This window comes from Triticum urartu, chromosome 7A, assembly GCF_056163025.1.
Source record: "Triticum urartu cultivar PI428250 chromosome 7A, HENAU_Tu73, whole genome shotgun sequence".
NCBI classification, from domain to species: Eukaryota; Viridiplantae; Streptophyta; class Magnoliopsida; order Poales; family Poaceae; genus Triticum; species Triticum urartu.
The window spans coordinates 56713267-56785355 of NC_141879.1; the positions used below are offsets into that span (position 1 = coordinate 56713267).

Genomic DNA, 72089 nt, shown 5'->3' on the forward strand with positions numbered 1-72089 from the left:
TTATATGACAATGATGTATTATGATGATAAGTTGTTAATGATATGATGATGATGATGATATTTATTATATCATTGGGTGAAAGAACCGCGGATTAGTTTCAAGTGGATGTCCATCCACTTGAAACTAGTCCACGGGATTCTTTCACCCCGTGATGTAATAACTCATTATGATGTAAAAACAATTTCTAAATTCCTGTTGTATGAAAACTTGTGTAAAGGTGTACGAATACAACATGAAATGAAAAAGAAATAAAATACGAAATAATAGTAGCAGCGCAGGCAGGGAGAAGCGCTACTACTAATTACCAGTAGCGCTCCTCTGTGAACTCGCTACTACTAAGTAGATTTAGCAGTAGCATGGGCGGAGGCACGCTACTGCTATACGTTAGCTGTAGCGCCTTATCAGTAGCGCATTGCCCCGCGCTACTGATAGGCCTAAAACCCGCACTGCTGCTAGGCTTTTCCCTAGTAGTGTATGCCTCACATATATAACGTGGGTAGACACACGATGTAACTTATGCCCACATAATAGCACAGGCGCGCAAGGGTTAGCCGGCGGTGTGTGCCGGCGCCCGGGTGGCCGGTGTGCGATATTGTGACGGTGTCATGGGGAGGAGCGTGTTGGGCTAAGTCCCTCCACATGGAGGTGTGTTGGCAGCCCAACATCAGCCCATAAGTCCAATACATGTCAGCCGTTGATCCTCGACTATGATGAAAAGATCTCATCATAGTCAATGCCTTTTCAGCTGTGGTGCATTCCGTCAAGCAGCAAGGTATTAGGCATCAATTTACTCCCTGAAGACACCACAGCTGAATGGTGTTGCTGAGAGGATGAACATGACAATTGTGGAGAGAGTTAGATGCTTGTTGTCAAGTGCAAAGCTACGTAAACACTTTTGGGGTGAGGCTTTGATGACTGCAGTTTATCTTATTAATCTCTCACCAAGCTATCCTTTGCAGGGAGATGTTGCTAACAGGGTCTGGTGTGACAAGGACGTCTCATATGACCACCTGAAGGTTTTTGGGTGCAAGGCCTTTGTTCATATTCCTTAAAATGAAAGGTCAAAGCTTGATTCGAAGACACGACAATGTATCTTTCTTGGCTATGGTGGTGATGAGTTTCACTACAAGCTGTTTGACTCTATAGCAAGGAAAGTTGTGAGAAGCCGTGATGTTGTGTTTGTTGAAGACCAAACGATTGAGGATATTGTGAAGACAAAGGGGCAGGTTCCTCCTCCTCAGCAGCAGCAAGACATGATTGATTCTGACCCAGTTCCTGCAGCTCCAGCTCCTATGCAAGTTGAAGCAGATGCAGAAGATGTACAGGATGATGTACATGGTGGTGCAGGTGAAGAAGATGCTCCCCAACAGCAGCAGCAAGAGTATGATGCTGAATTTGATGATCCGGATCAGCAGGAAGCACCAGCACCAGAAATTCCTCCAGCTACTCCACTCAGAAGATCCAACATGGGTCGAATTCCTTCCGGTAGGTATCCCTCAGATCAATACATGGTGTTATTATTTGACGGTTCAGAAACTGAATGCTTTGCAGATGGAATGGAAGATGAGCACAAGTAGGAGTGGAAAAATGCTATGCAAGAAGAGATGGATTCCTTGCATAAGAATCATACTTATGAGTTGGTGAAGTTACCCAAGGGCAAGAAAATTTTGAAGAACAAGTGGGTCTACAGAATCAAGCAAGAAGAGCACACATCACATCCAAAGTATAAGGCCAGGCTAGTTGTAAAAGGATTCGGCCAGAGAAAAGGCATTGACTATGATGAGATCTTTTCTCCGGTTGTGAAGATGACATCCATAAGAGTAATCCTTGGCATGGAAGCAAGTCTCAACTTGGAGGTTGAGCAAATGGATGTGAAGACTGCATTCCTTCATGGTGAGTTGGAAGAAAAATATACATGGAGCAACCCGAGGGGTTTCTTGTGAAAGGCAAAGAAGACTATGTGTGCAAGCTGAAGAAAAGTCTCTATGGCCTGAAACAAGCACCAAGACAATGGTACATGAAGTTTGAAACTTTCATGGGGGAGAAAGGCTACAAGAAGTGTAGCTCAGACCATTGTGTGTTTATTCAGAGGTTCTCAGGTGATGATTTCATCATATTATTGCTCTATGTTGATGATATCCTGATTGTTGGCAAGAATGTCTCCAGGATTGCTAAGTTGAAGAAGGAGTTGAGAAAATGTTTTGCTATGGAAGACTTAGGTCCAGCAAAGAACATTCTCGGAATGAGAATTGAGCGAGACAGAAATTGCAATAAGTTGTACTTGTCTCAAGAGAAGTATATTGAGAAGGTACTTCAGAAGTTCAGGATGGAAAATGCTAAAGTTGTGAGTTGTCCACTAGCAGCCCATTTCAAGTTGAGCAGAAAGCAATTTCCTACCACTGATGATCAGAAAAAGGAAATGCATCATGTTCCTTATGCTTCAGCGGTTGGGAGTTTGATGTATGCTATGGTGTGTACAAGGCCTGACATTGCTCATGCGGTTAGTACTGTGAGCAGATTTATGTCCAATCCAGGAAGACCTCATTGGGAAGCCGTGAAGTGGATTTTGAGATATCTTCGGAGCAGCACAAATCTGAAACTTTGCTTCGGTGATGGTGAGGCCAAGCTGATTGCTTTTTCAGATTCTGACATGGCTGGAGATGTTGACAGAAGGAAGTCTACTTCAGATTACTTGGTTACCTATGCAGGGGGAGCAGTATCATGGCAAAGCAGGCTGCAAAAGTGTGTGGCACTGAATACAACTAAAGCTGAATTCATTGCAGTAACAGAGGCGAGCAAAGAGCTATTGTGGCTGAAACGGTTGGCTTGTGAGCTTGGTTTTAAGCAAGACAAGTATGTGTTGTTTTGTGACAACCAAAGTGTTATCCACTTGAGTAAGAATGCAAGTTTTCATTCAAGGTCTAAGCATATAGAAGTCCGTTATCATTGGATTCGAGATGTGTTGTATTTCAAGAAAATGCAACTTAAGAAGGTTCACACCGATGAAAATGGGGCTGATATGTTGACTAAAGTGGTGACAAGGAAGAAGCTTGAAGTATGCCGCCGGCTCGCTGGCATGGCTGCCGAAAGGCAGTGAGACCCTCCATGATGTTGGGAGGGGGATTTTGCTGGGCTAAGTCCCTCCACATGGAGGTGTGTTGGCAGCCCAACATCAGCCCATAAGTCCAACACATGTCAACCGTTGATCCTCGCTGTATCCAACGGTTGAGAGTGCTTCCAAGTGAAGTGAAGGAAGGAGAAAACCCTAGCCACTCCACCCCTGCTGGTGGTGGCTGCCATTCGTGAGAGTAAGAGAGAGAGCACACAAGAGAAAACACAACCTGAGAGAGAGGAACAAGAAGAAGCAGAGGTTATGTCCAGATTTGGTGCATCTGACTAGACAGTGTTCAAGCTGGTGGTTAGAGGCTCAAACGTGCTTGGATCGACCCCAAACTTGGTGATCTCGTTCCTTACTGTGAGTACTTCGATCTGGTTAGCTGGTTTGGGGTTTGGGTCAGTGGAGCATCAGATTTGACAGTGGTTTTGTCAGCTCTGACTGCTGCAGTTTCAGAACAGAGTAGTTTTGGGAGACGAACAGTTTGGGTAGGCAAATGATGTCTGATAGAGCTGAAATTTGGAGGGGATGTCAAGAACTCATGTGTCTACTTGTCTGCCAAATTTGGTGCTGTTTGGTTGAGCGATTTAATAGCAGTTTGCAAAACTTTGAAGGGTACAGAAGCTGTGTAAACTCTGCTTTGCTGAATTCTTGCTTCTTGTGGTTGTTGTTGCTGTTGCCGGTTGGCAACGTGGAGAGTGTGTTGTAAATCTCTCTAGAGGTTCTATAGAAGACTTTGTACTCATCATTCTCATAGTGAATTTGTGTGGACCACTTGGTCCACAGCCGGTCAACAGCCGTGGTTTTTTACTCCTCAAGTTGAGGAGGTTTTTCCACGTTAAATCATGTGTCACCTGTGCATGTTGTTTATGTTATTCCGCTGCTTACTTGTTGGTTGAAGCTGTCCTCAAAGTTCATCACAAGTGGAGGGGGTTGTGTAGTGTGCATATTTGCCGTATCGGTGAATTTGTGCAACGCATTGTTGCTGTCCAGCCCCAACAGAGTGCCCGTAGTTAGGCCCCGTGGATGTAGCCATATCGGTGAACCTCGCTAACAAATCTCGGTCTCGTGCTCATGTGATTGCTTGGTCCTCAAAAGATCGACGATATGCCTCGGATTTATTCAAACAACCTATCCAAAAAGCTGATGGTGCCGCTGAAGAACAAACTATTCATGGATCCGACCTCGCCCTCCCTCGCCGGGCACCCAACCCACCATTGGGTAAGTTACGGAATAGCAACGATGCTTCGAGCCCCCGTCGCCCCGACCCAGGTATGAAAAATATCGAGACCAACAACAGTATCTCCTAAGAATTTCCCCTAGATCCCCAAATCCATGTTCATTTTCATATTACATTGATATTACCAGCATAGTTTCCCTTTGATCGACCGACACAACAATCTTTTTATTAAGTATGTTGCGTTTTCAAGTTTTCAGTATATTTTCTCTATCTCGCTATCTCACCAAGAGTTAGTTTCACATCGCGAGATCGTCTAGTGTTAGCACGATGGCTAGCCGCAACAACTCCCTCGAAGAGCCACCCCTTCAAGATGTAGACACACCCCACCACAATGCATATAATGCAGGACGATCGCTGACGAGATCTTTGCACAGTGGATCACGTCACTTTTGCCAAGCACCACACGGCATCCACTGCTGCCATCCCTCGGGGCGCACGGTCCCTAGGTGTACTCGACGCGATTTTTTGTCTAAAAGGACCCCCTGCCGAGATGAATTGACAAAAAGGACTACCTATGAATTAATTTGACAAAAAAGACCCCCTAAGCGGTGGCGGCAGGTGCGGCAGGAGACACGTGGCACCTGCCGCCATGTACCGAGGCGGCCGGCCCTGCCGCCACCGCAGCAGGCGGCCACCCAGCCGAACGGGATAGCGTGCACGCGACGGAACGGGGCGGGCGAGGTGGGCCCTGCCGCCACCGCCGGAGGCGACCTCTCCTAGCGCGGTCGCAGGCTGGCCGACAGGCCGTGCAGGCCGCGGGCCCCGCCGGTGGGCCTCGCCGCCACAGCCGGAGGCGGCATCCGCCTAGCGCACTGGCTGGCCGACAGCCTCTGCTGCGCGCGGGCCGAGGCACGGGCCAGGCCGCCACTGTTGCTGTCGGCATCATTTGTGCATGCGCGGGAAACCGACACTGATTTCGTTACTGACGGCGCTGATTCCGATAGAAACTTCGCTCATTCCGATGATTCAAAAATTGATGCTGATAGCCTGCTTTTGCTTGTTTTGCTTGAGTCATGCGCGGCGACAGGTTCCCTGTTGCAGACTTAGCTAATTCCCGTGCGCGTGAGAGGACGCGACGGCACTGCAGAAATACACTCACTCGTTGCGGGAATCCGAGGTTCCCTATTGTGCCGACACTACAGGGATCCTAAAATTTCCCGCCTAATTTCCTATGTTCTCGCTAATTTTCTCGCCATCATTTATCGTCTGAGCCTATAAAAGGAGACACCGAGGCTCTCGTCCAGCCATCCTCGAAATCACTAGTGCGCAAAGTGTGTAACACATTTTTTCAGTTAGTATGAGTTTGCCTTGTTCGGATCAAAGCATTAGGCCGAGGAAAATGAAGAATGCAAGTTTGCCTCCGGGGGTGGCAGTCCTGCGGTGTTGGTGTGGCGATCTTTGCAAGGTGAAGGAGGTTATGGATTTTTGAGATTGGTTGGGCATGAAGTTTTTAATGTGCGCCAATTATGAGGAAGATCCACCCCGTCGGTGGAAACGACACATATGGGATCACAAGGATCCCTACTATGGTTGCGGGGTGCGGGGTTGAGAGAAGAGCGGATCAAACAGGTCGCACGCGATTCGTTTATCCAGGTTCGGGCCGCGAGGGCGCGTAAAACCCTACTCCTGCTTTGGTGGATGTATATTTGTGTTCTTGAACTAGCTATGGGGCGTGAGGAGCTCCAAAAAGCCGAATCCCTCTCCTGGTTGCCTCGGGCCTCCTTTTATAGGAAAAAGGGGTTGCCACAGTGGCACACAGGAGGTGGAAAGGGTACAGTGTTGCGAGTTTATCCCTCGCATTACATGACAAGGCGCATTTAATGCGTCTGCTTAGGTGTCCTCTCGCTTTACCGGGGACGGGGGCGGAGCCTGTCCCGTCCATTGCCGCTCTTCCTTGTGTCGACACGCGCCCTGGCCAGCGGTGCGTGCGATTCCATGTAGGCAGGCAGGCAGCTGAGGTGGCGCGGTGGCGGAGACTTGATGAAGATCTGCATGCCGCCACGCAGGTGCCTGCCCAGTTGGTTGGGTCGGCAGCTGCATGCGAACGGCGGTGGAGGCTTGATTGGCGTGGGCCTGGCGGTGGCCCTGTAGATTCCCTCGGCAAGGGCCTTGCCGGGGCCCCGACAAGGGTCTTGCCGTGGCGCCCGCTGTTGTTCCCGGCAAGGCGCTTGCCGGGGGCCTCGTGGTTTTCCTCGGCTGGGGTCTCGCCAAGGGTCGTCGTCTTCTGGTGCTCATCTGATCTTGAATGTTTCTTCACAAAGATCTGCATGCTACCATGGAGGCGCCTCCCGAGCCCTTGCCCCAACATGGTGGACCATGGAGGAGGTCGTGGACTCAAGGGTGACTTGCCCCGTGGGCGTGGGGCGAGCTGCCGCGGCAAGGGTCTTGCCGAGGCTGCTAAGGCTGCCCCCGGCAAGGATCTTGCTGGGGGGGAGCCCGCTTTGTCCCTTCGCTCTTTGTGGTCTTGGTCTTGGTGTTGTTCCAGTTATCCTGGGCTTCGGTCTTACCCTAGCTTACCTCCCCTGCCCTGCTTGGTGTGGCCATGGGCGTGGCTCTGTCTGCCCGTGCACAGTTATAGGGGTACAAAAAGTGTACCCCTCTTTTTGTACACCGACAGGAGCCCCCGGGCCTGGGCCCACACATAAGCGTAACGCATTGTTGGGCTAGGCCCAGAATGGTGCGCGGGTAGGCGGGGCGGTTTTTACCGTGGTAAGTTTCTTCGCACGCTGCGCCTCCCACGACTCGCGCGCGTGGCACGGCGTGGGGAGGTGTGCGTGACGTGGGCGGCATGCGTGAGGTTGGGTTCCGCACGCATGCGTCACGTCGCAATAAAGGGGCGGCTCGCGCCTACCCTGCAAACGGAGGGAGGCGTGGAGGCGCGGCCCATTTACTGAATGGGGCCGAGGCGCGGTCTCCGAGGCGTCCACTCCCCACGATCACGGAGTGGGGAGGGGTCGCCTTACCTGTCCCCTCGGTTCTGAACGTCTGCCACGCGGCTCCCATGCGCTTGGGGTGGCAAACGGTGGAGGCGGGAAACCGGGCCGTCGCTGGTTGGGGCAGCGGGTCGGTCCTGGTTCCCTGCGCCTCCTGTGTCTTGACTGGCCGAGCGGGGCGGCCGAGCCCCACCCCCGTTCCTCTATAAAGAGCGGGAGGGGGACGTCATTCCGCACTTCTCCATCTTCTTCTTCCTTCTGCTTCTGCTCCTTTCCCTCATTCGTCATGGAGAAAGGAAATCCCGGTCCTTCGACGGTGGCGGTGAGGGTTGCTGCTCGACAACGCGGCCCTCCTCCTCCTGCGCTTGGGGCGGCAGAGCCGGCTGTGAGGGGAAGGGGGCGGGGGCGAGGTCGTGGGCGAGGCCACAACGCTCGGGGAAGAGGAGGACGGGGTGGCGCGCTGGCCTCGCCCCCGCCAGCGGTCCTTGCTTCGATGGAGGGCCACGTCGGGGACGACCCCTGCGAGTTCTTCATCAGGCTGTGCCGGCCGCTGCATCGTCGCCTTCACCTCCCTACCCCATTTGCGCGGGAGATGGAGCTAGACCCGCCGCAGTCGTTGCGGCTGCACATGAGGGGCTGCGGGATCAGCGGCACGCGGGTCCGCGTCGAATTCTCTGCTCCTCATGTGATGTATCTCCATCGGGGATGGAAGATGTTTGCTCGTATCCGCAGCTTGATGGATGGGCTCACTCTCCACTTTAAGCTAATGGAGGGTGGCCTCCTTTCCGTCAAGGTTTTCGGGCACTTCGGGACTCGCGCAAGGTGCTGTGTGGAGAGCTCTTCTGATGACGAAGACTCCTCCTCGAGCAAGAGTAACGAGGAGGGCAGCGACAACAACGACGAGGGCAGTAGGCGGCAGGATGACGGGTCCGACTAGGCGTCGGGCGCCTCTCCGAGCGGTACCGGCGACCCCATCATCCGTGTTGCCGGCACCTTGAACTTCTCGAGGTCGTCTCCTTAGGCGGCTGGTGTTGGGAGGCTGCGGAAGAGGAAGAGGGCGGGCGGCAAGGCCGTCAATTCGGAGTACGCGGGCACCGACGCCTTCGACGCGTGCTGACGTCCTGCCGCCTCGTCTTCGAGCTCTGCCTTCGGCGTCGTCATCACCATCCAGCCCTCGGATGGCCACCAAGATGCTCTCTTGGTGTCTCCTGCCACTCGTAGCTCGCCTAGGTGCCCCTTTTGGCCTTTTCGCCTCCTTGACCTGCCTCCTGAGGAAAGGGACAAGAAAGGGATTACGGGCACCTTATCTCTTTTTAGTTTGTAAGCCTTTGGGCCTTTGTTGAATTTAAAACTTGTAATCCCCTTGTTCATGTTTTTCATTCCCTACGGACTGTACCTGAGCGGGATGTTTTTAAATGAAAAAGGGATATTTGCCGGGTTAGTTGTCTGCGGGTGGAACCCACAACAAGGAATAAATCCTTGGTATCTCTAAGATAAACATTTTTTTTGCCCGGCAACAGGCCTTGCCGTCCCCCCGCTTCACTCGACCTTTCTCACGCCCTTGGCGGAGGCAGGGATGAAGTGGGTTTAGGCTCCTTGTTTTTCCTTTCCGCGGCCGCGACTACGACCAAACTCGGTCCCAGGTGTTGGGGAACGTAGTAATTTCAAAAAAATTCCTACGCACACGCAAGATCATGTGATGCATAGCAACGAGATGGGAGAGTGTTTGTCTACGTACCCAACGCAGACCGACTGCGGAAGCGATGACACAACGTAGAGGAAGTAGTCGTACGTCTTCACGATCCAACCGATCAAGCACCGAAACTACGGCACCTCCGAGTTCGAGCACACATTCAGCTCGATGACGATCCCCGGACTCCGATCCAGCAAAGTGTCGGGGAAGAGTTCCGTCAGCACAACGGCGTGGTGACGATCTTGATGAACTACAACAGCAGGGCTTCGCCTAAACTCCGCTACAGTATTATCGAGGAATATGGTGGCAGGGGGCACCGCACACGGCTAAGGAATAGATCACGTGGATCAACTTGTGTGTCTTTGGGGTGCCTCTACCTCAGTATATAAAGGAGCCAAGGGGGTGGGCTGGCCGGCCAAGGAGGAGGGCGCAGGAGGAGTCCTACTCCTACCGGGAGTAGGACTCCCCCCCAATCCTATTCCAACTAGGATTCCCAAGGGGGAAAGAGGGAGAGGGGTGGCCGGCCACCTCTCCTAGTCCTAATAGGACTAGGGGAAGGGGGGAGGCGCGCAGCCCTTATGGGCAGCCCTTTCACCTTTCCACTAAGGCCCAATAAGGCCCATATGGCTCCCGGGGGGTTCCGGTAACCCTCCCGGTACTCCGGTAAAATCCCGATTTCACCCGGAACACTTCCGATGTCCAAACATAGGCTTCCAATATATCAATCTTTACGTCTCGACCATTTTGAGACTCCTCGTCATGTCCGTGATCATATCCGGGACTCCGAACAACCTTCGGTACATCAAAATGCATAAACTCATAATATAACTGTCATCGTAACCTTAAGCGTGCGGACCCTACGGGTTCGAGAATAATGTAGTCATGACCGAGACATGTTTCCGGTCAATAACCAATAGCGGGACCTGGATGCCCATATTGGCTCCTACATATTCTACGAAGATCTTTATCGGTCAGACCGCATAACAACATACGTTGTTCCCTTTGTCATCGGTATGTTACTTGCCCGAGATTTGATCGTCGGTATCCAATACCTAGTTCAATCTCGTTACCGGCAAGTCTCTTTACTAGTTCCGTAATACATCATCTCACAACTAACATATTAGTTGCAGTGCTTGCAAGGCTTATGTGATGTGCATTACCGAGAGGGCCCAGAGATACCTCTCCGACAATCGGAGTGACAAATCCTAATCTCGAAATACGCCAACCCAACATCTACCTTTGGAGACACCTGTAATGCTCCTTTATAATCACCCAGTTACGTTGTGACGTTTGGTAGCACCCAAAGTGTTCCTCCGGCAAACGGGAGTTGCATAATCTCATAGTCATAGGAACATGTATAAGTCATGAAGAAAGCAATAGCAACATACTAAACGATCGGGTGCTAAGCTAATGGAATGGGTCATGTCAATCAGATCATTCAACTAATGATGTGACCTCGTTAATCAAATAACAACTCATTGTTCATGGTCAGGAAACATAACCATCTTTGATTAACGAGCTAGTCAAGTAGAGGCATACTAGTGACACTTTGTTTGTCTATGTATTCACACATGTATTATGTTTCCGGTTAATACAATTCTAGCATGAATAATAAACATTTTATCATGAATATAAGGAAATAAATAATAACTTTATTATTGCCTCTAGGGCATATTTCCTTCAGTCTCCCACTTGCACTAGAGTCAATAATCTAGATTACACTGTAATGATTCTAACACCCATGGAGCCTTGGTGCTGATCATGTTTTGCTCGTGGAAGAGGCTTAGTCAACGGGTCTGCAACATTCAGATCCGTATGTATCTTGCAAATCTCTATGTCTCCCACCTGGACTAGATCCCGGATGGAGTTGAAGCGTCTCTTGATGTGTTTGGTCCTTTTGTGAAATCTGGATTCCTTTGCCAAAGCAATTGCACCAGTATTGTCACAAAAGATTTTCATTGGACCCGATGCATTAGGTATAACACCTAGATCGGATATGAACTCCTTCATCCAGACTCCTTCGTTCGCTGCTTCCGAAGCAGCTATGTACTCCGCTTCACATGTAGATCCCGCTACGACGCTTTGTTTAGAACTGCACCAACTGACAGCTCCACCGTTTAATGTAAACACGTATCCGGTTTGCGATTTAGAATCGTCCGGATCAGTGTCAAAGCTTGCATCAACGTAACCTTTTACGGTGAGCTCTTTGTCACCTCCATATACGAGAAACATATCCTTAGTCCTTTTCAGGTATTTCAGGATGTTCTTGACTGCTGTCCAGTGATCCATTCCTGGATTACTTTGGTACCTCCCTGCTAAACTTATAGCAAGGCACACATCAGGTCTGGTACACAGCATTGCATACATGATAGATCCTATGGCTGATGCATAGGGAACATCTTTCATATTCTCTGTACCTTCTGCAGTGGTCGGGCATTGAGTCTTACTCAACTTCACACCTTGTAACACAGGCAAGAATCCTTTCTTTGCTTGATCCATTTTGAACTTCTTCAAAATCTTGTCAAGGTATGTGCTTTGTGAAAGTCCAATTAAGCGTCTTGATCTATCTCTATAGATCTTAATGCCTAATATGTAAGCAGCTTCACCGAGGTCTTTCATTGAAAAACTTCTATTCAAGTATCCCTTTATGCTATCCAGAAATTCTATATCATTTCCAATCAGCAATATGTCATCCACATATAATATCAGAAATGCTACAGAGCTCCCACTCACTTTCTTGTAAATACAGGCTTCTCCGAAAGTCTATATAAAACCAAATGCTTTGATCACACTATCAAAACGTTTATTCCAACTCCGAGAGGCTTACACCAGTCCATAAATGGATCGCTGGAGCTTGCACACTTTGTTAGCTCCCTTTGGATCGACAAAACCTTCCGGTTGCATCATATACAACTCTTCTTCCAGAAATCCATTCATGAATGCAGTTTTGACATCCATCTGCCAAATTTCATAATCATAAAATGCGGCAATCGCTAACATGATTCGGACGAACTTAAGCATTGCTACGGGTGAGAAGGTCTCATCGTAGTCAATCCCTTGAACTTGCCGAAAACCTTTTGCGACAAGTCGAGCTTTGTAGACAGTAACATTACCATCAGCGTCAGTCTTCTTCTTAAAGATCCATTTATTCTCAATTGCTTGCCGATCATCGGGCAAGTCAACCAAAGTCCATACTTTGTTCTCATACATGGATCCCATCTCAGATTTCATGGCTTCAAGCCACTTTGCGGAATCTGGGCTCACCATCGCTTCTTCATAGTTCGTAGGTTCATCATGATCTAGTAGCATGACTTCCAGAACAGGATTACCGTACCACTCTGGTGCGGATCTTACTCTGGTTGATCTACGAGGCTCAGTAGTGTCTTGATCTGAAGTTTCATGATCATTATCATCGGCTTCCTCACTAACTGGTGTAGGTGTCACTGAAACAGTTTTCTGTGATGTACTACTTTCCAGTAAGGGAGCAGGTACAGTTACCTCATCAAGTTCTACTTTCCTCCCACTCACTTCTTTCGAAAGAAACTCTTTCTCTAGAAAGGATCCATTCTTGGCAACGAATGTCTTGCCTTCGGATCTGTTATAGAAGGTGTACCCAACAGTTTCCTTTGGGTATCCTATGAAGACACATTTCTTCGATTTGGTTTCGAGCTTATCAGGTTGAAGCTTTTTCACATAAGCATCGCAGCCCCAAACTTTAAGAAACGACAACTTTGGTTTCTTGCCAAACCACAGTTCATAAGGCGTCGTCTCAACAGATTTTGATGGTGCCCTATTTAACGTGAATGCAGCCGTCTCTAGAGCATAACCCCAAAACGATAGCGGTAAATCAGTAAGAGACATCATAGATCGCACCATATCTAGTAAAGTACGATTACGACGTTCGGACACACCATTACGCTGTGGTGTTCCGGGTGGCGTGAGTTGCGAAACTATTCCACAGTTTTTCAAATGTACACCAAACTCGTAACTCAACTATTCTCCTCCACGATCAGATCGTAGAAACTTTATTTTCTTGTTACGATGATTTTCAACTTCACTCTGAAATTCTTTGAACTTTTCAAATGTTTCAGACTTATGTTTCATTAAGTAGATATATCCATATCTGTTTAAATCATCTGTGAAGGTGAGAAAATAACGATATCCGCCACGAGCCTCAATGTTCATCGGACCACATACATCGGTATGTATGATTTCTAACAAATCTGTTGCTCTCTCCATAGTACCGGAGAACAGTGTTTTAGTCATCTTGCCCATGAGGCACGGTTCGCAAGTACCAAGTGATTCATAATCAAGTGGTTCCAAAAGTCCATCAGTATGGAGTTTCTTCATGCGCTTTACACCGATATGACCTAAACGACAGTGCCACAAATAAGTTGCACTTTCATTATCAACTCTGCATCTTTTGGCTTCAACATTATGAATATGTGTATTACTACTATCGAGATTCAATAAAAATAGACCACTTTTCAAGGGTGCATGACCATAAAAGATATTACTCATATAAATAGAACAACCATTATTCTCTGATTTAAATGAATAACCGTCTCGCATTAAACAAGATCCAGATATAATGTTCATGCTCAACGCTGGCACCAAATAACAATTATTTAGGTCTAATATTAATCCCGAAGGTAGATGTAGAGGTAGCATGCCGACCGCGATCACATCGACTTTGGAACCGTTTCCCACGCGCATCGTCACCTCGTCCTTTGCCAGTGCCCGCTTATTTCGTAGTCCCTGTTTCGAGTTGCAAATATTAGCAACAGAACCAGTATCAAATACCCAGGTGCTACTGCGAGCTCTAGTAAGGTACACATCAATAACATGTATATCACATATACCTTTGTTCACCTTGCCATCCTTCTTATCCGCCAAATACTTGGGGCAGTTCCGCTTCCAGTGACCAGTCTGCTTGCAGTAGAAGCACTCAGTTTCAGGCTTAGGTCCAGACTTGAGTTTCTTCTCCTGAGCAGCAACTTGCTTGCCGTTCTTCTTGAAGTTCCCCTTCTTCTTTCCTTTGCCCTTTTTCTTGAAACTAGTGGTCTTGTTAACCATCAACACTTGATGCTCCTTCTTGATTTCTACCTCCGCAGCTTTCAGCATTGCGAAGAGCTCGCGAATAGTCTTGTTCATCCCTTGCATATTATAGTTCATCACGAAGCTCTTGTAGCTTGGTGGCAGTGATTGGAGAATTCTGTCAATGACGCAATCATCTGGAAGATTAACTCCCAATTGAATCAAGTGATTATTATACCCAGACATTTTGAGTATATGCTCACTGACAGAACTGTTCTCCTCCATCTTGCAGCTATAGAACTTATTGGAGACTTCATATCTCTCAATCCGGGCATTTGCTTGAAATATCAACTTCAACTCCTGGAACATCTCATATGCTCCATGACGTTCAAAACATCGTTGAAGTCCCGATTCTAAGCCGTAAAGCATGGCACACTGAACTATCGAGTAGTCATCAGCTTTGCTCTGCCAGACGTTCATAACATCTGGTGTTGCTCCAGCAGCAGGCCTGGCACCCAGCGGTGCTTCCAGGACGTAATTCTTCTGTGCAGCAATGAGGATAATCCTCAAGTTACGGACCCAGTCCGTATAATTGCTACCATCATCTTTCAACTTTGCTTTCTCAAGGAACGCATTAAAATTCAACGGAACAACAGCACAAGCCATCTATCTACAATCAACATAAACAAGCAAGATACTATTAGGGACTAAGTTCATGATAAATTTAAGTTCAATTAATCATATTACTTAAGAACTCCCACTTAGATAGACATCCCTCTAATCCTCTAAGTGATCACGTGATCCAAATCAACTAAACCATGTCCGATCATCACGTGAGATGGAGTAGTTTCATCGGTGAACATCATTATGTTGATCATATCTACTATATGATTCACGTTCGACCTTTCGGTCTCCGTGTTCCGAGGCCATATCTGCATATGCTAGGCTCGTCAAGTTTAACCTGAGTATTCTGCGTGTGCAAAACTGGCTTGCACCCGTTGTAGATGGACGTAGAGCTTATCACACCCGATCATCACGTGGTGTCTGGGCACGACGAACTTTGGCAACGGTGCATACTCAGGGAGAACACTTCTTGATAATTTAGTGAGAGATCATCTTATAATGCTACCGTCAATCAAAGCAAGATAAGATGCATAAAAAGATAAACATCACATGCAATCGATATAAGTGATATGATATGGCCATCATCATCTTGTGCTTGTGATCTCCATCTCCGAAGCACCGTCATGATCACCATCGTCACCGGCGCGACACCTTGATCTCCATCGTAGCATCGTTGTCGTCTCGCCAATCTTATGCTTCCACGACTATCACTACCGTTTAGTAATAAAGTAAAGCATTACATCGCGATTGCATTGCATACAATAAAGCGACAACCATATGGCTCCTGCCAGTTGCCGATAACTCGGTTACAAAACATGATCATCTCATACAATAAAATTTAGCATCATGCCTTGACCATATCACATCACAACATGCCCTGCAAAAACAAGTTAGACGTCCTCTACTTTGTTGTTGCAAGTTTTACGTGGCTGCTACGGGCTTAAGCAAGAACCAATCTCACCTAATTACTCCCCCCCCCCAATCCTATTCCAACTAGGATTCCCAAGGGGGAAAGAGGGAGAGGGGTGGCCGGCCACCTCTCCTAGTCCTAATAGGACTAGGGGAAGGGGGGAGGCGTGCAGCCCTTATGGGCAGCCCTTTCACCTTTCCACTAAGGCCCAATAAGGCCCATATGGCTCCCGGGGGGTTCCGGTAACCCTCCCGGTACTCCGGTAAAATCCCGATTTCACCCGGAACACTTCCGATGTCCAAACATAGGCTTCCAATATATCAGTCTTAACGTCTCGACCATTTTGAGACTCCTCGTCATGTCCGTGATCATATCCGGGATTCCGAACAACCTTCGGTACATCAAAATGCATAAACTCATAATATAACTGTCATCGTAACCTTAAGCGTGCGGACCCTACGGGTTCGAGAATAATGTAGTCATGACCGAGACATGTTTCCGGTCAATAACCAATAGCGGGACCTGGATGCCCATATTGGCTCCTACATATTCTACGAAGATCTTTATCGGTCAGACCGCATAACAACATACGTTGTTCCCTTTGTCATCGGTATGTTACTTGCCCGAGATTTGATCGTCGGTATCCAATACCTAGTTCAATCTCGTTACCGGCAAGTCTCTTTACTAGTTCCGTAATACATCATCTCACAACTAACATATTAGTTGCAGTGCTTGCAAGGCTTATGTGATGTGCATTACCGAGAGGGCCCAGAGATACCTCTCCGACAATCGGAGTGACAAATCCTAATCTCGAAATACGCCAACCCAACATCTACCTTTGGAGACACCTGTAATGCTCCTTTATAATCACCCAGTTACGTTGTGACGTTTGGTAGCACCCAAAGTGTTCCTCCGGCAAACGGGAGTTGCATAATCTCATAGTCATAGGAACATGTATAAGTCATGAAGAAAGCAATAGCAACATACTAAACGATCGGGTGCTAAGCTAATGGAATGGGTCATGTCAATCAGATCATTCAACTAATGAAGTGACCTCGTTAATCAAATAACAACTCATTGTTCATGGTCAGGAAACATAACCATCTTTGATTAACGAGCTAGTCAAGTAGAGGCATACTAGTGACACTTTGTTTGTCTATGTATTCACACATGTATTATGTTTCCGGTTAATACAATTCTAGCATGAATAATAAACATTTTATCATGAATATAAGGAAATAAATAATAACTTTATTATTGCCTCTAGGGCATATTTCCTTCACCAGGAACGAGCCCTAGGGCCTAGAGTTAGGGGAGCACGGTAGCCTAAGGGTAAAACGAGGTTTCACATACCTCAGTCCATAAGGAAATGCATGATAAGGGATGGAGAACTTATCTGAGCCTGCAGCCCCCGGCAACCCTAGCTTGCCTCGGGTGAATCTTCGCTCCTGTAGCCCCCGGCAATACTGGCTTGCCGGGTCCCAGATGCCGATCCGTCCCCCTTCTCCCAAGGCATTTTGGCAAGGATACTTATGTGTCCTGTGAACCAAAGAAGACAGAGAAGAACAGATAGACGCGGACTCGACCTCTAAGCTAGGGGTTAGCCGCTGCTAACCACTATCGACCCTAACCAAGGACGAGACTTGACCTAGCATGCATACTATAACTTAGGGCGCCAACGCTTCATTTATTTATGCTCAGGGTCTGCGCCTGGCTTTGTACAAAGGGTTACATGCCTCACCGGCAAGGCTTGTACAAAAGGTGGCTTGCCGGGGGGTCCGGCAAACCGCGCCTTATGGGTAAAACTTGCGAAGATGCTCAATGTTCCAGGAGTTGCTCACTGGGATGGTGTTGGGGAACGTTGCAGAAAACAAAAATTTTCTTACGGTTTCACCAAGATCCATCTAGGAGTTCATCTAGCAACGAGTGATCGGATTGCATCTACATACCTTTGTAGATCACGCGCGGAAGCGTTCAAAGAACGGGGATGAGGAAGGCGTACTCGACGTGATCCAAATCACCGAAGATCCTAGCGCCGAACGGACGGCACCTCCGCGTTCAACACACGTACGGTCAGTGTAACGTCTCCTCCTTCTTGATCCAGCAAGGGGAAGGGAGAGGTTGAGGGAGATGGCTCCAGCAGCAGCACGACGGCGTGGTGGCGATGGAGCTGCAGTACTCCGACAGGGCTTCGCCAAGCTCTATGGAGGAGGAGGATGTGTTGGAGAGGGAGAGGGAGGCACCAAAGGCGTGGGGTGAGAGGCCCTCCTCCCCCCCCCCACTATATATAGGGAGCCTAGGGGAGGGCGCTGGCCCTAGGAGATCCAATCTCGTAGGGGGCGGCGGCCAAGGGAGGAATCCCTCCTCCCCAAGGCACCTAGGAGGTGCCTTCCCCTTTTAGGACTCTTCCTTTAGGGTTTCCCCCACCCGAGGCGCATGGGCCCTAGGGGAAGTGGCGCCCCAGCCCACTTTGGGCTGGATCCCTTCCCACTTCAGCCCATGGGGCCCTCTGGGATAGGTGGCCCCACCCGGTGGACCCCCGGGATCGTTCGAGTGGTCCCGGTACAATACCGGTGACCTCGAAACTTGTCCCGACGGCCGAAATAGAACTTCCTATATAAAATTCTTTACCTCCGGACCATTCTGGAACTCCTCATGACGTCCGGGATCTCATCCGGGACTCCGAACAATATTCGGGTTATTGCATATACATATCCCTACAACCCTAGCGTCACCGAACCTTAAGTGTGTAGACCCTACGGGTTCGGGAGACATGTAGACATGACCGAGATCGCTCTCCGGTCAATAACCAACAACGGGATATGGATACCCATGTTGGCTCCCACATGCTCCTCGATGATCTCATCGGATGAACCACGATGTCGAGGATTCAAGCAACCCCGTATACAATTCCCTTTGTCAATCGGTATGTTACTTGCCCGGGATTCGATCGTCGGTATCCCTATACCTCGTTCAATCTCGTTACCGGCAAGTCACTTTACTCGTACCGTAATGCATGATCCCGTGACCAGACACTTGGTCACTTTGAGCTCATTATGATGATGCATTACCGAGTGGGCCCAGTGATACCTCTCCGTCACACGGAGTGACAAATCCCAGTCTTGATCCGTGTCAACCCAACAGACACTTTCGGAGATACCTGTAGTATACCTTTATAGTCACCCAGTTACGTTGTGACGTTTGGTACACCCAAAGCACTCCTACGGTATCCGGGAGTTACACGATCTCATGGTCTAAGGAAAAGATACTTGACATTGGAAAACTCTAGCAAACGAACTATACGATCTTATGCTATGTTTAGGATTGGGTCTTGTCCATCACATCATTCTCCTAATGATGTGATCTCGTTATCAATGACATCCAATGTCCATAGTCAGGAAACCATGACTATCTGTTGATCAACGATCTAGTCAACTAGAGGCTTACTAGGGACATGTTGGTGTCTATTATTCACACATGTATTACGATTTCCGGATAACACAATTATAGCATGAATAAAGACAATTATCATGAACAAGGAAATATAATAATAATGCTTTTATTATTGCCTCTAGGGCATATTTCCAACAGTCTCCCACTTGCACTAGAGTCAATAATCTAGTTACATTGTGATGAATCGAACACCCATGGAATTCTGGTGTTGATCATGTTTTGCTCTAGGGAGAGGTTTAGTCAACGAATCTGCTACATTCAGGTCCGTATGTACTTTACAAATATCTATGTCTCCATCTTGAACATTTTCACGAATGGAGTTGAAGCGACGCTTGATGTGCCTTGTCTTCTTATGAAACCTGGGCTCCTTGGCAAGTGCAGTAGCTCTAGTGTTGTCACAGAAGAGTTTGATTGGCCCCGACGCATTGGGTATGACTCCTAGGTCGGTGATGAACTCCTTCACCCAAATTGCTTCATGCGCTGCCTCCGAGGCTGCCATGTACTCCGCTTCACATGTAGATCCCGCCACGACGCTCTGCTTGCAACTGCACCAGCTAACTGCCCCACCATTCAAAATATACACGTATCCGGTTTGAGACTTAGAGTCATCCAGATCTGTGTCGAAGCTAGCATCGACGTAACCCTTTATGACGAGCTCTTCGTCACCTCCATAATCGAGCGTTGGAGCTTGCACACCTTGTTAGCATTCTTAGGATCGACAAAACCTTCCGGCTGCATCATGTACAATTCTTCCTTAAGGAAACCATTAAGGAATGCCGTTTTGACGTCCATTTGCCATATCTCATAATCATAGAATGCGGCAATTGCTAACATGATTCGGACGGACTTTAGCTTCGCTACCGGTGAGGAAGTCTCATCGTAGTCAACCCCTTGAACTTGTTGATAACCCTTAGCAACAAGCCGAGCTTTATAGATGGTTACATTACCATCCGCGTCTGTCTTCTTCTTAAAGATCCATTTATTTTCTATGGCTCGCCGCTTAACGGGCAAGTCAGTCAAAGTCCATACTTCGTTTTCATACATGGATCCTATCTTGGATTTCATGGCTTCTAGCCATTTGTCGGAATCCGGGCCCGCTTCTTCATAGTTCGAAGGTTCACCGTTGTCTAACAACATGATTTCCAAGACAGGGTTGCCGTACCAATCTGGTGCGGAACATGTCCTTGTGGACCTTCGAATTTCAGTAGGAGCTTGATCAGAAGTATCTTGATCATCATCGTTAACTTCCTCTCTAGTCGGTGCAGGCACCTCAGGAACATTTTCTTGAGTTGCGCTATTTTCCGGTTCAAGAGGTAATACTTCATCAAGTTCTACTTTCCTCCCACTTACTTCTTTCGAGAGAAACTCTTTCTCTAGAAAGGATCCATTCTTGGCAACAAAGATCTTGCCTTCGGATCTGAGGTAGAAGGTATACCCAATAGTTTCTTTAGGGCATCCTATGAAGACGCATTTTTCCGACTTGGGTTCGAGCTTTTCAGGTTGACGTTTCTTGACATAAGCATCGCATCCCCAAACTTTTAGAAACGACAGCTTAGGTTTCTTCCCAAACCATAATTCATACGGTGTCGTCTCAACGGATTTCGACGGAGCCCTATTTAAAGTGAATTCGGCAGTCTCTAAAGCATAGCCCCCAAAAGATAGCGGTAAATCGGTAAGAGACATCATAGATCGCACCATATCTAATAGAGTGCGATTACGACGTTCGGACACACCATTACGCTGAGGTGTTCCAGGTGGCGTGAGTTGTGAAACTATTCCACATTTTCTTAAGTGTGTGCCAAACTCGTGACTCAAGTACTCTCCTCCACGATCTGATCGCAGGAACTTGATTTTCCTGTCACGTTGATTCTCAACCTCACTCTGAAATTCCTTGAACTTTTCAAAGGTCTCAGACTTGTGTTTCATTAAGTAGACATACCCATATCTACTCAAGTCATCAGTGAGGGTGAGAACATAATGATAGCCACCGCGAGCCTCAACACTCATTGGACCGCACACATCAGTATGTATGATTTCCAATAAGTTGGTTGCTCGCTCCATTGTTCCTGAGAACAGAGTCTTGGTCATTTTACCCATGAGGCATGGTTCGCACGTGTCAAATGATTCGTAATCAAGAGACTCTAAAAGTCCATCAGCATGGAGCTTCTTCATGCATTTGACACCTATGTGACCAAGGCGGCAGTGCCACAAGTATGTGGGACTATCATTATCAATCTTACATCTTTTGGTACTCACACTATGAACATGTGTAGCATTACGCTCGAGATTCATTAAGAATAAACCATTCACCATCGGAGCATGACCATAAAACATATCTCTCATATAAATAGAACAACCATTATTCTCGGATTTAAATGAGTAGCCATCTCGAATTAAACGAGATCCTGATACAATGTTCATGCTCAAAGCTGGCACTAAATAACAATTATTAAGGTTTAAAACTAATCCCGAAGGCAAATGTAGAGGCAGCGTGCCGACGGCGATCACATTGACCTTGGAACCATTCCCGACGCGCATCGTCACCTCGTCCTTTGCCAGTCTCCGCTTATTCCGCAGCTCCTGCTTTTAGTTACAAATGTGAGCAACCGCACCGGTATCAAATACCCAGGAGCTACTACGAATACTGGTAAGGTACACATCAATTACATGTATATCACATATACCTTTCGTTTTGCCGGCCTTCTTGTCCGCTAAGTATTTGGGGCAGTTCCGCTTCCAGTGACCACTTCCCTTGCAATAAAAGCACTCAGTCTCGGGCTTGGGTCCATTCTTTGGCTTCTTCCCGGCAGCTTGCTTGCCGGGCGCGGCAACTCCCTTGCCGTCCTTCTTGAAGGCTTTCTTACCCTTGCCCTTCTTGAACATAGTGGTTTTATTCACCATCAACACTTGATGTTCCTTTTTGACTTCTACCTCTGCTGATTTCAGCATTGCAAATACCTCAGTAATGGTCTTTTCCATCCCCTGCATATTGAAGTTCATCACAAAGCTCTTGTAGCTTGGTGAGAGCGACTGGAGGATTCTGTCAATGACCGCGTCATCCGGGAGATTAACTCCCAGCTGAGTCAATCGGTTATGTAACCCAGACATAGTGAGTATGTACTCACTGACAAAACTATTTTCCTCCATCTTACAGCTGAAGAACTTGTCGGAGACTTCATATCTCTCGACCCGGGCATGAGCTTGGAAAACCATTGTCAGCTCTTCGAACATCTCGTATGCTCCGTGTCTCTCAAAACGTTTTTGGAGCCCCGGTTCTAAGCTGTAAAGCATGCCGCACTGAACGAGGGAGTAATCATCAGCACGTGTCTGCCAAGCATTCATAATGTCTTGGTTCTGTGGGACGGGTGCGTCACCTAGCGGTGCTTGTAGGACATAATCTTTCTTGGCAGCTATGAGGATGATCCTCAGGTTCCGGACCCAGTCCGTATAGTTGCTGCCATCGTCTTTCAGCTTGGTTTTCTCTAGGAACGCGTTGAAGTTGAGGACAACGTTGGCCATTTGATCTACAAGACATATTGTAAAGATTTTAGACTAAGTTCATGATAATTAAGTTCATCTAATCAAATTATTCAATGAACTCCCACTTAGATGGACATCCCTCTAGTCATCTAAGTATAACATGATCCGAGTTAACTAGGCCGTGTCCGATCATCACGTGAGACGGACTAGTCAACATCGGTGAACATCTTCATGTTGATCGTATCTTCTATACGACTCATGCTCGACCTTTCAGTCTTCTGTGTTCCGAGGCCATGTCTGTACATGCTAGGCTCGTCAAGTCAACCTAAGTGTTTGCATGTGTAAATCTGTCTTACACCCGTTGTATGTGAACGTTAGAATCTAACACCCGATCATCATGTGGTGCATCGAAACAACGTACTGTCGCAACGGTGCATAGTTAGGGGAAACACTTTCTTGAAATTATTATGAGGGATCATCTTATTTACTACCGTCGTTCTAAGTAAACAAGATGCAAAACATGATAAACATCACATGCAATCAAATAATAATAGTGACACGATATGGCCAATATCACATAGCTCCTTTGATCTCCATCTTGGGGCTCCATGATCATCTTGTCACCGGCTTCACACCATGATCTCCGTCATCATGATCTCCATCATCGTGTCTCCATGAAGTTGCTCGCCAACTATTACTTCTACTACTATGGCTAACGCGTTTAGCAATAAAGTAAAGTAATTTACATGGCGTTTCTCAATGACACGCAGGTCATACAAAAAATAAAGACAACTCCTATGGCTCCTGCCGGTTGTCATACTGATCGACATGCAAGTCGTGATTCCTATTACAATAGCATGAACATCTCATACATCACATATATATCATTCATCATTCATCACAACTTTGGCCATATCGTATCACAAAGCACTTGCTGCAAAAACAAGTTAGACGTCCTCTAATTGTTGTTGCAAGTTTTATGTGGCTGAAATAGGGTTCTAGCAAGAACGTTTTCTTACCTACGTGAAAGCCACAACGTGATTTTTCAACTTCTATTTACCCTTCATAAGGACCCTTTTCATCGAATCCGCTCCAACTAAAGTGGGAGAGACAGACACCCGCCAGCCACCTTATGCAACTTGTGCATGTTAGTCGGTGGAACCGGTCTCACGTAAGCGTACGTGTAAGGTTGGTCTGGGCCGCTTCATCCCACAATACCGTTGAAGCAAGATAAGACTAGTAGCGGCAAGAAAGTTGACAACATCAACGCCCACAACAAATTTGTGTTCTACTCGTGCAAGAGAACTACGCATAGACCTAGCTCATGATGCCACTGTTGGGGAACGTTGCAGAAAACAAAAAATTTCTTACGGTTTCACCAAGATCCATCTAGGAGTTCATCTAGCAACGAGTGATCGGATTGCATCTACATACCTTTGTAGATCACGCGCGGAAGCGTTCAAAGAACGGGGATGAGGAAGGCGTACTCGACGTGATCCAAATCACCGGAGATCCTAGCGCCGAACGGACGGCACCTCCGCGTTCAACACACGTACGGTCAGTGTAACGTCTCCTCCTTCTTGATCCATCAAGGGGAAGGGAGAGGTTGAGGGAGATGGCTCCAGCAGCAGCACAACGGCGTGGTAGTGATGGAGCTACAGTACTCCGACAGGGCTTCGCCAAGCTCTATGGAGGAGGAGGATGTGTTGGAGAGGGAGAGGGAGGCACCAAAGGCGTGGGGTGAGAGGCCCTCCTTCCCCCCCACTATATATAGGGAGCCTAGGGGGGTGCCGGCCCTAGGAGATCCAATCTCCTAGGGGGCGGCGGCCAAGGGAGGAATCCCTCCTCCCCAAGGCACCTAGGAGGTGCCTTCCCCTTTTAGGACTCTTCCTTTAGGGTTTCCCCCACCCTAGGCGCATGGGCCCTAGGGGAAGTGGCGCCCCAGCCCACTTTGGGCTGGATCCCTTCCCACTTCAGCCCATGGGGCCCTCCGGGATAGGTGGCCCCACCCGGTGGACCCCCGGGACCCTTCCGGTGGTCCCGGTACAATACCGGTGACCCCGAAACTTGTCCCGACGGCCGAAATAGCACTTCCTATATATAATTCTTTACCTCCGGACCATTCTGGAACTCCTCGTGACGTCAGGGATCTCATCCGGGACTCCGAACAATATTTGGGTTACTGCATATACATATCCCTACAACCATAGCGTCACCGAACCTTAAGTGTGTAGACCCTACGGGTTCGGGAGACATGTAGACATGACCGAGATCGCTCTCCGGTCAATAACCAACAGCGGGATCTGGATACCCATGTTGGCTCCCACATGCTCCTCGATGATCTCATCAGATGAACCACGATGTCGAGGATTCAAGCAACCCCGTATACAATTCCCTTTGTCAATCGGTATGTTACTTGCCTGGGATTCGATCGTCGGTATCCCTATACCTCGTTCAATCTCGTTACCGGCAAGTCACTTTACTCGTACCGTAATGCATGATCCCGTGACCAGAAACTTGGTCACTTTGAGCTCATTATGATGATGCATTACCGAGTGGGCCCAGTGATACCTCTCCGTCACACGGAGTGACAAATCCTAGTCTTGATCCGTGTCAACCCAACAGACACTTTCGGAGATACCCGTAGTATACCTTTATAGTCACCCAGTTACGTTGTGACGTTTGGTACACCCAAAGCACTCCTACGGTATCCGGGAGTTACACGATCTCATGGTCTAAGGAAAAGATACTTGACATTGGAAAACTCTAGCAAACGAACTATACGATCTTATGCTATGTTTAGGATTGGGTCTTGTCCATCACATCATTCTCCTAATGATGTGATCTCGTTATCAATGACATCCAATGTCCATAGTCAGGAAACCATGACTATCTGTTGATCAACGAGCTAGTCAACTAGAGGCTTACTAGGGACATGTTGGTGTCTATTATTCACACATGTATTATGATTTCCGGATAACACAATTATAGCATGAGTAAAGACAATTATCATGAACAAGGAAATATAATAATAATGCTTTTATTATTGCCTCTAGGGCATATTTCCAACAGATGGCATCTTCGGTCTCTAGGCGGACTGCGCCGGGCCTGGTGACTCATATTACCCGATAAGGGCCTTCCCACTTTGGTGTCAACTTGTTGGTATTCTTGGCCGATTGAACGCGCCGAAGAACAAGGTCGCCTTCCTCAAAGCTTCGGGCATGAACCTTGCGGCTGTGGTAGCGGCGCAAGGCTTGCTGGTAGCGTGCTGCTCTCACAGCCGCCCGAAGATGATCTTCCTCAAGGAGCGTCGCGTCATCTTGGCGCAACGACTCTTGCTCAAGCTCATCATAAGCGAGCACTCGAGGTGACCCGTATATGAGTTCCGTGGGGAGAACTGCTTCTGCCTCGTATACCAGGGCAAAGGGTGTCTGGCCAGTGGCTCGATTTGGTGTCGTTCTGATCAACCAAAGAACCGCCGGCAACTCATCAATCCAGCGCCTTCCACTCTTGCGCAGCCTGTCAAAGGTCTTTGTCCTTAAGCCTCACAACACTTCTGCGTTTGCCCTCTCAGCTTGACCATTGCTTTGCGGGTGAGCCACAGAAGCGAAACAGACTTTGCTGCCGAGGTCCTGGATGTACTGCATGAAGGTGCGGCTTGTGAACTGTGTGCCGTTGTCGGTGATGACCCTGTTGGGTACACCGAAACAGCACACTAGCCCCTTGAGGAACTTGACGGCTGACTGGGCTGTAACTTTCCTCACTGCTTCCACCTCTGGCCACTTTGTGAACTTGTCGATTGCCACATACAAGTACTCAAAGCCCCCGACAGCGCGAGGGAATGGCCCAGTATGTCGAGCCCCCAGACCGAGAAGGGCCAGGAGAGAGGAATGGTTTGAAGGGCTTGAGCTGGCTGATGAAGCTTCTTTGAATGGAACTGACATGCTTCACACTTGGTGACTAGCGTCGTCGCATCCTGGAGGGCAGTGGGCCAGAAGAAGCCTTGCCGAAATGCCTTGCCGGCAAGGGCTCTCGACCCTATGTGGGATCCACATATGCCCCCATGTATCTATGCCAACAGCCCCAGTCCTTCCTCTCGAGGGATACACTTCAATTTCACACTGTTCGGCCTTTTCCTGTACAAGACGTCATCGACGAACTGATACATGGCAGACCGGCGGGCTACTTTTTCCGCTTATTCCTGCTCCTCAGGGAGTTCCCCTGTTTGGAGGAATCGGATGGCGGGCTGTGCCCATGCCGGAGCCTGAGGCTCGATGGAAAGGACCAAAGGCATTTCTTCCATTGTAAGGGTGGTCGTCTCTACGGCAAGAGCTTGATGCTCTGCCGGAGCCGATTGCCCTACGATGGGCTCAGTGTCTCCGGCAACATCTTCGCCGGCGGCTTCGGGGAGCTCGGCGGGAAAGTACTTGCCAGGCCCTAATTTCCTTCTCTTCCTCTGCCCTGCTGAGGGATCAACGGATGGCTGAGTTAGCTGGAGCACAAAGGTACCTGGTTCCACAGGCAGCTTGAGGGCAGCGCGCTTCGACAGGTAATCAGCGATGTCGTTCTCCGCTCGGGGAACGTGCTCTGCCTGTATACCGTCAAAGCGCTCTTCCATCTTTCTCACTTCATCTACGTAGGCCTTCATCAACGGGCTCTGGTAGTCTTTGTTGACTTGCTTGACGACAGTTGCGAGTCGCCCCTGACGATGAGTTTCTTGACTCCGAGGTCTACCGCGATCCTGAGACCGGCAAGCAGCCCTTCGTACTCGGCAGTATTGTTTGTCGACGCCTCCCGGGGGAAGTGCATTTGGACCACGTACTTGAGGTGCTCTCCAGTGGGCGCGACAAGCAGTACGCCAGCCTCGGCGCCCTATAAGGAGAAAGCTCCATCAAAGTACATGATCCAGTTGCAACTCGCCTCCTTGCCGGGGAGGACAGTCTCCTGAGTTTCTTCATCGGGCGTCGCGGTCCACTCTGCAACGAACTCTGCCAGGACTCAACTTTGGATCGTTGAGGTACTCTCAAACTTGAGGCCAAAGCTGGACAGCTCCAGTGCCCACTCTACGATCCTTCCAGTCGCGTCTGGATTGTGCAATATCCGTTGTAGAGGGAGGCGAGTGACGACAGTGATTTCGTGCGCCTGAAAGTAGTGACGCAGCTTCCTCGAGGCCATAAGAAGGCTGAAGAGCAGTTTCTGCACACCGGAGTACCTTGATCTAGCCCCCTGCAGGAGGGAGTTAACAAAGTAGACCGGGTGCTGCATCATTTTCCTCCTCGGCAGCACTCCAACTGGCTGCGTCGTCTCTACACCAATGGCATCAGGCTCTATTGCTGCTATCACCTCATCGTTGACTTCTCTCTGAGCCACTAGTGCGGCGCTGACCACCTGGTTCGTTGCCGCCAAGTACAGCAGCAACGGTTCCTGTGGTTTAGGTGCAACTAGTACTGGCGTAGAGGAGAGATACCTCTTCAAATCTTCTAACGCCGCTTCGGCTTCTGGTGTCCACTCCATTGGGCCCGCCTTTTTCAAAATCTTGAAAAAGGGGAGGGCACGCTCGGCGGACTTGGAGATAAACCTGCTCATGGCGGCAATGCAACCAGCAAGCCGACGCACATCCTTGACCCACTTGGGTGCCTCAATCTGCTCTATAGCCTTGATCTTGTCCAGATTGGCCTCTATCCCACGCTGCGACACAAAGAACCCGAGAAGCTTGCCGGACGGGACGCCAAAGACGCACTTCTCAGGGTTCAACTTGAGGTTGATCTTGCGTAGGTTTGCAAACGTCTCTTGTAAATCCGGTATCAGGGTCGCCCTATTTGTGGTCTTGACCACTATATCATCCATATAGGCTTCCATATTTCTATGGAGCTGGGGTTCAAAACTAATCTGGACCGCCCTTGCAAATGTTGAGCCAGCACTCTTCAACCCGAAAGGCATCCGTATGAAACAATACGTACCACATGGGGTGATGAACGTTGTCTTCTCTTCGTCTTCCCTTGTCATGAAGATCTGGTGGTAGCCGGGGTAGGCGTCGAGGAATGACAACAAGTCACACCCAGCCGTGGAGTCAACAATCTGGTCGATGCGCGGCAATGGGAAAGGGTCCTTGGGACAAGCCTTATTGATATCTGTGTAGTCAATACACAGCCTCCACTTCCCATTCGCCTTGCGCACTACCACTGGATTGGCCAACCACGTCGGATGGAGCACTCCTCTTACCAAACCTGCTGCCTCCAGTTTCCGGATCTCCTCTATAATGAACTCTTGCTGTTCCAAAGCTCGCTTTCTAACCTTCTGCTTGACGGGCCGCGCATGAGGACAGACAGCAAGGTGGTGCTCAATCACCTCCCTGGGAACGCCGGGGATGTCGGATGCTTGCCATGCAAATACATCGACATTCGCCCGCAGGAAGGTGACGAGCGCGTCTTCCTATTTGTCGTCAAGGGCGGAGCTTATGGTGAAAGCTCCTCCCGTGTCGTCCTCCTTGGCGGATACCTTCTTGGTCTTCGACGGCGTGGCCCTAGATTTCTTGTTCCTGCCGGTGGAGCTCTCTGGCACGTCCTCGACGGGAGCGCCACACTCCGAAGAGGTGTGCTTGCCGGAGTGGGTGTCCAAGGTCTCACCGGTCTTCTTCTTCTTCCCTCCCAGGGCTCCAGTGCCAGGAGCGGCTGCTTTAGTGGCGGCGGCCGCTGCAACTGCTTCTTGGTAGAGTTGATCAGCACGAATCAGCGCATCTTTCTTGTCGGAGGGGACGGTGATGATCGTCACAGGCCCTGGCATCTTTAGGGTGTTGTAGGCGTAGTGCGGCGCTACCATGAACTTGGCCAGCGCTGGGCGGCCAAGGATCCCGTTGTAGGGTAAGGGGATCTTGGCAACATCAAACACGATCCTTTCCGTCCTGTAGTTCAGATCACTCCCGAAGGTCACAGGCAGCGTGACCTTCCCCTTTGGTTAACTCCTCCCCGGGTTGATCCCCTAGAACGTGCCCGTTCCTTCGAGGTCTCCGTCAGGAATCTGCAGCTTCTTGATCACGGTGGGCGAGATTAAGTTCAGACCGACCCCGCCATCGACTAGCATTTTTGTCACCTTGAGGTTGCGTATTGTCGGCGAAACCAACAACGGCAAGCACCCGACCGCAGTAGTGCGATCAGGGTGATCCTCAGTGTCAAAAATGATAGGTGTGCCGGACCACTTCAGCGGCTTTTGGGCCCCAACGACGGCTCCGTTGCTGTAATCTCACGCGCCCACTGTTTAAGCTGGCGGTGAGAGGTATGCAGCGAGGCGCCGCCATCGACGCGCATGGCCTCTGTAGCCTTCTGAAACTCTTGGCCACCAGACTCGTCGTCCTCTTCGTGATCATCGTCTTCTGGCTTCTTGTCGCGGCCCCGTGCGGGCCTCTCCTACTATTTATCCTTACCGCGACGGCCCGCCTGGCCGTCACGCTTCTTGTCAGACCCCTCAGCACCGTCCTGGCCCTTCTCCTTGTCCCGCCTCTCATATTCAGCTTTTTGCTTCTCAGCAAGCAGCTCAACTTGTCAGCGGTTCTGGAGGTCATGGCCTTTGGTGCGATGGATCTTGCAGTATTGCTTGTCGGAGTTCCCTGGCTTCTCGGCAACCGCCAAGGCCCGGAAGGTGACACATCCGGCAATTTCCTTGCCGGGGTCATCTGCCTTGGTTTTCTTGGTGGAGCCGGTGTCATCAGATCCCTCGACGACAAGCACAGCTTTACTCTTGCGCTTCCTATTGTGGCGCCGGCCTTTCTTCACCGGGGCGGCAATATCCTTGTCTGAAGAGTCGGTTTCCACGCCGGCATCTTCGCCGGGGTACTTCCTTCCCTCTTCGGCCGGGGGACACCTGTCGGCAAGAACGTAGAGTTCCGCCACATATTTCACCTTGTTCATTGCCAGCTCTTCGCGCATCTTGCGGTTACGCACGTTTTGATGGAACGCGCCGATAATTGCGGCAGGAGGGACATCAGGGATATTGTACTGTACCCGGCAGAATCTCTGTATGTACTTGCGCAGACTCTCGGCCTCCTTCTGGGGGATGACGTGCAGGTCGCTCGCTTGGCCATGGGCTTGATGGCCTCCAGTGAAGGCGCCAACAAACTCATGGCACAAATCCGACCAAGAGGAGACAGAGTCTACCGGCAAGTGCATCAACCATGACATGGCATTGGGTTTAAGAGCCAACAGAAAGTAATTCGCAAGCACCTTATCGTCGCGGGCCCCAGCAGCTTGCATCGCGATGGAGTAGATGCTGAGGAACTCCGACGGGTGGGTCTTGCCATTGTACTTCTCGCCAACGTCAGGCTTGAAAGTGCGGTGATTGGGCCACTAGAACTGCCGCAGCTCGCGGGTAAAAGCCGGACAGCCTACCTCGTAAGGTAGACCTCCAGGGCTCTCTGGTGCTGGATGGTTCACAACAGGCCCTGCTCGCCTGTCTGACTGGTGGCGCGCTCCGCGCCGGCGCTCGATGGTGGTCTGAGCGTCTTCATGGGCTCGCTCCCGAAGAACTTGGCGCTGGTCACAGTGGGTCCGTGGGTCGGACGATGTTATGGAGGCGTCGTCGCCCATAACGTCGCGACGAGTCGACACCCGTGGTACCGGGCGAGGAGGGGGTGAATGCACCGTGGCCGCGGCGCCGCCGGTCCTCCCACCGTTGGCGCGTGGGACTCCATCGGAGCATCGACCCGGGGGCCCCGCTGGACTCGGTTCGTCCTTGTTGGCGACGGCGACAAGGCTTCGGATGGTAGCTCTCCATTCGTCGAGTTTCCCCGTAGCGGGAGGAAAGTCGAGGAGAAACTGCGCGCGCGCCAGGGCCTCTGCCGACGTCGGTGGCAGCAAAACCTGCACGGACCGCGACGCGCTTCGACTTCTAACTATGTTAGAAGGAGCTCTATCACGGTCCCGCGATCGCACGCCATTTTCACCAGTGCTTCAGCGAGCGGGCAGGTCTTCTGCGTCCCGAGAGTGGTGCTCGGGGCTCTTTCCGCGGCGGCGGCCGGGATCTTCGTCGCGACGACGCAGTTCGTCGCGTGCAGCTTGAGAGGAGTGCGCCGTGGGCGCCGGCGTGGGAGTCTTCGAGGCCACCGTGCCGCCTTCGGGCGGTGCGACGGCGCATCTGGAGGGCCCCGTGCCGCCTGGGGGGGGCCTGGCTCCATTTTTAGATTTGGCGACGTGCGGCTCATCGCCGAGCATGCGAACGTCACCGCCTCCCAAGCTCCGGCTGCTGAGGTGGTCTTGGTGCTCGCGAGCTGCGCCCCGGGTCCTCTCCGCGACCGGTGTGCTGCTCGCCCACGTCGGGATGGGCCGTCCGGCTCCCGAGGGGCCGACCGTCACCGTTGCCTTCTTCTTGGGCACCATGGTGATGAAGAAGCGCTGAACTAGTCGCTAAAGCCGATTCTCACAACTGCACGCCCCCTACCTGGCGTGCCAAAGATGTCGGTGGAAACGACACCTATGGGATTACAAGGATCCCTACTACAGTTGTGGGGTGCGGGGTTGAGAGAAGAGTGGATCAAATAGGTAGCACGCGATTCATTTATCCAGGTTCGGGCCGCGAGGACGCGTAAAACCCTACTCCTGCTTTGGTGGATGTATATTTGTGTTCTTGAACTAGCTATGGGGCGTGAGGAGCTCCAAAAAGCCGAATCCCTCTCCTGGTTGCCTCGGGCCTCCTTTTATAGGAAAAAGGGGTTGCCACAGTGGCACACAGGAGGTGGAAAGGGTACAGTGTTGCGAGTTTATCCCTCGCATTACATGACAAGGCGCATTTAATGCGTCTGCTTAGGTGTCCTCTCGCTTTACCGGGGACGGGGGCGGAGCCTGTCCCGTCCATTGCCGCTCTTCCTTGTGTTGACACGCACCCTGGCCAGCGGTGCGTGCGATTCCATGTAGGCAGGCAGGCAGCTGAGGTGGCGCGGTGGCGGAGACTTGATGAAGATCTGCATGCCGCCACGCAGGTGCCTGCCCAGTTGGTTGGGTCGGCAGCTGCATGCGAACGGCGGTGGAGGCTTGATTGGCGTGGGCCTGGCGGTGGCCCTGTAGAGTCCCTCGGCAAGGGCCTTGCCGGGCCCGCTGTTGTTCCCGGCAAGGCGCTTGCCGGGGGCCTCGTGGTTTTCCTCGGCTGGGGTCTCGCCAAGGGTCGTCGTCTTCTGGTGCTCATCTGATCTTGAATGTTTCTTCACAAAGATCTGCATGCTACCACGGAGGCGCCTCCCGAGCCCTTGCCCCAACATGGTGGACCATGGAGGAGGCCGTGGACTCAAGGGTGACTTGCTCCGTGGGCGTGGGGCGAGCTGCCGCGGCAAGGGTCTTGCCGGGGCTGCTAAGGCTGCCCCCGGCAAGGATCTTGCCGGGGCTGCTAAGGCTGCCCCCGGCAAGGATCTTGCCGGGGGGAGCCCGCTTCGTCCCTTCTCTCTTTGTGGCCTTGGTCTTGGCATTGTTCCAGTTATCCTGGGCTTCGGTCTTACCCTGGCTTACCTCCCCTGCCCTGCTTGGTGTGGCCGTGGGCGTGGCTCTATCTGCCCGTGCACAGTTATAGCGGTACAAAAAGTGTACCCCTCTTTTTGTACACCGACACACCCATAGCTATTTCAGAGTACGACAAGCCTCCGGTATGCTTTAACCATCACAAATAGATATTGTTGGTATTTTGATAGATTCTTTAATAAACATTCTTGTTTATTGTTGTAGTCTCCTCCGCCTATGTGCATGTACTATCATTGGATTGACATGGAGATGCCGGCTTGGGCAGTGACTGAGATTCGTGAAAGAAGTCGCCGTGCGTGGAATAGTTTCGATGCGGAAGAGCGACGCGAGAAGGCGGAAGCTGAGGAGAAAGCAGAGCAAGAGAGAGAGAGAGAGAGCTAAAAGAATATTATGCGGAGCAACACCGTTTTTTCAGGATTTAGGAAAGAAAAACAGGGAAAAGGCTCGTCGCATGGAGGAGCAGGAACAACAGCGAAAGGAGGCTCGTGAGGCGGAGAGGCAGAGAAAGAAAGAAAGGGCTCGTGAGGCCAAGGCAGCAGAAGAAGCTGGCGATGGAAAAGGAAAATATCTACGCTGGACTCAGCAGATTCCTGTGGTAGTATTTTAAATTTCGCAATCATTTGTATCTTTATTTCAACAGTTTAATGTAGCTTTATTTCAGTAGTTAAATGTAGCTTTATTTCAATTCTACGAAGCATCTTATTTTTAGTTGTACCGTGTCGTAATGGGAAAAAAATATAGTTTTAGAATAAAGTAGTTGCATTTTCTTGCCCTCCACTAATATCGAACATCGTACAACAACTACGGAATGAAATTAAGATAAAACATAATGCCCTACAATAAGAGGGTACAAACTAATAATGCAAGTACATCTGAATTAAACAGTAGAACTGGAATACAACTTTAAAACTACATGAAGGCATCATTGTCATCCTCCGTCGATGCAGAACTCTTGCCCTTCGAAGATGTAGAACTCTTACCCTTGGACGATGCAGAAATCTTGCCCTTCGAGGATGCAATACTCTTGCCCTTAGACGATGCAGAACTCTTGCCCTTTGACGATGCAGAACCCGGAAGCAGCGGCATGAAGATATCATCTTCATCCTCACTCTCCTCAGTCCATAAAAATGGATGCTTTTCTGCAGTCCTTCTAAAAGTTTCACTCTTTAGCTCCACTACCTTCTTCCACCTTGCATTCAACCTAAGAAGTTCTTTACGTGCCTCCTCATAGGTCCTTTCAGGCCACCCATACCTACGTAATTGGTGAGCCAACTCATTCATTATGGTGTCACTAGCGGTGAGTTCGTCCCATGGAACTATCCTATTGTCCATCCTGAAATCGGTAGCTAGCCTCAGAAGAGTGCTGCTCATCCCAGGGTGAAAACTACGATCGAAAGGATAATGGGACATCTCGACTACACTACACTCGAATGCTTATCCACCTCCGTCTGAAGGGGGTTTTATAGGTAGAGGGGAGAAAATGGCAGGAAAGAACGACTGCAGTATGGCGGGAAAGGGTTGGCGGGAACATATGGCGGGAAATGGGTGGCAGGAAGATATGGCGGGAAGGGGTTGGCGGGAAACGGGTGGCGGAAACATATGGAGGGAAAGCGTTGGCGGGAAAATATTGAGGGGAAAGGGTTGCGTGAAAACATAAGCCGAAGAGTGGAGCGGGATAATATGTCGGGAGATATAGGCGGGAAAAAATTGTTCCTGACTGGTGCATTCTTATTTCAGCATACATAGATGTTCACATCGAAAAGTCTGATACTGACATATGTAGATACAATGGGTCGCACACGTGGATAGATGAATCATTGTAGTCGACGACGGCCACCTGGCCTTCCCTTCGGACCGGAAAGCTCCAAGCGATTAGGTGGTCGAGTTTGACCTTGAAGACTTGGTATTCATTTGAGGAACATGAAGCGTGAAGACTTTTGTTTTCGTAGTTTCATTTTCTTTTTCTTGAGTCATAGGAAACACCATACTGTTAAAGGGGGTCGAGGAAATACTAAGGAAAAATTTCCATGTGATGCTCAACTCAATATCCTACACCTACCAATCCCTTCGAGTGAAGCCATTGGAAATCTCATACAGTTCAGTCAATTTCTTCAGTGACAGAGATGAAGTTCTTCTGGTCGCTGAGGAATTTGTTCTGACTAAGGAGTTAGGAATTCGCCAGTGCGGATTACCTACACAGACAGGAACATGATAGCCCTGAGGAATTTGAACCTCAAATTTCCGACCGTTGTTGTGCTACGCGCCAGCTATCCCAAAATATCTTATCCACCTAACGGTCATATCATTGAAGGGCATTTATGTCTTATCATGTCGGGCTGCTCCCTAGGCTATAAATAGCCGCCCCTACAACCACTAGCTGGTTGGCTGCTCCGAGAGAAAAACTGACACTTGTCAATTGAGAGCATCCCATCCTTCGAGGACTTTGAGCGAAAATCATCGAGTGAGGAAAACCCAAACCCAAACACCTACAAACCCAAAGTGATTGAGTATCACTGAAGAGATTGATCCTGAGTGGATCCGACGCTTGTTACCTTTGAAGACTGTGCTTCTTCCAGACGGTTAGGCGTCATGGTCTAGATCATCCAAGAAGAATTGTGGATCGCCGAGTAACCGAGTTTGTGAAGGTTCAGAAGTCATCTGAAGACTTACCACGAGTGATTGGGCGAGGTCTATGTGATCTTAGCTCAAGGAGAATACGGTGAGGACCGTGTGTCTGGGACAGTGTGTCCTCAAGTTTAAATACATAGCCGCTCCAACCAGATGTACAACTGAGACAACAGTTGGAACTGGTCTACCAAATCATTGTCTTCACCAAGGCAACTGGTTCTATTTCCTCAACTCTTTCATTTCCTCATTACTGTGTTGTGTGCTTGTCATATCTGTGTTTGAAGACTTTGACTGAAGACTTTCTCAATTTCCTCAGTTCAATTTCTTTTGTCTGTTTGTCTTCATCCTGAGCTATCCTGTGTTTACGCTTTCAGTAATCTGTGCTTGTTTTCATTTCATCATGATGACCATGCTTGTATTCTGTTACGCTTACTTTTGAGTACTTATTCCGCTGTGAGTAGTTCTTCGCTAAGGAATTTCCTCACCGGCAAATTCCTCAGTGAAAAATTCATAAAAATCGCCTATTCACCCCCCCGCTAGTCGATATAACGCACTTTCAATTGGTATCAGAGCAAGGTACTCCCTTGTTCTGTGTGATTTTGGTTTAACCGCCTGGAGTTTTAGTTATGTCGACCACCGGAATGAACACCGTGTCATGCCCCATCTTTGATGGTCACGAGTATCCCAAGTGGAAGGCCATGATGAAGAAGCGCCTCATGGCGATGAACAGCGAGCTATGGACCGTCACTGAGATTGGTCTTACCGATCTGTGCAAGATGGCGGAAGCTGATGACATTCGCAAGTACACTCTTCTAAACCTCACTACGAAGGATGTCATCTGCTCCTGTCTGTCTCAAAATCAGTTTAGGAACATCATGCATCTCGATCATGCGAAGCTTATCTAGGACCGACTCTCTGAGGTCTATGAAGGTCATCGAACCCGTCATGATCCTTGGTTTGAGGACTTCAAGGAATCTCTCAAAGCGATGACATTTGAACCAGAATCGTCATCCTCTTCATCATGCCTTATGGCAAAAAGTGCTGAGGTAACTGAATGCTACCTATCCAAGTCAAGTGATGATGAATCTGGTGATGAATTTGGACCCAGCTATGTCAAACTTGCTTCCCTTGCCACTAAACAACAAAGAGCTTTAGAAAAAGTTCAATACATGCTAAATAAGAGCGATGATATGTTGGGTGAAGAAATGGATCAGTCAAAAGCTTTGGCTGAAAGTCTTCAGAGACTTCATACTAAGTATGATACCCTTCAAGATCAACATAACACTCTCTTATCTGATCATGAGAAGCTTTCTTATGAATTTCTTCAAAGAAAGCAAGATCTTGAGAAGCTAAGAGTGAGTTATGAAGATCTTCAGAAGGAGCGCGATTCATTACTTGCTCCAAAAATCAGCACTGCTCAGGAAGAATTTGTTCCTCCATGTTTTAAATGCATTGAAAGTGAATCTGCTAATTCCTCACCTGAATGTTCAAATGCTTCTAATGTTAAAAATTCTTCACCTGCCTCTGCTATCACTAATTCCTCATCTGAGGACATTGCTAGTATCACTGACGATGCAGGGCTGAAGGAATTGTACATGACAGGCATGTACAAAAGCCTCAAAGGGCATCAGACTCTTTGTGATGTGCTTAAAAAGCAGATCCTCAACCAGGACACTAGGAAAGAGGGTATTGCCTTTGAGAGGAAACACAATGCTGATGGTACATATTGGAAGCCTGAGTAGTACCCCAAAACCTCATGGGTTGCTGCAAAGGGACCTCTAGTTGATCCATCTAATCTATCTGGCTTTACATGTGAATCTTCTCATTCTTCTGATGAGTCATTTGACTCCAACTATAAACTGTTCAAAAATCAGAATGGTGAAGTATTTGCAAGATATGTTGGCACTAACTGCAGGAACGGTTCCCCTATGAAGAAAATCTGGGTTCCCAAAAGGTGCCTTGAAAGTCTTCAAGTGAATGTCCTCATGACACCACCTGTGAAGAATAGGAACCCCAGACCAAATTCTTCATATGGACCAAATTCTTCATATGGATCCAAGTCCTCATACGGACCAAATTCCTCATATGGATCAAATTCCTCAAAAGGATCAAAGTCCTCATATGAATATCATCGTGCTAAAAACTCTGTTTCGCAGGGAAGAGCTAAGGGCTATGAATATGAGCATTATTCTTCTAATCATTATGTTCATAAGTCCTCGAAGAATTTCTCTGCTTATTCATATGCTTACCCTAACTCCTCTTATGTGAAACGAAATGGATTGGCTTCTATGCCACCTTTCTCATATGGAGCTCGCAGAGTAATGAACTCTTTGCCACCCCTTCAGATGTGGGTGTTGAAGAAAAAGAACTAATCTCTTCTGCAGGGTCAGGTCTCCAGACGTGCTCAAACGTCTGAAGAATTTGCTGGAGACCTGAAAAGTGCCTGAAAGGACGCAGGCTAATCATGGAGAAATGAACTTTCATTTCTCACGTCCTCATACTGCTTTATCTATTCTATTACTTGATGAAATTGATCTGATGAATTGTGATGTCATATTCTTCACTGATGAAGTATATGAAGTTCGTAAACTGCACTAATTCATCTGCAGGATGATCAACCCAAAGCCACTGAGTGGGTCCTCGATAGTGGATGTACAAATCACATGACTGGTGACAAGAATCTATTGGTGGATGCTCCCTTATCACCATCGCATCTGAAGCATATAATCTTCGCTGACAAAGGCAAAAGTCAGGTATTGGGTCTAGGTAAGGTTGTGATCACAAAGGATCAACACATGGACAAAGTCATGCTTGTCGAGTCCTTAGGATACAACCTTATGTCTGTCTCAATGCTTTGTGATCTTGATATGGTTGTTGTCTTTGGCAAGTATCATTGTGTTGTGGTTATGGAAGCTCACAATTCCAAAGTCTTCGAAGGCTTTAGGAGAGGAGACTTGTATATTGTTGATTTCTCTACAGGACCGCAACCAGCCGTGTGCCTACTTGCAAAAGCTTCAGAAGGCTGGCTCTGGCATCGACGACTTGGTCATGCAGGCATGAGGAATTTGCACACACTTGCAAAGAAGAAGCACGTCATTGGTATTGAGAATGTCAAATTCCTCAAGGATCACTTATGCGGAGCCTGTGAAGCTGGAAAGATTACCAAGGCTAAGCATCCAGCAAAGACTATCATGACCACCACTCGTCCTTTTGAATTGCTTCACATGGATCTCTTCGGTCCTAATCATTACTCAGCAGTCACTAATGATGCATCTTTATATGGTCTTGTTATTGTTGATGATTATTCTTGTTACACATGGGTACACATTGTTACTTACAAACATGAAGTGCAAGAAGTCTTCAAACGATTTTCCTTGAGGGCTTCAACCAACTTTGGTGTGAAGATCAAGCACATCAGAAGTGACAATGGAACTGAGTTCAAGAATTCTGGTCTCGATGACTATCTTGATGAACTTGGTATTACTCATGAGTTATCTGCTCCTTATACTCCGCAGCAAAATGGCGTCGTGGAGTGCAAGAACAGGACTCTTGTTGAGATGGCTCGCACTATGCTTGATGAATACAAGATGCCTCGTCACTTCTGGATTGAGGCAATTTATACTGCGTGCCACATCATCAACAGGGTATATCTTCACAAATTCTGCAAGAAGACTGCCTATGAACTCCTCACTGACAAGAAAGCCAATGTTAGTTATTTCAAAGTCTTCGGTGCAAAATGTTGGATTAGAGATCCTCATCACAGTGCTAAATTTTCACCGAAAGCACATGAAGGTTTTATGCTTGGTTACAGAAAGGACTCGCACACCTACAGAGTCTTCAACAACGTTCTTCACAAGGTTGTTGAAACTGTAGATGTGCGGTTCGATGAAACTAATGGCTCGTAAAGAGATCACCTACCCTCTGTGATAGATGAACCAGCACCTGAGGAATCTATCAAGTTCAAGGCTACTGAGGATGTCATTCCTACCGAAGAATCTGTTGAAGAATTCATTCCAGAACATGAAGAACGTCGAGCTGATGCACCTGAGGAAAATGCTGAAGAAAATGGTGCCGAAGAAAGTGATGATCAAATTCCTCAACAACAACCAGCTCATCCTCGCATTGCAAAAGAAGTGCAAGTTGAATAGATCATCGATGACATTAGAGCACCAGGTCCTCTCACACGCTCAAAAGCTTCACATTTATCTAACTTTTGTGGGCACTATGCTTTTGTCTCTATCACAGAGCCCACTAAGGTAGATGAAGCATTTCTGGAGCCTGAATGGATTCAGGCCATGCAAGAAGAATTACATCAGTTCGAGCTCAACAACGTCTGGGAACTGGTCAAACGTCCAGATCCTTGCAAGCACAATATGATTGGCACAAAGTGGATCTACCGCAACAAGCAAGATGAAAATGGCCTTGTGGTGAGGAATAAGGCACAGCTTGTAGCTCAAGGCTACACACAGGTTGAAGGAATTGATTTCGATGAAACTTTTGCACCTGTTGCTAGACTTGAGGCTATTCGCATATTACTTGCTTATGCTAACCATCATGATATCACTTTATATCAAATGGATGTGAAAAGTGCATTCCTCAATGGTAAGCTTGAGGAAGAAGTATATGTTGCTCAACCCCCAGGTTTTGAAGATCCAAAGCATCCTGACAAAGTCTTCAGACTCAATAAGGCCCTCTATGGCCTCAAGTAGGCCCCTCGGGCGTGGTATGATACTTTGAAGGAATTCCTCATGAAGAAAGGCTTCAAACCTGGTTCACTCGACCCTACTCTTTTCACTAAATGTTATGATGGTGAATTATTTGTGTGCCAAATATATGTTGATGATATTATCTTTGGCTGTACTGACCAACGTTATAGTGATGAATTTGCCTATATGATGAGTGAAGAATATCAAATGTCTATGATGGGAGAGTTGAAATTCTTCTTAGGTCTTCAAATTTGTCAACAACGCAATGGCATATTCATATCTCAGGAGAAATACCTCAAGGATGTACTGAGGAAATTCGGCATGCAAGATTGCAAAGGCGTCAAAATTCCTATGACCACAAATGGCCATCTGTGCACTCATGAAAATGGTATTGACTTCGATCATAAGGTATACCACTCCATGATTGGTTCTTTATTGTACTTATGTGCATATAGGCCAGATATAATGCTTAGTGTTTGCATGTGTGCCCGATTTCAAGCTACACCGAAGGAATTACACCATAAGGCTATGAAGCATATTCTTTGATATCTAGCACACACACCAACACTTGAATTATGGTACCCCAAGGGCTCGGCTTTTGATCTCATTGGATATTCTGACTCTGACTATGCTGGTGATCGTGTGGACCGCAAGTCAACATCTGGTACATGTCATTTCCTCGGACGATCCTTGGTCTGTTGGTCCTCGAAGAAACAGAACTGCGTATCACTGTCTACTGCTGAAGCTAAGTACATTGCCGCTGGTTCTTGCTGTGCTCAACTGCTATGGATGAAGCAAACTCTCAAGGACTACGATGTCAACGTGAAGAATGTGCCTCTCCTCTGTGACAATGAGAGTGCCATCAAGATTGCTCGCAAACCAGTTCAGCACTCGAAGACGAAGCACATTCAGATTCGTCATCATTTTCTTCGCGATCATGTGTTGAAGGGCGACATTTCTATTGAGCATGTGAAGACTGAAGACCAGCTAGCCGATATCTTCACAAAGCCCTTGGATGAGAAGAGATTTAGCAAGTTGCGGTCTGAGCTAAATATCTTAGAGTCTTCGAATGTTCTTTGAAAAGGACACTCATCCTAACACTTATGCAAAATTGATGACTTAGATGTGCAACACATGAAGAAATGTTTTTCTCCAATCAATGAAGAATAACACTCTAAGTGTGAAGAAATTAATGAAGAATTTGATTCTCAGAACCCTACGACAATTGTACGCGGTGTCTGAAATCATCATTCTTATATGATGGGTCATGCCACCACCAAAGTTGAAAATCTTCAATTTGAGTTTTTCCTCAGTTTCTTGAAATTCTCCAGTTTTTCAAATTCTTCAACTTTGCAAAATCTTCACTGTTTCCGTCGTTTTTCTTCATTGGCTTTATGTATATATATGAGTTTATGTCCTCTACAGGATCCACTTATGGATAATTCTTCAAGTTGGTTTTTCTGCTAAGTGAATGTGATCGGACCCTTCCCCCTCTGTGCTATACTCAACCCAATCTATTCACAAATTCTTCATGTGTGTTCTATTTGAAACTCGTTCAAAATCTTCATTGTGTCCTTGTCAGCTGAAGAATTTGCGAACGGAACTTAAAACTTATCTTACCCAAAACTTTCGTTTTGCCGCTCAAACCGTTCCGCATCCCACAATAGACTTATCTATTCACCCACGATCTAACAGGATCTCCACTTTTCAGTACGTGGGTGACACATGTCATGCGAATGAGAAGGGTCAGGGGCATGTTCGTCCAAAATCTTCGGGCGAACAGTTTTTCACCGTGGCTATAAATACCCCCTCTCCCCTTCCTCACTTCCTTTACTCCGCTCGAACTCTCTCTCCCGCTCGAGCTTCTCAAACCCTAGCGTCGCCGCAACTTCATCGTCGCTGGTGAGGAAGAGCTTCACTCCCTCGACCACGTCGCCATCGTACTCGCACCGGCCGCGAAAATCTTCACTCCGCCGCCGCCATAGCCATCTTCCTCCGCCGAGTTAGGGCCTGGAAGATCTGCACAGACGAACTTCACTTCTCCATCTCACTGTTCGTCGTGTTCTTCGTTCAGGGTAATTAAAAGTTACTTTTACTACCCTCTTTGATTCAAATGTTTACTACAAAATCTTCAAAGGTGTTTTTCTTCAAATCCTCACACACTAAACACCTCACAAGTCATCTGTTCTTGATTCGTTTCTCTAAGCATCATTTTTCTTCAAGATTCCTCAATTGTGTGGATCTTCGATCTATACAACTCTGGAACCTAAGACAAAGAACGCTTAGTGAAATTCTTCAAGACTCATCTCGTCAAATTCCTCAAACTTTTTCTTTTTTGAAAAACCTTCTGAGAACGCATATGACCTCTCCAAATTCCTCGCAACTATACTCTGTTCACAGGTACTCATGTCCGCTGCTGAATCACTAGGTTCTCATCAACTTAACTCATTTGCAGCGTTCCACGAAGAAAAGTTGCATACTTCTTCAGAGAATTTGATTGTTCAAATTCCTCAACTAAAGAAAATGGCAGACGGTAAGAAGCCACAGAAAGGAGGAAAGAAGCCTGAGGTCATGACTGCCTTTGAGATCCCTAATGACATATACAAAGAATATTGCACTCCTGATGAGGCCAAGTTTGGTAAGGAGAACAAAAATCAGCGCAAGGTGCGCATCCAGAGGATAGAAAGGAGATGGGCAAGAGAGTGGAGGGAGTACAGGTATGTTACTCCAAAGTACATGAAGAAATTCGCTCTAAACCCTCCATGCCCAAGACCTCCATTGGCACCTGGCCAAGAAGCAGATCCCACCAGCCTCAAGCGCGGTGAGGATTATCCTGATGAATGGGCCAAGCGCCAGGCCAAAGAAGCAGTGAGGAAATTCAATGAAGACTCTACTGCTGCTGCTACCACTGAGGCCTCTGTCAAGCTGAAGAAATCTATGGCAAAGAAGCCTGCGCGTAAGCCAAGTGCTTCACCTATAGTGCCCTCAAGGCCAAGTTCCTCAGCAATGCCCTCATGGCCAGAATCTTCAAAGCTCTCAAGGCCAATTCCGCATGCTGCTCCTGCTCCTCCAAAGTCCTCAGCTGCTCCGACAAAGTCCTCAGAACCTGTGCATCTTGCCACGTGCCAAAGGACTACAGGCATTTCTATTGCCTCAGGAGTCTCAGCTAGTTCCTCTGCTGCACCAAATTCTTCAATGGGACCATCTCTGCCAAAGACAAAGGCCACTGCTGGACGAGGTCCTCGCCCTACTCCTCAGAAGAAGCAGGTTACCTTCCAAGTGCCGTCTGAAGAAGACGAAGCTGATGATGAAGAACTTGCTGAGATCATCAGAGATAGGCAAGTCAGGGCCACTAGAGCCAAAAGCACAAATGTGCCACTGCTTTTGGATCCAGGATTGATCCTCGACTATATTGATCTCTGGCACAAGGACCCAAACACTCATATGCCTGATTTCAAGTTGACTCCTGGTCAAAGTCACATGCTGACCCATTTCATCCAAGAAGAAAAATGGAAATATGAGAAGGCCAAGAAGATCAAGAAGGCACAGTACAGGAAGGAGAAGTTTCTGAAGAACAACGTTATCTCTATGACAACTGATGAACTTATAAAAATCCAGTCCAAAATCAAAACCCTCAGCGATGATTTCAATGCTTACTATGCTGATTGGCAAGGAGCCAAAGTCAGGTTTGTTAAACTGACTGAGAAGTTCACCTCCAATGTTGCAGCCCCAACGCAATAGGAAATTCCTCAGGCTGAAGCATCTGCTCAGCCAACTGAAGAACATGCTAGCACCGCTGATGACTTTCAGGCTGCTGAAGAAAATGTGAGTTCCAGGGCTGATGATTGCATTCCAGCCGCTGAAGAAATTGCCAGGGCATCCACTAGTGGTGCGCCTGAAGAAAATGAAGAGGTCAGGGCAACTGCATCAGTTGTGCCTGAAGAAAATCAACCAAATTCCTCTGCTCCTCCTGCACCTACCCCAACTCCAATCCTTCCATCTGCATCAAATGTGAAGAAGACCAAGGCTGCAGAGCGTGCAGCTGTGAAGAAAAGGAAAGCATCAGCTACTTCAGATTCTTCTACTCCGAAGAAGATGAAGCCTTTGACCAGTTCGTTTGCAAATCCCATTGATGCTGTTCCGATCTCAACCATGCCATCAAAGGAAATCGTACCTTTCAATGAAGAATATGTGATCCCCAGCAGATCGGATGATGACAATCCTTCTGCTGCTTCGTCAGAGCAGATGGATGAAGAAATTGAAGTGGATAAGGTTCCTTCAACACCAATTGTTTCCTTGCCTATGCCTCAGTTCACAGCTGAAGAGGATGGCATTAAAGAATTGGAAGATGAAGATGTGGACATTGGCTGCACCACTCCAGTGATGAATGATGATTTTTGGGAAAGTCAGCATCCAAACTCTCCAATGTTCACACCTTTACAGCAAATACCTCAGTCCCCTGCACAAACTGTTCGAATGGGCTCTGAAGAAACTCACCCCACTTCGTCTGTACATGAAGAAATTCCAGCCACTAGTGCTGAAGAAACTGCTGCTGCTGAACATCTGAAGACGCAGACTGCCACTGAAGAGGAACCAGAAATTCCTCAGCCTGAAGAACCTGAGATTGTGATCCCTGAGGTTGTGATGCAACTCACTGACACTCCTCTGCCCAAGCCAAAGGATCCATTCTCAAGGAAGCAAAAATTCAAGGCTGAAGATTTCTTCGGCGAGCATGTATTCTTCACTGACTACAACCCCTATGACTCTGCTCGCATAAGGAAGAGGCGTTTCTGGATGGCCAGCCAGGAAAATTTCTATTCCTCAGTGTTGTTCAACAAAGACAAAGTCTTTGATCATGCGCACATTTCTCACGTGGATATGGAATCACTGCCGTGCTTCGAGCCAGTCCTCAGTGTTCTTCACGATGCTGGATTGTTAAATTTCTGCACTGACATATCTGATAGGAATGAAGAACTCATTCTTCAATTTTATGCGACGCTGCACATCACAAGAGATTCTGAAGATGTGAATTCATGGGTGCTGTACTAGATGTCTGAAAATACTCACTACAAGGCAACAGCAACTGAATTGCTTCGTGCCTTACCACTCAGTCCTCCCCTTGAAGCTGCTCATTGCGTCTACAGTGAACCTGAGCTTATAAATCACTACATGCAAGTTCCGATGAAGCCTTTGAAGCCAGGTCAGGCCCCACGAACCAAATTCCTCATGAAGGAATTACTATATGTGTCTCGGACTGTCTATCGCATTTTGACGAAGACATTGAGTCCAATCAAGGGCCACGGCTCGAATGAAGAAGAAGTCGTTGGCGTCATGAAGAATCTGCTTTTCAATATCATTCATGGCGTTCCTGTCAACTTCCATGATTTCTTCATGAGGACTCTCACCAATATCGCTATGTCACCATTTGAGCTGAAGCCTTATGCACCTTGGATTATGAGATTCATCAGATCAAGGTCTTCACTCAACTAAAAAGCTGATACACTAAACCACTGCAGCTACTTGCCTCCAATTGAAGTCCTCAAACGGACATTTTCCTCAGCTGATGACAAGGGCAAGGCCGCTGCTGTTATAGATGAAGGCATTCGTCCATTGGATGGTCAATTTCGTAAGGCTGCGTCCTACTCCACCAATGACGACTCTGCCACACATGACTTTGCCGCCAACACAGCCAAGCAAAATCCTCAAGGCACAGCACCCAGGGTGATGACTGATCGTGAGCTTCTCCTCGGTCTTCATCAGAAGGTTGATCGCAATCATAAATGGGTCAAGCTTCAGTTTGGTTCAATTCTTCACAACATGACCTCAACCCACAATGCAGTAAAGAAAAACCAATACTACCTCCATGAAACCTTCAACCGTACCTGGGCTGTTCTATCTCATGTCTATAGCGAAGAAGATCTGAAGAAAATGGGTCTCAAGGAAGACTTTGATTGGTCTGCACCTCCACCGAAGAAATACAAGAAGGTCAAAGTTCCTTCCTTGGTGGCCAGCTCCTATTCTTCATCGCGCGACACCGATGAACACGAATACTTGGACGACACTGCGGCATGCCCAACATCAACAAACGACCCCAACAACGCTGGCGCTCCTTCATCAACTTGATATTCTTCAGGGGTGTTAGTCCTCATTTTCGGTCCTTTTGGTCATTCGATGACAAAGGGGGAGAAATTTGAGTTAGTCTTCAAACGGGTCTAGTATATGGGCATTTTTTTCTAAGTTGCAACTCTCGTTCTTTTGAAGACTTTGCTGGATCGAGTTGTAAACTTAAACTCTATGGTGACCTGATACTTTTGCTGTGTTTTTCTGCATGTTTTTTCCTCATTAATGTTAGTGCATGCATGCTGAATTACATCAGTCACCATATTTCATCATGCATTTCAAATTCTTCATATTATATGTCAAATGCGTGTATGAATTACAAGATATAGGGGGAGATCTCCATGATTCTACTCTTCAAGTGTGCATTGCTTCAAAAGCAAATTCCTCACTATGCACATATTCAGGGGGAGTTCTTCTATATCTTGCAATCAAATTCCTCAATATCAGTCTTTACACTTCATATGTTTATCCCCGTTGAAAACTTAACATATATTGTCATCAATCACCAAAAAGGGGGAGATTGTAAGTGAATCTAGTGCCCCTTAGTGATTTTGGTGTATTGAAGACTTATAGGTTAAGGGACTAATGTGTTTATGAGTGTACACAGGTCTATAAGTCTATGAGGAGTTTGATATTTACAGAGAAAGTCGACCCCTAAAAATGAAGTTCTTCGGCTGAAGACTTTGAAATTAAAGAAATTGGTGTGACCTTGAAGACTCGGTATTCATTTGAGAAACATGAAGCGTGAAGACTTTTGTTTTCGTAGTTTCATTTTCTCTTTCTTGAGTCATAGGAAACACCGTACTGTTAAAGGGGGTCGAGGAAATACTAAGGAAAAATTTCCATGTGATGCTCAACTCAAAATCCTACACCTACCAATCCCTTCGAGTGAAGCCATTGGAAATCTCATACAGTTCAGTCAATTTCTTCAGTGACAGAGACGAAGTTCTTCTGGTCGCTGAGGAATTTGTTCTGACTGAGGAGTTAGAAATTCGCCAGTGCGGATTGCCTACACAGTGAGGAACATGATAGCCCTGAGGAATTTGAACCTCAAATTTTCGACCGTTGTTGTGCTATGCGCCAGCTGTCCCAAGATATCTTATCCACCTAACGGTCATATCATTGAAGGGCATTTATGTCTTATCATGTCGGGCTGCTCCCTAGGCTATAAATAGCCGCCCCCTACAACCACTAGCTGGTTGGCTGCTCCGAGACAAAAACTGACACTTGTCAATTGAGAGCATCCCATCCTCCGAGGACTTTGAGCGAAAATCATCGAGTGAGGAAAACCCAAACCCAAACACCTACAAACCCAAAGTGATTAAGCATCACTGAAGAGATTGATCCTGAGTGGATCCGATGCTTGTTACCTTTGAAGACTGTGCTTCTTCCAGACGGTTAGGCGTCATGGTCTAGAGCATCCAAGAGGAATTGTGGATCGCCGAGTGACCGAGTTTGTGAAGGTTCGGAAGTCACCTGAAGACTTACCACGAGTGATTGGGCGAGGTCTGTGTGACCATAGCTCAAGGAGAATATGGTGAGGACTGTGTGTCCTCAGGTTTAAATACCTAGCCGCTCCCACCAGATGTACAAGTGAGACAACAGTTGGAACTGGTCTACCAAATCATTGTCTTCACCAAGCCAACTGGTTCTATTTCCTCAACTCTTTTATTTCCTCATTACTGTGTTGTGTGCTTGTCATATCTGTGTTTTTAGACTTTGACTGAAGACTTTCTCAATTTCCTCAGTTCAATTTCTTCAGTCTGTTTGCCTTCATCCTGAGCTATCCTGTGTTTACGCTTTCAGTACTCTGTGCTTGTTTTCATTTCATCATGATGACCATGCTTGTATTCTGTTACGCTTACTTTTGAGTACTTATTCTGCTGCGAGTAGTTCTTCGCTAAGGAATTTCCTCACCGGAAAATTCCTCAGTGAAAAATTCATAAAAATCGCCTATTCACCCCCCTCTAGTCGATATAACGCAATTTCAGCACTACTAGTTGGAATAGCTTCTACTCACTTAGTAACATAATCAACAGCAACTAAAATATGTGTATATCCATTAGAGGCAGGAAATGGTCCCATATAATCAAAACCCCAAACATCGAATGGTTCAATAACAAGTGAATAATTCATAGGCATTTCTTGACATCTACTAATATTACCAATTCTTTGACATTCATCACAAGATAAGACAAACTTACGGGCATCCTTGAAGAGAGTAGGCCAATAAAAACCGGATTGCAATACCTTATGTGCAGTTCTATCTCCAGCGTGGTGCCCTCCACAAGCCTCGGAGTGACACTTGCGTAGGATCTGTTCCTGTTCACGCTCCTTCTTTATAAAGATGTGGTTCATCCCAAAAGTAATGTCTCAAATCATAGAAAAACTTTTTCTTTTGTTGGTATGTGAAACTAGGTGGTATAAATTTAGCAATGTAATTATCATAATCAGCATACCATGGAGCAGTACGAGAAGCATTTATGACATTTAATTGCTCATCAGGAAAGCTATCATCAATAGGTAGTGGGTCATCAAGAATATTTTCCAACCTAGACAAGTTGTCTGCAACGGGGTTCTCAGCTCCCTTTCTATCAATAATATGCAAATAAATTCTTGTAGCAAGAGAACCCATCTAATAAGTCTAGGTTTAGCATCTTTCTTCTCCATAAGGTATTTAATAGCAGCATGATCAGTGTGAATAGTTACTTTAGAATCAACAATATAAGGTTTGAACTTATCACAAGCAAATACAACTGCTAAGAATTCTTTTTCAGTAGTAGCATAATTTCTCTGGGCATTGTCTAGAGTTTTACTAGCATATTGAATAACATTTAATTTCTTATCAACTCTTTGCCCTAGAACAGCACCTACAACATAATCACTAGCATAACACATACTTTCAAAAGGTAAATTCCAATCAGGTGGCTGAACAATAGGTGCAGAGATCAATGCTTTCTTAAGTATTTCAAATGCTTCTACACAATCATCATCAAAGATAAATGGTATATCTTTTTGTAATAAATTAGTCAGAGGCCGAGAGATTTTTGAGAAGTCCTTAATGAACCTCCTATAAAAACCGGCATGAATAAGGAAACTTCTTATACCTTTGATGTCCTTGGGACATGGCATCTTTTCAATAGCATCAACTCTGGCTTTATCAACTTCAATAGCTCTTTCAGAAATTTTATGCCCCAAGACAATGCCTTCATTAACCATAAAGTGGCACTTTTCCCAATTCAAGACAAGATTAGTTTCTTCACATCTCTGCAAAACTCGATCAAGGTTGCTCAAGCAATCATCAAAAGAGGATCCATAAACGGAGAAATTGTCCATGAAAACCTCACAAATCTTTTCACAAAAGTCAGAGAATATAGCCATCATGCATCTTTGAAAGGTAGAAGGTGCATTACATAAACCAAAATGCATACGTCTATAAGCAAAAGTACCGAAAGGGCAAGTAAAAGTGGTCTTAGCTTGATCATCAGCTAACACAGGTATTTGAGAGAAACCAGAATAACCATCTAGAAAGCAAAAATGTGTATGTTTGGATAATCTTTCTAGCATTTGATCAATAAAAGGTAAGGGGTAATGATCTTTTTAGTAGCTTTATTTAATTTGCGGAAATCAATTACCATCCTATAACCTGTAATAATTCTTTGTGGAATCAATTCATCTTTATCATTAGGAACGACAGTAATACCTCCCTTCTTAGGGACACAATGGACAGGACTTACCCACTGACTATCAGCAACGAGATAAATTATACCTGCCTCAAGGAGCTTTAGTATTTCCTTTCTTACCACTTCTTTCATTTTAGGATTCAGCCGTCGTTGATGATCAATAACTGGTTTGGCACCTTTCTCCAAATTTATTTTATGTTGACATAGAGTGGGACTAGTGCCCTTAAGATCATCAAGAGTATATCCAATAGCAGCACGGTTGAGAGAGTCCTGGATTAGGGGGTGTCCGGATGGCCGGACTATACCTTCAGCCGGACTCCTGGACTATGAAGATACAAGATTGAAGACTTCGTCCCGTGTCCGGAAGGGACTTTCCTTGGCGTGGAAGGCAAGCTTGGCGATACGGATATGTAGATCTCCTACCATTGTAACCGACTCTGTGTAACCCTAGCCCTCTCCTATGTCTATATAAACCAGAGGGTTTTAGTCCATAGGACAGAACAACAATCATACCATAGGCTAGCTTCTAGGGTTTAGCCTCCTTGATCTCGTGGTGGATCTACTCTTGTACTACCCATATCATCAATATTAGTCAAGCAGGAGTAGGGTTTTACCTCCATCGAGAGGGCCCGAACCTGGGTCAAAACATCGTGTCCCCTGTCTCCTGTTACCATCCGCCTAGACGCACAGTTCGGGACCCCCTACCCGAGATCCGCCGGTTTTGACACCGACATTGGTGCTTTCATTGAGAGTTCCTCTGTGTCGTCACTTTTAGGCCCGATGGCTCCTCCGATCATCAACAACGATGCAGTCCTGGGTGAGACTTTTCTCCCCAGACAGATCTTCGTCTTCGGCGGCTTCGCACTGCGAGCCAATTCGCTTGGCCATCTAGAGCAGATCGAAAGCTACGCCCATGGCCATCAAGTCAGATTTGGAAGTTTAAACTACACGGCTGACATCCGCGGGGACTTGATCTTCGACGGATTCGAGCCACAACCGAGCGCGCCGCGCTGGCACGATGGGCATGATCTAGCTCTGCCGCCGAACAGTGCCCTGGAGGCCGCACCCGCATCAGCTCCGACCCTTAATTCGGAGCCAATCGCACCGATCGAGGATGGGTGGTTGGACACCGCCTCAGGGGCTGCAATCTCTACGGCGATCGAGCCGAACACCAGCCCTGTCCTCTGCGAGGCTCATGACTCCAAGGAGCCGGACTCCTCTCTGGACTCCGAGCTCTGCGCGGCCCTGCCGATCGAATCCGCGTGGGCACCGATCATGGAGTTCACCGCCGCGGGCATCTTTCAGCACTCGCCCTTCAGAGATATTCTGAAGTCACTAAAGTCTCTCTCTCTATCAGGAGAGCCCTGGCCGGATTACGGTCAGCAAGGTTGGGATACGGACGATGAAGAAATTCAAAGCCCACCCACCACCCACTTTGTAGCCACTGTCGATGATTTAACCGACATGCTCGACTTCGACTCTGAAGACATCGACGGTATGGACGCCGATGCAGGAGACGATCAAGAACCAGCGCCTATAGGGCACTGGAAAGCCACCTCGTCGTATGACATATACATGGTGGACACCCCAAAAGAAGGAGATGGCGATGGAACAACGGAGGATGACCCCTCCAAGAAACAGCCTAAGTGCCGGCGTCAGCGGCGCCGCTCTAAATCCCGCCAAAGCAAAAACGGTGATTCCGGCACGGGAGATAATAACACTCCGGACAGTGCCGAAGAAAACCCCCTCCAGCAAGATTCAGCATAGGAGGATGGAGAAGCCTGCCCTCATAAGAGAGCGGCAGACAGAGAGGTCGAGGACGATAATTATATGCCTCCCTCCGAAGACGAGGCAGGCCTCGACGACGACGAATTCGTCGTGCCGGAGGATCCCGTCGAACAAGAGCGTTTCAAACGCAGGCTTATGGCCACGGCAAGCAGCCTCAAGAAAAAACAGCAACAGCTTAGAGCTGATCAAGATTTGCTAGCAAACAGATGGACTGAAGTCCTTGCGGCCGAAGAGTATGAACTCAAACGCCCCTCCAAGAGCTACCCAAAGCACAGGTTGCTACCCCGATTAGAGGAGGAAGCACCTAAACCTACATCACCAGCGCATGATACAGCCGACCGGCCACCTCATGGCCGTGACAGAGAGGCCTCTCGGCCCTCCACTCAAGCCGCACCCCGGCGCCGCTCAAAACATACCAAGGCACGAGAAAATGTGCCAAACCTGCAAGATATATTGGAGGACAAGGGAAGGCAAACAAGATCGATCTACGGATCGCGCGGGCGCCCCACGGCACGTGACGGTGATCGTCACTCCGGATATAGTAAATCCGGCCGGGCCGAACACAATAGACAAAGCTCATTTGAGCTGCGTCGTGATATAGCCCAATACAGAGGCGCCGCACACCCACTATGCTTCACAGATGAAGTAATGGATCATCAAATCCCTGAGGGTTTCAAACCCGTGAACATCGAATCATACGATGGCACAACAGATCCTGCGGTATGGATCGAGGATTATCTCCTTCATATCCACATGGCCCGCGGCGATGATCTACACGCCATCAAATACCTCCCACTCAAACTTAAAGGACCAGCTCGGCATTGGCTTAACAGCTTGCCAGCAGAATCAATCGGTTGTTGGGAGGACCTGGAAGCCGCATTCCTCGACAATTTCCAGGGCACTTATGTGCGACCACCAGACGCCGATGACCTAAGCCACATAATTCAGCAGCCAGAGGAATCGGCCAGGCAATTCTGGACACGGTTCCTAACAAAGAAAAATCAAATAGTCGACTATCTGGACGCAGAGGCCCTAGAAGCCTTCAAGCACAATATCCATGACGAGTGGCTTGCCCGTCACCTTGGACAGGAAAAGCTGAAATCTATGGCAGCCCTCACGACACTCATGACCCGCTTTTGTGCGGGAGAAGACAGCTGGCTTGCTCATAGCAACAATATAACCAAGAACCCTGGTAATTCAGATACCAAGGACAACAGTGGCAGGTCGCGTCGCAAAAAGCAAAAGCGCCGCATTAACAGCGACAATTCTGAGGATACGGCAGTTAATGCCGGATTCAGAGGCTATAAATCCGGTCAGCGGAAAAAGCCATTCAAAAGAAATACTCAGGGCTCGTCCAGTTTGGAACGAATACTCGACCGCTTGTGCCAGATACATGGCACCCCCGAAAAGCCAGCCAATCATACCAACAGGGATTGTTGGGTGTTCAAGCAGGCAGGCAAGTTAAATGCTGAAAATAAAGACAAGGGGCTGCATAGCGACGACGATGAGGAGCCCCGACCGCCGAACAACAGTGGACAGAAGGGTTTTCCCCCACAAGTGCGGACGGTGAACATGATATACGCAACCCACATCCCCAAGAGGGAGCGGAAGCGCGCGTTAAGGGACGTATACGCGATGGAGCCTGTCGCCCCAAAGTTCAACCCATGGTCCTCCTGCCCGATCACCTTTGATCGAAGGGACCACCCCACTAGCATCCGTCATGGCGGATTCACTGCATTGGTTCTAGACCCAATTATTGACGGATTTCATCTCACTAGAGTCCTTATGGATGGCGGCAGCAGCCTGAACCTGCTTTACCAGGATACAGTACGGAAAATGGGCATAGATCCCTCGAGGATTAAGCCCACCAAAACGACCTTTAAAGGCGTCATACCAGGTGTAGAGGCCAACTATACAGGCTCAGTTACACTTGAAGTGGTCTTCGGATCTCCGCATAATTTCCGAAGCGAGGAGTTAATCTTCGACATAGTTCCGTTCCGCAGTGGCTATCACGCACTGCTCGGGCGAACCGCATTCGCCAAGTTCAATGTGGTACCGCACTACGCGTACCTTAAGCTCAAGATGCCAACCCTCGAGGAGTAATTACGGTCAATGGAAACACCGAACGCTCCCTCCGAACGGAGGAGCTTACGGCGGCCCTCGCAGCGGAAGTACAAAGCAGCCTCTCAAGGAAGTTCTCCAATCCGGCCGTTAAACGTCCGAACACCGTCAAGCGCGCCCGGAGTAACCTACAACAAGACCGCCTGGCACGTTCCGAGCAGGCGTAGCAATGCGGCCCCAACCCCAGCCCTCGCGACAATGCGAAACCAGTGCTTCGCGTACATAACTACGCTCTTGAAATACCATGGGCACAGGGGGAGGGGCACCACCATGGCACGCCCGAAACACGGCTTAAACCGCACTAGGGGCTGCCGATTTTTTTTATTTTCTCTTACTTTCAGGACTCCATTCTTCGGAAGGCCTGTCCGGCAGTACAATTGCCGCACAAACGATGCAAGAACCAGGGAAGCAGAAAAGCTACGCTGCATTATGGAACTCCCAGGTGGTCTCTATCACGAGTAGTATACCTGTTTCGCATACTATTCCGCAGCCTGCCCCTGGAAAGGACATGTTAAATAGCCCCACCTTTTGCTCATCGCACTATTTGTATCGTCCTGCTTTGATCGCAACCTTTTTAATAAACAATGCATAGCTTTTGTCTATTTTTGCATTAATCTTTTTACGAATATATGTTCATTAATGACATGTTGCACCCGTACACTTTGGTACGGCCAATACGCTAGGGGCTTAAGTACCCCTCAATATGGTGTGAGAAGTCCGAACACTTCCACAAGTGCGGCACCCCGAACTTATAGCATTATATGCATCGGCTCTGAATCATGTCTTGGGTCAATAGTTGGGTTTGCCCGGCTCCTATGTTTTGGTGCCTTACGTTCCGTTATATCGGCTAAGGTAGCACTAGGAGAACTACTGCGATTGTGCCCCAGTTGAGCTGGGCTAAGCACCTCAGTAGAGAAAGCTAAAACTGACTGTCATGATGAAGCGAGAGACTGGTCGCTATTCGAGAGGTTTTTCGAGTCCCTAAAGACTTATACTGCTTAGAGCGAGGAGTCGGCTTTGTCCGGCCAAGGCGTGGATAGCGCCCCGAACTCGGTCTTCCGAATACTAGGGGCTTCGCCGAAATTTAAAATTATAGAATTCTATGGCTAAATGAGAGTGTTCAAGCATTATAGTCCGATTGCCTTGTGAGTTGTGCTGAGCGCTTCCCTCGAAGGACCCAAAAACGGGAAAAAGAGCGCTCAGGTTTATCCCGAACACCCCAGCACTAGTGGCATGGGGGCAGAAGCCGACGACTCGCCATCTCTCAAATTTGATAAACGGCCGCATAGAAGGTAATATTTTAAATTCAAAAATCATTGCTTAGCGCAAATGAACAAGTTTTCAGCGCACAGGACAAAACGAGCGAGTTTACTCAAAAATTACATCCCTGGAACATTCATCCGCCATAAGGCGGGCACCCTTCAGAACTCCTTCATAATACAGCTCGGGCTTGAGATGCTCTTTCCCCGGCGGTGGCCCGTCCTTCACAAGCTTCTCAGCATCCAACTTGCCCCAGTGCACCTTAGCACGGGCAAGGGCCCTACGGGCACCTTCGATGCAGACGGAGCGCTTGATGACTTCAAGCCTTGGACAAGCCTCCACCAGCCGCCGCACCAGCCCGAAGTAGCTCCCAGGTAGAGCCTCTCCAGGCCACAACCGAACTATGAGGCCCTTCATGGCCTGTTCAGCCACCTTGTGGAGCTCGACCAGTTGCTTCAGCTGGTCGCTCAAGGGCACAGGGTGTCCGGCCTCAGCATACTGAGACCAAAACACCTTCTCCGTCGAGCTGCCCTCCTCGGCTCGGTAGAATGTAGCGGCATCGGACACGCTGCGGGGCAAATCTGCGAATGCTCCTGGAGAGCTCCGGATTCGGGTAAGTAACAAGTAATTCACTTTCACATGCTTGCTTTGCATAAAGAAAGCCTTACCCGCCGCTATCTTCTTCACCACATCCACCTCCTGAAGGGCCTTCTGGGCTTCGGCCTTGGCAGACTTGGCATTTTCAATGGCTGCCGCGAGCTCAGACGCTCGCGTCTTTGAGTCTAGCTCCAAACTCTCATGTTTTTTCATGAGAGCCTGGAGCTCTTGCCGCACCTCGCCAACCTGCGCCTCATACTTCTCCCACTCGGTGCACTCCGTGGCCGCTCTCTTCTCGGCCTCGGACAGCGCTTTCTTGAGGGTCGCCACCTCAGTTGTGGCCCCTACAATAGCCGCGTTAATCCTGTCATTTTTTGCAATTGCACCTTTTATATATTTTTCTATAAGGTATCTCTTACCTTCTTTCTCCTCGAGCTGCTGCTTGGCAAGGCCGAGCTCTTGCTCGGACCGCTCGAGACCCTGCTTCAGCGTGCCCACCTCCGCAGTTAGTGCGGCGGTTGCTAGCAGCGAAGCCTGCATACGCATATTGACTCATTTTTTGTTAGACTCCTGCGAATTATATTAGATCCTCTATTTGGCTTTTCTTTCCGAACGCCAAACAGAGCATCAGGGGCTACTGTCTATGCGGTAATATTTTTACATATTGTTTACTTACCTCAAAGCCTGTTAAAAGGCTGGCACAGGATTCAGTCAGTCCGCTCTTGGCGGACTGAACCTTCTGGATCACCGCACTCATAATAGTGCGGTGCTCCTCATTGATGGAGGCGCCGTTAAGCACCTCCAGCAAATTGTCCGGTGCCTCCGGTTGGACGGAGGTCACCGGCTCGGCAGGCTTGCTCCTCTTGGAAGGAGGCTGCCTACCGGAGTTCGGAACCATTGAAGGTTCTGGCGCGGTGTCCGGCTCAAAGCCGGACTTGGAGCCCTAGGGGGTTCTATCCCCTTTATTCCTTGAGTCCGGGAGGTCGCCTTGCGGCTACTCCAGGACCACCTCCTCCTAGCACGGAACCTATTGGGACGCCACCTCGGTGTCGTCCGTAGGGCGGGGGGAGGTAGCCGTCGGAAGTGAATTCACATCCGACGAATCCAGGGAGCCGCTCGACGACTCGTCGAGCCCGGCCCTGGGCGGACTGCATAATCATATTCGACATAAGGAAAGGCTGTGCCATAAAGGAATACTATGAATTACTCTGGGCGCTTGGCCCTGTGCGGCCACTCCTCTTCGCCGTCGTCGGTGTCGGTGGAGTAGTCCGGAGGAAGGGTCTTCCCCTTCTTGGACCCTTCGGCCTCCCCGGTTGGGGCGGCCTTCCTTTTCTTTCCTCCCCCCACTGGAGGGGGAGAGGTTTCTTCTTCCTCCTCCTCGTCTTCACGGAGGAGCGCGTCTCGGATTCGTCGGATGAGGAATCCGACACCTCCAGGCGCCGGGCACTCTTTCGAGTCCCTGTGGCCTTCTTCTTGGCCTTCTTCTCTGGCACCACATAGGGTGCCGGAACCAGCAGCTTCGCCAAGCGAGCATTGGCTGGGTCTTCGGGCAAAGAAGCCGGACAGTTGATCTGTCCGGACTTCGCGTGCCAATCCTGTCAAAGGTAAGGGAGCTTAGATCCCGCATAGAGTCAAACTATGGAAACCTAATACCCTGTAAAAGGTAAAAATAGCTTACCGCACTAGCGTGACGCTGCGTGCTGAATCCGCGATCCTCGGAAGCGGATGCGGGAGCCTCGGCGCCCTTGAAAAGCGCCTTCCAGGCATCTTCGTACGTCGTGTCAAAGAGACTGCTCAGAGTTCGGTGCTGCACCGGGTCAAACTCCCACCGGTTGAAGGCCCGTTGTTGACATGGGAGGATCCGGCGGGCGAGCATAACCTGGACTACATTGACAAGCTTGAGTTGCTTGTTCACCAGAGTTTGGGTGCATGTTTGTAGTCCAGTCACCTCTCCTTTGTTGCCCCATGACAGGCCCGTCTCTTTCTAGGACGTGAGCCACGTAGGGGGTCCGGACCGGAACTCGGGGGCTGCGACCCATTTAGGGTCGCGCGGATCGGTGATGTAAAACCACCCCGATTGCCACCCCTTCAGGGTCTCCACAAAGGAGCCCTCGAGGCATAGGACGTTGGGCATCTTGCCCGCCATGGCACCTCCGCACTCCGCCTGGTTTCCGCGCACCACCTTTGGCTTGACATTGAAAGTCTTGAGCCATAGGCCGAAATGGGGGCAGATGCAGAGGAAAGCCTCGCACACGATGATAAACGCCGAGATGTTGAGGATGAAGTTCGGGGCCAGATCGTGGAAATCCAGGCCATAGTAGAACATGAGCCCCCGGACAAATGGGTGGAGAGGAAAGCCCAGTCCGCGGAGGAAGTGGGGAAGGAACACTACCCTCTCATGGGGCCTTGGGGTGGGAAGGAGCTGCCCCTCTTCGGGAAGCCGGTGCGCGATGTCATTAGACAAGTATCAGGCCTTCCTCAGTTTTTTGATGTGTCCCTCCATGATGGAGGAGACCATCCACTTGCCTCCCGCTCCGGACATGGCTGGAGAAGGTCGAGGTGGGAAGTGCGGACTTGGGCGCTGGAGCTCAAGTGCGCGGAAGATGGATAGGCAAAGGAGGAAGAAGGCATAGGTGAAAAAGGGGGATCCTTATCCCCTTATATGGGCGGATGCGGCTATGCGTCCCCACCAGCCTGATAAAACTCGCTTATCTCGCAAGCACCGTAATCAATGGCGCGGTTGGGTTACCCACGTCTGTATTGATGAGAATCCCGTAAATAAAGGGGACACAATCTCTGCTTTGACAAGACGTGCCAAGGAAACCGCCTCGCAAAACGCGCTAAGGTGGGGCAGTAAAAACAATTCGAATAAAGGCTTGGTCGTGGTGTGATGTCACGCTATGGAATACGTTAGCAGATTAGATTTGTGTAAATATTATTCTCTCTATGGCAGTATGTGGAAATTTATTTTGCAGAGCCGGACACTAACCTTTGTGTTCAAAATCTTCTATGAAATACTTGGAGGAGGAACCCGCCTTGCAATGCCGAAGACAATCTGCGCGCCGGACTCATCGTCATTGAAGCCTGGTTCAGGGGCTACTGAGGGAGTCCTGGATTAGGGGGTGTCCGGATGGCCGGACTATACCTTCAGCCGGACTCCTGGACTATGAAGATACAAGATTGAAGACTTCGTCCCGTGTCCGGAAGGGACCTTCCTTGGCGTGGAAGGCAAGCTTGGCGATACGGATATGTAGATCTCCTACCATTGTAACCGACTCTGTGTAACCCTAGCCCTCTCCGGTGTCTATATAAACCGGAGGGTTTTAGTCCGTAGGACAGAACAACAATCATACCATAGGCTAGCTTCTAGGGTTTAACCTCCTTGATCTTGTGGTGGATCTACTCTTGTACTACCCATATCATCAATATTAATCAAGCAGGAGTAGGGTTTTACCTCCATCGAGAGGGCCCGAACCTGGGTAAAAAGCATCGTGTCCCCTGTCTTCTGTTACCATCCGCCTAGACGCACAGTTCGGGACCCCCTACCCGAGATCCGCCGGTTTTGACACCGACAACGGTGCTTCTTCAGAGTTTTCAATAATTTTTCTTCCTGCTTCTCTGAAAGGTTAGCACTAATAATAACAGGATATATCTTATTTTCATCAAGATAGGCATATTTAAGAGTATCAGGTAATGGTTTAAGCTCAAACACGGGATCACCCTTGGGTGGAGGAGGATCCCCTAAGATTCCAACAGGCAAGTTGTGTTTCAGAATAGGTCCCTGTTTAAAGAACACTTCATCTATTTCTCTTCTTTCATTCATAAACATATCATTTTCATGGTCTAGCAAATATTGTTCTAAAGGATCACTAGGAGGTACGGCAATAGAAGCAAGACCAATAATTTCATCTTTACTAGGCAATTCCTCTTCACGGTGTTGTCTACGAAACTTAGAGAAATTAAACTCATGAGACATATCACCTAGACCAATAGTAACAACATCCTTTTCGCAGTCTATCTTAGCATTAACATTGTTCAAGAAGGGTCTACCAAATATAATGGGACAAAAGCTATCTTGTGGGGAACCGAGAACGAGAAAATCAGTAGGATATTTAGTTTTCCCACACAAGACTTAAACATCTCTTACAATTCCAATTAGTGATATAGTATCTCTATTGGCAAGCTTAATAGTGACATCAATATCTTCTAACTCAGCAAGTGCAATATTGCTACCTCTTGAGCTTGCTTTGGTTTTCCCCGAAGAGGAGAGGATGATGCAGCAAAGTAGCGTAAGTATTTCCCTCAGTTTTTGAGAACCAAGGTATCAATCCAGTAGGAGGCTACGCTCAAGTCCCTCGTACCTGCACAAAACGATAGCTCCTTGCAACCAACGCGATTAGGGGTTGTCATTCCCTTCACGGTCACTTACGAGAGTGAGATCTGATAGAGATAATATTTTTGGTATTTTTGGTATAGAGATGCAAAGTGAAAATTAAAAAAGCAAAGTAAAAAGCAAAGCAAGATTAAAGTGATGGAGATTGATATGATGAAAATAGACCCGGGGGCCATAGGTTTCACTAGTGGCTTCTCTCAAGAGCATAAGTATTCTACGGTGGGTGAACAAATTACTGTTGAGCAATTGACAGAATTGAGCATAGTTATGAGAATATCTAGGTATGATCATGTATATAGGCATCACGTCCGAGACAAGTAGACCGACTCCTACCTGCATCTAGAGTATTAAGTTAAAAACAGAGTAACGCTTTAAGCAAGATGACATGATGTAGAGGGGTAGTTTCATGCAATATGATAAAAAAACCATCTTGTTATCCTCGATGGCAAAAATACAATATGTGCCTTGCTGCCCCTTCTGTCACTGGGAAAGGACACCGCAAGATTGAACCCAAAGCTAAGCACTTATCCCATGGCAAGAAAAACCAATCTAGTAGGCCAAACCAAACTGATAATTCGAAGAGACTTGCAAAGATAACCAATCATACATAAAAGAATTCAGACAAGATTCAAATATTATTCATAGATAGACTTGATCATAAACCCACAATTCATCGGTCTCAACAAACACACCGCAAAAAGAAGATTACATCAAATAGATCTCCACGAGAGAGGGGGAGAACATTGTATTGAGATCCAAAAAGAGAGAAGAAGCCAACTAGATAATAACTATAGACCCGAAGGTCTGAGGTGAACTACTCACACTTCATCGGAGAGGCTATGATGATGTAGAAGCCCTCCATGATGACGGCCCTCTCCAGCGGAGCTCCGGAACAGGCCCCAAGATGGGATCTCGTGGATACAAAAAGTTGCGGCGGTGGAATTAGGTTTTTGGCTCCGTATCTGATCGTTTGGGGTACGTAGGTATATATAGGAGGAAGGAGTACGTCGGTGGAGCAACAGGGGACCCACGAGGCAGGGGGCGCGCCCCCACCCTCGTGACCGCCTCTTTTGTTCCTTGGAGTAGGGTCCAAGCCCCCTGGATCACGTTCGGTGAGAAAATCACGTTCCCGAAGGTTTTATTCCGTTTGGACTCTGTTTGATATTCTGTTTCTCCGAAACTCTGAAACAGGCAAAAAACAGCAATTCTGGGTTGGGCCTCCGGTTAATAGGTTAGTCCCAAAAATAATATAAAAGTGGAAAATAAAGCCCAATATAGTCCAAAACAGTAGATAATATAGCATGGAGCAATCAAAAATTATAGATACGTTGGAGACGTATCAGGCATCCCCAAGCTTAATTCCTGCTCGTCCTCGAGTAGGTAAATGATAAAAAGAGAATTTTTGATGCGGAGTGCTACTTGGCATAATTTCAATGTAAATCTTCTTAATTGTGGTATGAATATTCAGATTCGAAAGATTCAAGACAAAAGTTCATATTGACATAAAAATAATAATACTTCAAGCATACTAACAAAGCAATTATGTCTTCTCAAAATAACATGGCCAAAGAAAGTTATCCCTACAAAATCATATAGTCTAGCTATGCTCTATCTTCACCACACAAAGTATTTAAATCATGCACAACCCCGATGACAAGCCAAGCAATTGTTTCATACTTTAAAATTTTCAAAACTTCTTCAATCTTCACGCAATACATGAGCATGAGCCATGTACATAGCACTATATGTGGAATAGAATGGTGGTTGTGGAGAAGACAAAAAGAGGGGAAGATAGTCTCACATCAACTAGGCGTATCAACGGGCTATGGAGATGCCCATCAATAGATATCAATGTGAGTGACCAGGGATTGCCATGCAACGGATGCACTAGAGCTATAAGTATATGAAAGCTCAACAAAAGAAACTAAGTGGGTGTGCATCCAACTCGCTTGCTCACGAAGACCTAGGGCATTTTGAGGAAGCCCATCATTGGAATACACAAGCCAAGTTCTATAATGAAAAATTCCCACTAGTAAATGAAAGTGATATCACAGGAGACTCTCTATCATGAAGATCTTGGTGCTACTTTGAAGCACAAGTGTGGTAAAAGGATAGTAACATTGTCCCTTCTCTCTTTTTCTCTCATTTTTTTGGGCCTTTTCTCTTTTTTATGGCCTCTTTTTTTATTTTTTTCGTCCGGAGTCTCATCCCGACTTGTGGGGGAATCATAGTCTCCATCATCCTTTCCTCACTTGGGACAATGCTCTAAAAAATGATGATCATCACACTTTTATTTTTCTTACAACTCAACAATTACAACTCGATACTTAGAACAAAATATGACTCTATATGAATGCCTCCGGCGGTGTACCGGGATATGCAATGAATCAAGAGGGACATGTATGAAAGAATTATGAACGGTGGCTTTGCCACAAATATGATGTCAACTACATGATCATGCTAGCAATATGACAATGATGGAGCGTGTCATAATAAACGGGACGGTGGAAAGTTGCATGGCAATATATCTCGGAATGGCTATGGAAATGCCATGATAGGTAGGTATGGTGGCTGTTTTGACGAAGGTATATGGTGGGTGTATGATACCGGCTAAAGGTGCGCGGTATTAGAGAGGCTAGCAATGGTGGAAGGATGGGAAAAAGTGTGTATAATCCATGGACACAACATTAGTCATAAAGAACTCACATACTTATTGCAAAAATTTAGAAGTTATCAAAGCAAAGTATTACGTGCATGCTCCTAGGGGAATAGATTGGTAGGAAAAGACCATCGCTCGTCCCCGACCGCCACTCATAAGGAAGACAATCAATAAACAAATCATGCTCCGACTTCATCACATAACAGTTCACCATACGTGCATGCTACGGGAATCACAGACTTTAACGCAAGTATTCTTTAAATTCACAACTACTCAACTAGCATAACTCTAATATCACCATCCTCATATCTCAAAACAATTATCAAGCTTCAATCTTTTCTTAGTATTCAACGCACTCAAAAGAAAGTTTCACAAATCTTGAATACCAAGCATATTATTATTAAGCAAATTACCATGCTATTAAGACTCTCAAATTGATCTAAGTGAAGCATGAGAGATCAACAGTTTCTTTAAAACAAATCCACCACCGTGCTCTAAAAGATCTAAGTGAAGCACATAGAGCAAAATTATAACGCTCAAAAGATATAAATGAAGCACATAGAGCAAAACTACATAGCTCAAAAGATATAAGTGAAGCACATAGAGTATTCTATCAAATTTTAATTCATATAAGGCTCTCCCAAAAGGTGTGTACAGCAAGGATGATTATGTCACACTAACAAAGACACAAATAATACAAGACGCTCCAAGCAAAACACATATCATGTGGTGAATAAAAATATATCTCCAAGTAAAATTACCGATGGAAGTAGACGAAAGAGGGGATGCCTTCCGGGGCATCCCCAAGCTTTGACTTTTTGGTGTCCTTGGATTATCTTGGGGGTGCCATGGGCATCCCCAAGCTTAGGATCTTGTCACTCCTTGTTCCATAATCCATCAAAAGAATTTACCCAAAACTTGAAAACTTCACAACACAAAACTCAATAGAAAACTCGTGAGCTCCGTTAGAGAAAGAAAACAAAAGACCACTTCAAGGTACTGTAATGAACTCATTCTTTGTATATATATTGGTGTTAAACCTACTGTATTCCAACTTCTATATGGATTATGAACTATTTTACTAGCCATAGATTCATCAAAATAAGCAAACAACACATGGAAAACAGAATCTGTCAAAAACAAAACAGTCTGTAGTAATCTGTAACTAACGTAAAATTCTGTAACCCCAAAAATTAAGAAAAAATAGGACGACCTAGGCAATTTGTTTATTGATCATCAGCAATTGGAATCAGTATTTTATCACTTTCTGGTGAATTTTAATAATTCGGGCACTGAGCGCAAAGTTTCTGGAAATTACAGCAAGATCAAATAACTATCATCCAAGAAGTTCCTATAGGTTTAACTTGGCACAAACACTAACTAAAACACAAAACCTCATATAAATAGAAGGTAGATGGATTATTTATTCCTAAACAGAAGCAAAAAAAACTAAAAATAAAATTGGGTTGCCTCCCAACAAGCGCTATCGTTTAACGCCCCTAGCTAGGCATAAAAGCGAGGATAGATCTAGGTATTGCCATCTTTGGTAGGCAATCCATAAGTGGCTCTCATGATAGTTTCATATGGCAATTTTATTTTCTTTCTAGGGAAGTTTTCCATGCCCTTCTTTAATGGAAATTGAAATCTAATATTCCCTTCCTTCATATCAATAATCGCACCAATCGTTCTAAGGAAAGGTCTATCGAGATTAATAGGGCAAGAAGGATTGCAATCTATATCAAGAACGATAAAATTTACTGGCACATAATTCCTATTTGCAACAATAAGAACATCATTAATCCTTCCCATAGGTTTCTTAATAGTGGAATCCGCAAGATGCAAGTTTAGAGAGCAATCATCAAAATCACGGAAATCTAGCAAATCACACAAAGTTTTGGGAATAGTGGAGACACTAGCACCCAAATCACACAAAGCATAAAACTCATGATCTTTAATTTTAATTTTAATAGTAGGTTCCCACTCATCATAGAGTTTTCTAGGGATAGAAACTTTCAACTCAAGTTTTTCTTCATAAGATTGCATCAAGGCATCAACGATATTTTCGGTAAAGGCTTTATTTTGACTATAAGCATGAGGAGAATTTAGCACGGATTGCAACAAGGAAATACAATCAATTAAAGAGCAACTTTCATAATTAAATTCCTTGAAATCCAATATAGTGGGTTTAGCAACATCTAGGGTTTTATCTCTTTCATCAAGATCTAAATACTCCGAATTTTTAGAACGCCTTCTAGGTAAAGGAAGATCATATTCAGTTTCATCAAGATTCATATTGCAAAACAAAGATTTAATAGGGGACACATCAATAACTTTTAGATCTTCATCTTGATTTTCATAGGAATTGGAAGAACACGCTTTAATAAAGGCATCTTTCGTAGCACGCATCCTAGCGGTTCTTTCCTTGCACTCATCAATGGGAATTCTCATGGCTTTGAGAGACTCATTGATATCATGCTTAGGAGGAATAGATCTAAGCTTTAAAGAATCAACCTCAAGAGAAATTCTATCAACGTTCCTAGCCAAATCATCAACTTTAAGCAATTTCTCTTCAAGCAAAGCATTAAAATTCTTTTGTGAATTCATAAACTCTTTAACACTATTCTCAAATTCAGAGGGCATCTTATTAAAATTTCCATAAGAGTTGTTGTAGGAATTTCCATAATTATTAGAAGGATTACTAGGATAAGGCCTAGGATTAAAATTCCCTCTATACGCGTTGTTACCAAAATTATTCCTACCAACAAAATTCACATCCATAGATTCATTATTATTCTCAATCAAAGTAGACAAAGGCATATCATTAGGATCAGAAGAAACACTCTTAGTAGCAAATAATTTCATAAGTTCATCCATCTTTCCACTCAAAACATTGATTTCTTCTATCGCATGCACTTTTTTATTAGTAGATCTTTCAGTGTGCCATTGAGAATAATTAAACATAATATTATCTAGGAGTTTAGTAGCATCTCCTAAAGTGATTTCCATAAAAGTGCCTCCCACGGCCGAATCTAAAAGATTTCTAGAAGCAAAATTCAATCCGGCATAAATTTTTGTATAATCATCCACAAATTCAGACCATGAGTAGGGCAATTATGTATCATTAATTTCATTCTCTCCCAAGCTTGTGCAACATGTTCATGATCAAGTTGCTTAAAATTCATAATGTCATTTCTAAGAGAGATGATCTTAGCGGGAGGAAAATACTTAGAGATAAAAGCATCTTTGCACTTGTTCCAAGAATCAATACTATTTTTAGGCAAAGACGAAAACCAAGCTTTAGCACGATCTCTAAGCGAAAAAGGAAATAGCTTCAATTTAACAACATAATTACCAACATCTTTCTTCTTTTGCATATCACATAAATCAACGAAGCTATTCAGATGAGTAGCGGCATCTTCACTAGGAAGGCCGGCGAATTGATCTTTCATAACAAGATTCAACAAAGCAGTATTGATTTCACAAGATTCAGTATTGGCAAGTGGAGCAATCGGAGTGCTAAGGAAATCATTATTGTTGGTATTGGTGAAGTCACACAATTTGGTAGTATCTTGAGCCATCGCGACAAACAAGCAATCCAACACACGAGCAAACAAAAAGGCAACAGAAAAAGGCAAACGGAAAAAAGAGAGGAGGAGGTTGGGAAAGAGAGGGCAAATAAAACGGCAAGGGTGAAGTGGGGGAGAGGAAAACGAGAGGCAAATGGCAACTAATGTAATGCGAGAGATAGGGATTGTGATGGGTACTTGGTATGTTGACTTTTGCGTAGACTCCCCGGCAACGGCGCCAGAATTTCTTCTTGCTACCTCTTGAGCTTCCGTTGGTTTTCCCCGAAGAGGAGAGGATGATGTAGCAAAGTAGTGTAAGTATTTCCCTCAGTTTTTGAGAACCAAGGTATCAATCCAGTAGGAGGCTATGCTCAAGTCCCTCGTACCTGCACAAAACGATAGCTCCTCGCAACCAACGCGATTAGGGGTTGTCAATCCCTTCACGGTCACTTACGAGAGTGAGATCTGATAGAGATAATATTTTTGGTATTTTTGGTATAGAGATGCAAAGTGAAAAGTAAAAAAGCAAAGCAAGATTAAAGTGATGGAGATTGATATGATGAGAATAGACCCGGGGGCCATAGGTTTCACTAGTGGCTTCTCTCAAGAGCATAAGTATTCTACGGTGGGTGAACAAATTACTGTTGAGCAATTGACAGAATTGAGCATAGTTATGATAATATCTTGGTATGATCATGTATATAGGCATCACGTCCGAGACAAGTAGACCGACTCCTGCCTGCATCTACTACTATTACTCCACTCATCGAGCGCTATCTAGCATGCATCTAGAGTATTAAGTTAAAAACAGAGTAACGCTTTAAGCAAGATGACATGATGTAGAGGGATAGTTTCATGCAATATGATAAAAACCCCATCTTGTTATCCTCGATGGCAACAATACAATACGTGCCTTGCTGCCCCTTCTGTCATTGGGAAAGGACACCGCAAGATTGAACCCAAAGCTAAGCACTTCTCCCATGGCAAGAAAAACCAATCTAGTAGTCCAAACCAAACTGATAATTCGAAGAGACTTGCAAAGATAACCAATCATACATAAAAGAATTCAGAGAAGATTCAAATATTATTCATAGATAGACTTGATCATAAACCCACAATTCATCGGTCTCAACAAACACACCGCAAAAAGAAGATTACATCGAATAGATCTCCACGAGAAAGGGGGAGAACATTGTATTGAGATCCAAAAAGAGAGAAGAAGCCAACTAGCTAATAACTATGGACCCGAAGGTCTGAGGTGAACTACTCACACTTCATCGGAGAGGCTATGATGATGTAGAAGCCCTCCGTGATGACGGCCCTCTCCGACGGAGCTCCGGAACAGGCCCCAAGATGGGATCTCGTGGATACAGAAAGTTGCGGCGGTCGAATTAGGTTTTTGGCTCTGTATCTGATCGTTTGGGGGTACGTAGGTATATATAGGAGGAAGGAGTACGTCGGTGGAGCAACAGGGGGCCCACGAGGCAGGGGGCGCGCCCTAGGGGGCGCCCCCCACCCTCATGACCGCCTCTTTTGTTCCTTGGAGTAGGGTCCAAGTCTCCTGGATCACGTTCGGTGAGAAAATCACGTTCCCGAAGGTTTTATTCCGTTTGGACTCCATTTGATATTCTGTTTCTCCGAAACTCTGAAATAGGCAAAAAACAGCAATTCTGGGCTGGGCCTCCGGTTAATAGGTTAGTCCCAAAAATAATATAAAAGTGGAAAATAAAGCCCAATATAGTCCAAAACAGTAGATAATATAGCATGGAGCAATCAAAAATTATAGATATGTTGGAGATGTATCAAATATCATGCATAATTTCTTTGTATAAGTCAATAGGTATTGCACTAGCACTAGCACCCATATCACACAAGCCATGATAACAATGATCTCCTATTTTAACAGAAATAACAGGCATACCTACCACAGGTCTATGTTTATCTTTAGCACAAGGTTTAGCAATTCTAGCTGTTTCATCACAGAAATAAATAACATGCCCATCAATATTATCAGCCAAGAGATCTTTAACAATAGCAATATTAGGTTCAACTTTAACTTGCGCAGGAGGTGTATAAGTTCTAATATTGCTTTTACGAACCACAGTTGAAGCTTTAGCATGATCCTTCATTCTAACAGGGAAAGGTGGTTTCTCAACATAAGCAGTAGGAACAATAGGTGTTGGGGAACGTAGTAATTTCAAAAAAATTCCTACGCACACACAAGATCATGGTGATGCATAGCAACGAGAGGGGAGAGTGTTGTCCACGTACCCTCGTAGACCGACAGCGGAAGCGTTATAACAACGCGGTTGATGTAGTCGTACGTCTTCACGGCCCGACCGATCAAGCACCGAAACTACGGCACCTCCGAGTTCTTGCACACGTTCATCTCGATGACGATCCCCGGACTCCGATCCAGCAAAGTGTCGGGGAAGAGTTTCGTCAGCACGATGGCGTGGTGACGATCTTGATGTTCTACCGTCGTAGGGCTTCGCCTAAGCACCGCTACGATATGACCGAGGTGGAATATGGTGGAAGGGGGCACCGCACACGGCTAAGGAACGATCACGAAGATCAACTTGTGTGCCCTGGGGTGCCCCTTTGCCTCCGTATATAAAGGAGGGAGGGGAAGGTGCGGCCGGCCCCCTAGGGGTGCGCCTGGAGGAAAGGGGAAGGGGGAAAGAGGAAAGGGGGGCGCCGCCCCCCCCCCTTCCTTGTCCTATTCGGACTAGGGGGAAGGGGCGCGCGGCCTGCACTGGCCGGCCCTCCTCTTCTCCCTTAAGGCCCATGTAGGCCCATTAACCCCCGGGGGGTTCCGGTAACCCCCCCCCCCCCCCCCCCGGTACTCCGGTAAAATCCCGATTTCACCCGGAACGATTCTGATATCCAAATATAGGCTTCCAATATATCAATCTTTATGTCTCGACCATTTCAAGACTCCTCGTCATGTCCGTGATCACATCCGGGACTCCGAACAATCTTCGTACATCAAAACATATAAACTCATAATGAAACTGTCATCGTAACGTTAAGCGTGCGGACCCTACGGGTTCGAGAACAATGTAGACATGACCGAGACATGTATCCGGTCAATAACCAATAGCGGAACCTGGATGCTCATATTGGCTCCTACATATTCTACGAAGATCTTTATCGGTCAGATCGCATAACAACATACGTTGTTCCTTTTGTCATCGGTATGTTACTTGCCCGAGATTCGATCGTCGGTATCTCAATACCTAGTTCAATCTCGTTACTGGCAAGTCTCTTTACTCGTTCTGTAATACATCATCCCACAACTCATTAGTTGCAATGCTTGCAAGGCTTATGTGATGTGCATTACCGAGAGGGCCCAGAGATACCTCTCCGACAATCGGAGTGACAAATCCTAATCTCGAAATACGCCAACCCAACAAGTACCTTCGGAAACACCTATAGAGCACCTTTATAATCACCCAGTTACGTTGTGACGTTTGGTAGCACACAAAGTGTTCCTCCGGTAAACGGGAGTTGCATAATCTCATAGTCATAGGAACATGTATAAGTCATGAAGAAAGCAATAGCAACATACTAAACGATCGAGTGCTAAGCTAACGGAATGGGTCAAGTCAATCACATCATTCTCCTAATGATGTGATCCCGTTAATCAAATGACAACTCATGTCTATGGCTAGGAAACATAACCATCTTAGATCAACGAGCTAGTCAAGTAGAGGCATACTAGTGACACTCTGTTTGTCTATGTATTCACACATGTATCATGTTTCCGGTTAATACAATTCTAGCATGAATAATAAACATTTATCATGAAATAAGGAAATAAATAATAACTTTATTATTGCCTCTAGGGCATATTTCCTTCAGTCTCCCACTTGCACTAGAGTCAATAATCTAGATCACATCGCCATGTGATTTAACATCAATAGTTCACATCACCATGTGATTAACACCCATAGTTCACATCGTCATGTGACCAACACCCAAAGGGTTAACTAGATTCAATAATCTAGTTCACATCGCTATGTGATTAACACCCAAAGAGTACTAAGGTGTGATCATGTTTTGCTTGTGAGAGAAGTTTAGTCAACGGGTCTGCCACATTCAGATCCGTATGTATTTTGCAAATTTCTATGTCAACAATGTTCTGCATGGAGCTACTCTAGCTAATTGCTCCCACTTCCAATATGTATCCAGATTGAGACTTAGAGTCATCTGGATCAGTGTCAAAATTTGCATTGACGTAACCCGTTATGACGAACCTTTTTGTCACCTCCATAATCGAGAAACATATCCTTATTCCACTAAGGATAATTCTGACCGCTCTCCAGTGATCTACTCCTAGACCCTATTGTACTCCCTTGCCAAAATCAGTGTAGGGCATACAATAGATCTGGTACACAACATGGCATACTTTATAGAACCTATGGCCAAGGCATAGGGAATGACTTTCATTCTCTTTCTATCTTCTGCCGTGGTCGGGTTTGAGTCTTACTCAATTTCACACCTTGTAACACAGGCAAGAACTCTTTCTTTGACTGTTCTATTTTGAACTACTTCAAAATCTTGTCAAGGTATGTACTCATTGAAAAACTTATCAAGCGTCTTGATCTATCTCTATAGATCTTGATGCTCAATATGTAAGCAGCTTCACCGAGGTCTTTCTTTGAAAAACTCCTTTCAAACACTCCTTTATGCTTTGCAGAATAATTCTACATTATTTCCAATCAACAATATGTCATTCACATATACTTATCAGAAATGTTGTAGTGCTCCCACTCACTTTCTTGTAAATACAGGCTTCTCCAAAAGTCTGTACAAAACCAAATGCTTTGATCACACTATCAAAGCGTTTATTCCAACTCCGAGAGGCTTGCACCAGTCCATAAATGGATCGCTGGAGCTTGCACACTTTGTTAGCTCCCTTTGGATCGACAAAACCTTATGGTTGCATCATATACAACTCTTCTTCCAGAAATCCATTCAGGAATGCAGTTTTGACATCCATCTGCCAAATTTCATAATCATAAAATGCGGCAATTGCTAACATGATTCGGACAGACTTAAGCATCGCTACGGGTGAGAAGGTCTCATCATAGTCAACCCCTTGAACTTGTCGAAAACCTTTTGCAACAAGTCGAGCTTTGTAGACAGTAACATTACCGTCAGTGTCAGTCTTCTTCTTGAAGATCCATTTATTCTCAATTGCTTGCCGATCACCGGGCAAGTCAACCAAAGTCCACACTTTGTTCTCATACATGGATCCCATCTCAGATTTCATGGCTTCAAGCCATTTTATGGAATCTGGGCTCACCATCGCTTCTTCATAGTTCGTAGGTTCATCATGATCGAGTAGCATGACTTCCAGAACAGGATTACCGTACCACTCTGGTGCGGATCTTACTCTGGTTGATCTACGAGGTTCAGTAGTAACTTGATCTGAAGTTTCATGATCATCATCATTAGCTTCCTCACTAATTGGTGTAGGTGTCATAGAAACCGATTTCTGTGATGTACTACTTTCCAATAAGGGAGCAGGTACACTTACCTCATCAAGTTCTACTTTCCTCCCACTCACTTCTTTCGAGA

At 47.0% G+C, this 72089-nt stretch overlaps 1 pseudogene; it reads left to right on the plus strand.

The window, feature by feature from the left end:
• Window positions 1–5653: 5653 nt before the first annotated feature.
• LOC147957694 (uncharacterized) lies at window positions 5654–33646 on the plus strand (annotated as a pseudogene).
• The last annotated feature ends 38443 nt before the right edge of the window (window positions 33647–72089 follow it).